Source organism: Pleurodeles waltl, chromosome 2_1, assembly GCF_031143425.1.
Source record: "Pleurodeles waltl isolate 20211129_DDA chromosome 2_1, aPleWal1.hap1.20221129, whole genome shotgun sequence".
NCBI lineage: Eukaryota > Metazoa > Chordata > Amphibia > Caudata > Salamandridae > Pleurodeles > Pleurodeles waltl.
In genome coordinates this window covers 552,388,158-552,460,246 of record NC_090438.1, presented here as the reverse complement: position 1 = coordinate 552,460,246, position 72,089 = coordinate 552,388,158, and positions in this window count along the sequence as shown.

The window sequence follows — 72,089 nt, the reverse complement described above, 5'->3', positions numbered from 1 at the left end:
CTGCCATCGGATTGTCCCCAACTCCTACCTCCTCCAACAATGCGATGTTTCTCATTAGTGCCAGATTGTGGAACATGCAACAGGCCACCACAATCTGGTACACCTTCTGTACTTCATGTAACCCCCAGAGATGTGCAGACATCTGAACCTTTCCTTCAAGAGACCAAATGTCCTTTCGACCATCCTTCTTGTCCTCCCATGAGCCTCAATGTACTATTCATCAGCCCTCGTCCTTGGATTCCTCACTGGTGTCAGTAGCCAGGAGAGATTGGGATAACCTGAATCACCCGTGGATAGGGTAAACCAACATTTACATTCCACAATGTCACAAACAGATGGAGAAGTAAGGCCTGGGGTAACAGTAATGACATACACACTTATCATACTCATCGATGAGGTAGGCCTTCACTCTATGTGGAGGTGTCATTAACTGTGGGACACTGCTATTCCGGAGCATGTACAAATCATGGACAGACCCTGGAAACCTTGTAGTCACCTGGGAGATATACTGGTCAGCTAAGCAGACCATCTGCACAATCATGGAGTGAAAGCCCTTATGGTTCCTGTACACTTGCTCATCAGCCCTGGGTGGGATTATTGCAATATGTGTGCCATCTATGGCCCCAATCACATGTAGGATATGTTCCAATGCATAGAAATCAGCCTTCACACTGGGCATATCTACAAGTTTGGGAAATTGAATGTAGCTGTCCAGACGCTTGACTAAGGCGGACAAGACTTTTCCCAACACATTGATGAACATAGGTTGAGACATGCCTGTTGCCATTCCCACTATCCCATTGAAAGAGCCAGTGGCCAAGAAATGGAGGCTGGAGACCACCTGCACAGTTGGCGGAATGGCTGTAGGTTGTCGAATGGCTTGCAGTAGATCAGACTCCAACTCGGTACACAGTTCCGTGATTGTAGCATGGTTCACTCAATAGTGGGAGAGGATGTGGCGTTCTTCCATCGTTGCCAAGTCAACCAGGGGCCGGTACACAGGTCCACGCCTCACCCTCCACAGTGGTTGGCATCAACACATGGCATACAACACAAGTATGCCAATGATTACCATTCATGCATCCTACCCCAGGGTGACAAACGGTGAATCAGCATCACATATGCTGCCACTTGTTTCATGCAAAGCAGACTTCAATGTGTCAAGATAATTCCCATGTCATTTTCACATACATCTGGTATTTACAATGGATGACAGTCAGATGCTTGTCTGTCACTGCTACTCTACAGTCACCATAAAAATGTAAGAGCATTCCCACAATGTCATGTTGTCATTACTAGAATATATTTCACACTCATAGTTCATGATGTCTAATTGTACTTCACACTGACCTAGAGTGTAACTCGTCACATGTCCATGTTGGAAATGAGTAGTAACTTCATTAATAATTGTATTAGTTACAGTTGTATTGCACAATGGCTGCTGCCTGTCCTGCATGCAGGTGACAGATGTCAGTGAGCTCATTCCGCTGAGGTATGCCGTCTTGGCGGTAGGCAGTCGGAACCGCCATGCCACTCCTCATTGGTTAACATTGATGTCTATGGCATACAGGGACCAATGACGACTACCGCCAGCAGTGATGGTGCAGACTGATGCGGTCGTGACTGCCATTTTCTACAGTGAATCTCACTTGACTCCTGACTCTCCTGCCATTAAGACCTCCACTGAGAGCATTGCTGTGTCATGCTCCTGGGAGCCACAAAGGTCTGTGTTACAGAGGATAGGTCCCCTGCTTTCACCTCAGAAGAAGCAGAGAAACTTGTGGATGGGGTCCTATCCCTATACACAAAGCTGTATGGGGCTCCAGAACAGCAGGTAGGGCGCATAATGTTTATATATGTTGCTAGTCATGTACGATGTTGATTACTGTACTGTTGTTAGGCCTATGAATGGCATAGGTTGTTGTGCCTACATTAATGTACCTTTCCTTCAGTGTCTCCCATGCAGGTCAGCGCCCCTCAGAAGAAGGGATTGTGGAAAGCCATTGCCAAGGAAGTGTGGACCATGGGGGTCCATATCCAGTGGAGCACCTACTGCTGGAAGAGGTGGGAGGACCTGAGACGCTGGGCCCGGAAGACCGGAGAGGCCCAGTTGGGGACGGCCTCCCAACGAGGAAGGGGTGCCCATCAGACCCTGACCCCCCTGATGGCCTACATACTGGCGGTGGCCTACCCAGAGTTGTATGGGTGCTTGAGGGTAACACAGCAGCCACAAGGGGGTGAGTGACATAGTACATATCCTGTACAGTTTGCAATGGACTGGATGGGTGTCTTAGCCATGGGATCAAGGATGTAAATTGTGGCTATGACAGTTAATGTAGGTAGGATACAGTTATGCAGTGAACAGAAGTAGCTGTGATAGGTGAGCATCTGACCAACACTTGTACATGGCATTTTTACAGTGCCACATTTCTGGACTTCACATGGACATACAGGATCCTCAGTTGGTATCCAGACCTGTCTATACATGTCCATAATGGGTGACACGGGTAGGTAGGACAATATACAAATGTCACTCATTGACAGGTTCTCACAGTAATGGTCCTGTACTCAAGAGCTCTAACAGTGTAGAATAGTACCTGAGTGTAATTGTAGTGATATCATGATCGTGCATGGACATCAGAGTGTATGCACAGTGGATGTAGGGAGATCTCCATTGACACTGTAGGGGGTGTATTCAGGAATGTACATAGAGGCATGTTGTTGTGATGTACATATGTGCAATATATATTGATATTGACCCAATGCTCCAATCTGTTTCACCCCCTTCCCTCCTTTTTGAACAATCCTACCCTTGTGTGCATTAGCATCAGCAGGTGAAGGAGTAGGGCACCGGCGAGTGGGGAGGCTGCAGCCCATGGGATCCAGGAAGCAGAGACCACCGAAGCCAAGGGGACCAGTGGGACGGAGGGCGAGGGGAGCACCATGGGGGAGACAGTAGCTGATACCAATGATACAGATTCCTTCTCTGATGGAAGCTCCCTGATGGTGGCAACACCTTCTGGGACCATCCCAGCACCATCCTGGTCCGCCACCCCCCTCACCAGCACCACCCTCCCAGTAGCTCCCCAGCCAATTGCCCGTGCCCGATTACCAAGGAAGGTTGCCTTCTCCTTCGCCGCAGGCACCTCAGCCCCTGCCCCAGTCAGTCATACTGCCCTCAATGCTGAGGCTATTGACCTCCTGAGGTCCATCTCTGTAGGGCAGTCAACCATCATGAATGCCATCCAGGGCCTGACATCCCAGATGCAAAAGACTAATGCTTATCTGGAAGGCATTCACCGTGCCTGACGGCAGCCAGTGTCCCTAGTACTTCCATCCTCCCACCTGCTAACTGTGCCCCATCCCAAAGCCCTCTCCCCTCTCCTAGCCAAGCCACACATACAGACAAGCAGTCACCCAAATCAACAGACAGGGTACACAAAGACAAACACGTGCACCACAAATCACATCACAAGCATGCACCCACTCAACACACAAAAGCAGACACAACATCAGCCATTACCTCCCCTGTCTCATCCAGAACCTCCTCCCTTGCTGTCACAACACCACTCACACCTGCCAGCACTACATCCTCACTCCAAGTCCCTGTCACCACTTTGCCCTCAGTCACTACAACAGCAGACACTCAGACATGCACCCCATGCACCCTATCCTCACTCATCACAACCACCATCAATCACACATGCAGCATACAAACCTTACATGCAGACACCACCCCAACATTCATCCACATGTCCACTCCCACCCTCTCTTCCACCCCTCCTCCAAGGACACATAAATGCCCTCACTCAGACACTCAAAATTCCTCCACCTCACACATGCATACTCTGCATACATCTGTACCCATATCCAGCATACCTACAAGTCCTACAATTACTCCCTCTACCTCCACTCTAAAACTTGATTCCCAATCCATTTCCCTTGTTACTAAGAAGCTTTTCCTTTCCTCCCTTGACCTGTTCCCTGACCCTGTCCCACCCCATGTTGCCCCTCGCCCTCATGTTTCCCTCTCCAAGCCAAGTCCCTTCACATCCAAGTCTTCCTGTGACCCCCTTCTACCTCTGCTGCCCTTCCCCCTGCGGATAAGCCGTCCCCTGTCCCCAAGAAAGAAGCTGGCCTGAAATATGGTTCCAAGGTCCCTGTCCCTCCGTCATGAGCCAGGGTGAAACCCTCACCCCTTTCCAAGCTCAAGCCCAAGGACCCGCCTCTCAAACCCAAACCCCCACCTCCAGACCCTTGAGGTGCCTGCCTGCCCCATTGATGCCTCTACCTTGTGGAGACTATTAGGCTGTCAGGAGTCATGTTGGGGCCTTTGACGGGCACAGTTGCGCCCATTGGACTTTGGACTAGCCTACAGGCCTTGATGCTTTATGAACTCATTCACCTGCATTTGCCATTTATATGTTGATGTTTCCAGTACAGGATTCCTGTTGTTTTAGTTCACATACAGTTGTCGAGTATTTTGTTCTCTGATGAGTTTCCATCTAACTGTCATGTGCTCTGAAATGTGCATTTCTAGGCATTTTTTCATTCAGATTCACTATTCTTTATTGTATTTGGGCATTGTATGTAGTGTTGTGCCTTTGTACTGGTTTGTGTGTCTCTGCTTGGTGGTGCTATTGGTGTGGTTGTGATTCGGGGTGTGTGTATGTGATGTGTGTGTTTGGCGTGGCTGTTTTCCGTGTGTGTCTCGGTACCAGTGTGGTGTTGCATGTGTGCACGTGTGTGAGCGCTGGAGTTTGTGAATGTTGTGTATGGTGTGTGTGTCACTCTCTCTTTCCCTGCCTTGTGTGCTCTGCAGGTCCACTTACCAATGGATGTCCTCATAGAGGACAAAGCCGAGGAAGAGGGCTGGGAAGATTTCAAGGTGGCGTTCCATGGCTTCCGCAGAGTCATCTGCATCCCTGGAGGTCAGTGGCTCCTTTTGTACTTGCTGTTTCTGCCAGGCTTTGGGTGGGGGGTGTCCTGCACCAGAAATCATGGCAAACGCCGTCAGCGGCGGCCTGGCCGCACTGGCGGTACCGTCGGTACCGTCGGTAAACTGGCTTGGTTTCAGTGGTTTGACACCTTTGGTCGTAATATGGCGGTCTGCACTGCCGGCTTGGCGGCAGTCCATCCACCATCGCCGGCGTGGCAGATCGGTTACCGCCAATGTCATAATGAGGGCCATAGTGTCAAGGATATAGAGGACAAAAATATTGTTAATGTAAGTTTCTATTGGTAAGCAAAGTTTTACTATATATAACTCCACATATATGCACCTTGATTATATGTATAACTTCAAGTTATATAAATGTGCAGTTAAGAATACTAAATCTATATTTAACTATTTGCACTCATGTCCTAGTGACAGTTTGTTTCAAAAAAGCAAAAATCTAATTACCTCACACCCTTTGAGTTTTCTCCCAGGGTGTGGAGTTCATTACTTTTTATTACCCTTCGCCACCAGTTTTTCTTTGTAATAATAAAGAGAAATTGTCCATCCTAAGTAGAGCTGATGGTCTAGTGTTCTTTCTCTGCTCCAATGGGAAAGTCGCCTGACGTTTTCTGACAACCGAGCCAAAGGGAGCTCCATCAACAATAAATTTAACATCTGCCCGTCTCGAAAGTTAACATATTTACAAGGAGATTTCCAAGACTTAGGCCCTCATAACAACCCTTGCGGTCGGTGTTAAAGCGGCGGTAATACCGCCAACAGGCCGGTGGAAAAATAAATGGAATCACGACCATGGCGTAAACTGCCAACACAGACAGCCACTTTAACACTCCGACCGCCACTGTGTTAGAAACATACACCGCGGCGGTAACCGCTAACAGACATGCGGAAGACAATGTACCACCCACTGTATTACAAGGCACCAATCCGCCACCTTTTACGGGGCGGTGCCAACGCCATCAAAAGCACGGCGGAAACAGTACACAGAAGGGAAACCACTCACCTTTCGACACCCAAAGAGGAACCAGGACGCTATGGAGCCCGAGTTACAGGTGTTACCAATGTTGGTTTACCTCCTCTTCTACCAGGAGCACCAAAGACTGCGGTGACGACCACAGTGAGTACTGCACCTAGCACACGGGGGGGGAAAAAGAGAGTGACACACACACGCAACATGCAACACCCCCACCCCCACCCTCACCCACAACACCAAACACACAAATACATGCATCAACATTATATTTACACCCCATCACCCCCTGGAAGAACGCAAGGACAAAATGAAATTATTGTGTAATCATCGAAAATTCAGATAGGAAAACAGGTCTGTTAAATATCAAAATATACACATATGTACAGCAACTACACAAGTCCAGATAGTGTTCCATTCATTGTCCGTGGACCAGTGGTCCCAAAATGCATGGGCAAAGCCCACACATGATACCTGCCTCTAAACGGAGAGAGCACTGCAGGGGCAGCAGGTCGAAAATAAACAGGCATCTCAGGGGGAAGGGACGATGCCACTGCTCCACGAGGGGGCTCCATGCCCTCAGATTGGTCCTGGGGAGTGCAAAGCCACAGTCTCACTAGTCTCTCAAGTGGGTGGTTTGCCCACTGATTGGTCCTGGGGAGTGCAAAGCTGTGGTACTGAAAATTCTGGACCCGTGTTATAAACGTTGTCGTATCACAACGATTTTGGTATCAGCAGACCGGGAATGATTAGAATAGTATGCACAAGCATTGTATTCATATTCGGGTAACAAAATCACCTGAATATCAGAGTTTCCGTCCTGAACCCTCGTGTTCCATTTAAACGACAGCCATTTTATGATTGCCCTCACATAGGCCAATGTCTAATGCTGAAAACGAGTCTGAAGGACACGTACATCTTTGCTGACTCCTCTGTGACCTGGGCAAGCTGACTCAACTGCCTGAAGCCAAACCTGTTCAGCCAGTTTCTTTCCCAGTGGCCGAATGAGATTAGTATCAAGGCACAACACATCATAAACCTTTCATCACACACAAACCATGCCTAATCTTACACACACCTGTCCCTGTTTCTTCTTTATGACTTGCTTTACAAGGAGGAGGTGCCCGTTTATATTGGGGGTCCGTCGATATCTGATGGAAGTACTAAGCCTTGGGATAAATTGTCTGCATGTAAGCAGAAGAAAGATGAAACAGTGTCTGATTTCTTCACCAGGTTTGAGGAAACGTTTATCGACCACAGTGGTCAAGATATGAGTACAGAAGGTGGTCAACAGTTGTTCGTCGACAAGTTTGTGCACAATTTGCTTGCCGAGCTGTGTAAGAAATTGAAGGATTCAGAGAGTTCTTGGGCCGTTTCCTCTTCAGCACAAATATTGGCTACTGCACAGTACTACGAAAATAGGGATAAAGATGAGAAGGATAGAGCAGACAAGAAAACTAAAGAATTAAAGACGAAGGTTCTTTTACAACAGGCGTATCCACCACGTGGTGGTCAGAGTAACTATCAGCAACCTCAACAGTTCCAGAGAAACTCGCAAAGGTTCGAGTTTTCTCAACCACGTGTTCCTGTAGGTCCCAATCAGTGTTCATATTGTAAAGAAGAGGGTCATTTCAAGTACAGTTGTCCTATTTTGTTACAGCGTACGAATGGTGCTTCTGGCGCAAGAGGTCAAGGTGTTCAACAAGCTCCTAGAGGTAGAGGACGTGGAAGTTTCCCCCAGAACACGCGTTCCTTTCCGTCTCAAAACTCAATGAATAGTTTTGACCAGCAACATAACGCGTCTGGTAGGACGGCTCAGTACTATGCTGACGACTACTATGCAGAAGATGAGAATCTGGAAGGTAATAATTGCTAGGACAGCCATAGACGAAGAGAGGGAGTTTTTTTAGTTCCAGTGGATCAGAATGGACCTTATGTTAAGGTGATTACCTCAGGTGTGTCGGAGCCTTTTCTGTTGGATACTGGTGCTACAAAGAGTTCTATTATGCACTCAAAACTCCCTGGCGCACCTTTGTCTGGCGAGATGAATGTTTCAGTAGGTTTTTCTGGCGCCCCGGTTAGGAACCCGATTTCTAGTCCTATGTCCCTTTCTGTTGGACCTTGTGAATTGGAAGCACCCCTTATTCTGACGACAGGTTGTGGTGAAAACTTGTTAGGATTGGATTTGTTGAAAAGATTGTATGCAACATTATATTGTTCTCCTTCTGGAGTACAACTTACACTGGGTAGGAAAATGGTCTCTCCAATGTATTTGTCGAAGGATAAACTTCCAACCGAATTGTCGTTTCTTCCTGATACCATTTGGGCTACTGGTCCTAATGATGTGGGTCTTTTGGAAATACCGCCTTATGTTGTGACATTGAAAGCCAATGTTAAATTACCATGCATTCAACAATACAAGATCTCTAGTGAAGGTGAAAAGGCGTTGCTAGCGATCATTTATGATTTAATTGAAAAAGATGTAATTGAAGAGACAAGAGGCAACGTTTGTAATAGTCCTGTTCTGCCTGTTTTGAAACGTACTGACCCCTCTAAGCCACCTGTTTACAGGCTCGTGATTGATCTTAGAGAGGTAAATAAAATAGTTGTGCCACAGTTTCCAGTTGTTCCTGATATCACTGCCATATTGACTATGATTCCAGCTTCCGCCACCTGGTTCTCGGTAATTGACTTAAAGAATGCTTTCTTCAGCATCCCGATTGCCGAAGAGAGCAGGGATATTTTTGGCTTCAGTTTAGGAGGCCGAAGTTTCCGCTTCAAACGCGCTCCTCAAGGCTACTGTGAAAGTCCATCAATATATAGTCAGGCTTTAAAAACACAGCTTGATGCAATTGTTTTACCTGACGGCGCTACCCTTATTCAGTACGTCGATGATTTGCTAGTCGCTACAGATACTGAAGAGATTTGTAAAGAAGCCACCTTGTTGTTGTTGCGTCATTTGTCTGATTTACATCACAAAGTGTCCCTTTCAAAACTGCAATATTGTCGACAAGAAGTGACCTACTTAGGTCATCTCTTATCGAAGGAGGGAAGGAAACTGACCTCAGAAAGAATTCAGGCAATTGCAAAATTGAGTGTGCCAAAGACACAGAGAGAAGTACGTGCTTTCTTGGGCATTACATCATACTGCAGACAATGGATACCTAATTTTTCTTTGCTGGCCAAACCTTTGGTAGCATTGACCTATAAAGATACACCGAACCCCGTTCCGTGGTCTGAAGATTGTCAGAAAAGTTTTTCCGAATTGCGTAATGCATTGTGTTCGGCTCCTGTGTTGGGTACCCCCGACTACAGTAAGCCCTTTACACTGTATGTCCATGAGAAAGAGGGTTGTGCATTGTCAGTGCTGACACAGACTTTTGGAGACAAGCAGCGCCCATGCGCATATTTTTCGTCAACTAAAGCTAAATCATTGCCGAGTTGCTTGAGAGCCACAGCGGCAGCAGCTGTTTCTATTCGACAGTCTGCTGGGTTAGTGATGAATAATATGTTGATTGTGATGGTTCCACATGCAGTGGACACGTTGTTAAACAGGACCAAGACACAGCATTTAACTAGTGCTCGATTGTCAGGTTACGAGTTGACACTGTTAGCGAGTCATGTGCACATAAAGAGGTGCAATACGTTGAATCCAGCCACGTTATTGCCAATTTCCGTAGAAACAGATGATGTTGAACAACATGATTGTTTTCTTAGGACAGAAGAAGAAACGAAAGGGAGAGTAGATCTTAAAGATACTCCTCTTGTAAAGTGTGATGGTACCTTATGGGTGGATGGTTCATGCTTCAAGCTTCCGAATGGTGATACGACTGCAGCATATGCTGTCACAACTTTGCTTACGATTGTTGAAGCTGCACGTATACCACATAATTCAGCTCAAGCAGCAGAGCTGATTGCACTTACGAGAGCGTGTGCGTTATCGAAAGGAATGAAAGTGACCATATATACCGACAGCCAGTATGCGTTTGGTGTGGGCCATAGTTTTGGACGATTGTGGAAAGAACGTGGGTTCCTGACTTCGCATGGAACTAAAATTCAGCATGGTCAGTTGGTGAATGAGCTTCTGGGGTCACTGACCTTGCCATTACAAGTTGCGATTGTGAAATGCAGTGCACACAAGAAGGTTACTGATGATGTCGGTCGTGGCAATGCATTTGCTGACGAAATCGCAAAAGAAACAGCAAAAGATGTGATGAATCGAATGTATGTTGCAGGCCCCGCAAGATGGGTTGGTGACGTTGGAATATGTGAAGATACGATAGAGGGTGTGAAGTCTATTCAAGCTGAAACTTCAGAGAAAGAGTTGAGTGTGTGGAAAGAAAGTACGGGTAAATTGGATGAAAATGGTTGTTGGGTTGACTTGTCAGAACATCAGCGATGGTTGTTACCCGATGCGTATGTGCTTGCAGTGGTGACAATGGCTCATGGAATGGCCCATATCAGTGTGAAAGGGATTTGTAAGTTGTTGGCTCCAGTATGGCAAAATGCTGGAATTCCTAAATGTGCAGAGAATGTGGTCAAGAATTGCATGGTGTGTCTGAAATACATTCCTGGTAGGGGAACCCCAACTCCAGCTGGTCATTTTGCGCCTCCAACGTATCCGTTCGAGGTTTTGCAGCTAGATTTCATCCACATGGAAAGGTGCAACAATCAGAAATACGTACTCGTTGTTGTTTGTGCCTTTTCAAGATGGGTAGAAGCATATCCCTTAAAAGACAACACTGCCTTATCCACAGCTAAAGCCCTTGCCAAAGAATTCTTCCCTAGGTTTGGAATGCCGAGAATGGTGTGGAGTGATAATGGGAGCAAATTTGTGGGTCGAGTGATGAAAAAAGTATGTGAGGGGCTAGGTATCCAGCAAAAATTCCACGCTGCAAATCACCCCCAATCAGCTGGACTATTAGAGTGCTATAATGGCATGCTAAAACTGAAGTTGGCAAAGATACAAGCGAGCTCTGGTCTTAAATGGCCTGACGCTCTGCCTCTAGCACTCCTATCAACAAGAATAACTGTGCATTCGCGAGTGGGACTTAGTCCCTATGAAATTGTGTTCGGCCGCCCGGCCAACATATGGGGAGTGCCAAGACCAACAAAATTCAGTGAGATCGAACACCCTGTACTGCTTGATTATTTGTATGAATTGACGGCTAAATTGCGTGTTCTACACCAACAGGTTCACAATACTCTGCCTCAGGTCTCTGAAGCTCCAGGACATCTTATCGATCCTGGATCATGGGTACTGGTCAAGAACTTCCAGCGGACAAAGAATGACCAGCCCCGTTGGACCGGCCCCTACCTCGTCCTTCTCTCAACAAGATCAGCTGTTCGAGTGGATGGGAAAAAGAACTGGATCCACGGCGTACACTGCAAGAAGGTCCCTTTTCCTCTACCGTGCGACCGGTGGGTCCAGGAGGGGATCGCTGACTCTGAGACTGAGACTATGCCTCGTTTTTTGCCATTTAGCGATGCACGTGTAAAAGGAACAATTTCTGAACAAGAAAGTGACAATAATTTGCAAGAAGCTGTGCCACCGTCAATTCGATTGAACACTACAGAGCCTGAACTCTTGTTCCAGAACCAGACAGTACCTGGAAAAAGCCGTTATAATTTGAGACCAAGAACTAAGGACAAATAATTTTTTTCCCGTTCCTTTGCTATTTTTTTTAAGTGCAGCTCTCTCATCTGAGAAACTTTCTTATTTTTGTTTTTTTTTTCTTTTCGAACCGCCATCCGGGTTCAGCTGTAGTGTCGTGGTTGCCCAAGTCTTTGGAGTGCAGCTGAAGACGTTAGGTCGACAGTTCTGGTCGGTCTAAGGGAGTTGCCCTAGACTGACAGAAGCATTCCCTAGCATAGAACACCCTACCACCACGAGCAGCAATTAGAGAGGATGGAGTTTTTCAAGAATGAGAGACCTGCCAGACAGAAGGACTTTAAAGCCAGAATGGGTATAATAATGACAAAGAAACGATTTTTGATATTATGTATGTTTATGTTGCTTAGTGTAATGACGTTTTTAATAGGATATGTTTTATTCTCTTTTCAAGTGACATTTGCACCCATTACACAGCCCATACCTCCTTCTACTGTTTCCTCGCATTCTTTTCACCCCCTGCCTGAACACGAGTCTGCCAGAAGATTAGAATTTGTCAACAATTCATTCATTCAGCTTCTACACCAACACCAATTAGTAGTGAACACAACTAACTGTTGGGTGTGTGGTCTTATGCCTCATACTACTGATAAAGGTATCCCTTATCTGGTCCTGCCTTTCAGCCATAATGGTTCTGTATGGGCATATAGAACGGTGTCATATACGCGTATGAAGCCAACCCCCTACGTTCTGTGAAAGATAATCCTAAGAATAGTGCTCTAGCTAAGGGTATAGTAGATATGATTAGGGAAGATATTTCCTATGAGACTATCCCGAGAGATGAGACACTAGCATATATTGGATGGAACATAACAGGATATGGAGTTACTCTGAGTGGGAACCAGCGAGCAAAGAGATCCTCCCCGATTTGGATTGTACCCCATCAGGGTCACCTATGTCTGCAAGGTAATGGCAAGAATCCCAGAGCTCAGTTAGGGAAAAGTATCTGCACTGAAACATATGTTTTTGCGTCTCAGACTTCTCCTTCGTTCTTAGCAGCTAAGGGTACCTATTTCATCTGCCATAATAGAGCCTATACATGGTTGCCTCCTGACTTCTCAGGCACATGTTTTGTTTCGTTCCTGTTACCTCCCACCTACACGGCCGCGGCAGATTACCATATGACAAGGATAGTTAGAGGTGTCATAAGTAAAGAAGACACTACAGGACAAGAATTTGGAGATTTCGTAAAGGGTTTTCTGCCGTTTTGGGGCCCTATGGTTAACAGCAGGAACATAAGGCAATTGACAAGGGTGGTTGAATCCATGGTAGTTGAAACCGCCGGTGCCCTTGGTAATTTGACTGCTGAGCTCCAGTCAGATCGCCTTATGACTCTTCAGAACAGGGTCGCATTAGTCATACTTGCAGACCGAGGTGGAGTATGTAAAGTGATCCAATCAAGTTGCTGTGTTTTCATCCCAGATAACGCTCCGACAGTCTACCAGGCCATTTCCAAACTGCATAAGATCTCCGAATCTATTCACGTGGATAAAGGAGATTGGTCATTGATGGGGTGGTTCTGGGAGCTGATATCCGCCTGGGGATGGAAGACTCTGGTAGTCATTGGGATGATCTTAGCCATTCTTTTCCTGTCCTGTCTGTGTGTACAGTGTGCTCCTGCAATATGTGGCCTCTGTGCTACATCGTGTGTAAGGAAACCTGTGTCAAGGGACGAGCTAAGTAATAGGATGATGCTACAGCAACATCTCAACAACTTTATGAATATAGACCTGGACTCAGATTAGCGTGAGTATAGGTTATTGCCTATGTAAGGGCAAAAGGAGGGTCTGTGGTACTGAAAATTCTGGACCTGTGTTATAAACGTCGTCGTATCACAACGATTTTGGTATCAGCAGACCGGGAATGATTAGAATAGTATGCACAAGCATTGTATTCATATTCGGGTAACAAAATCACCTGAATATCAGAGTTTCCGTCCTGAACCCTCGTGTTCCATTTAAACAGCCATTTTATGATTGCCCTCACATAGGCCAATGTCTAATGCTGAAAACGAGTCTGAAGGACACGTACATCTTTGCTGACTCCTCTGTGACCTGGGCAAGCTGACTCCACTGCCTGAAGCCAAACCTGTTCGGCCAGTTTCTTTCCCAGTGGCCGAATGAGATTAGTATCAAGGCACAACACATCATAAACCTTTCATCACACACAAACCATGCCTAATCTTACACACACCTGTCCCTGTTTCTTCTTTATGACTTGCTTTACAAGGAAGAGGTGCCCGTTTATATTGGGGGTCCGTCGATATCTGATGGAAGTACTAAGCCTTGCCGGGTAATTGATTAAGGGCTGGACAAACTGGAATATGGGCTTGTCATCATAAACCTGCTACTTCTTTGTAGTGAAAATATGTGAATGGTCAACTGTAAAATAAGGAATGTTTGCCTAAAGCATAATATTTTGTATAAAAGAGAAGGTTAGCTTTGCAAGAGGAGCAGTCTCCTGAGAATATACACTGTGTTGTACTTCTAGGATACCTGTTACTGGCTGCAGCCAATAAACAAGATCTTTGACTTCACCAAGAAGACTCTGTGTTTCTGTAGTCTGAAACAGGAAGGACTCGAAGTCTTAGGGTGTGTTCCCTGGCACCACTGGGTTCTGAAAAACCCAGTACTTCAAAGCCACTGTCTCACAAGTCTCTCAAGTCGGTGGTTTGCCCACTGATTGGTCCTGGGGAGTGCAAAGCCACAGTCTCACATGTCTCTCAAGTGGGTGGTTTGCCCACTGATTGGTCTTGGGGAATGCAAAGCCACAGTGTCTCTAGTGGATGCTTTTCTCCACTGGTTCTGGAGGGGGCTTTGTGCCCAGAGTGCTTCATCCTGCCAAGAACTGGGGTAGTGGATGCTTTTCTCCACTGGTTCTGGAGGGGGCATGGTGCCCAGAGTGCATCATCCTGCCAAGGACTAGGGTAGTGGATGCTTTTCTCCACTGGTTCTGGAGGGGGCATGGTGCCCAAAGTGCTGCACATGGTGTGTGGCAGTTCCAATTCCATCACCTGGGTGTGTGTGCCACAAGAATTTCTGGGAACAGGTAGTATGATACTCCATGGAGTCAGAGACATACTCCACCCTGCTGCGACTTTGCCTGCCAACTGCTGGTACTAACAGTGCTGGTTGTGGTGCCTCATGTAGTCTGTGCAGGGTCCAGGACATATCCTGCAGCCTCAGACGGCTGCCCACTGGGAATGTTGTACATGTCGGCTGTGGTGGCACTGTCTGTGCACGTCGCGGGGCAGGTGACGGTGGTTGCAGCAGTGTCTGTGGCAGAGATCCTGCCGGTGGTGCATGTGTCAGCACCTGTGGAGGGAGACAGCAGGACGTCTTCTGCAGCCTCGGATGGCTGCCCACTGGGGATGATGCTGGGGACAGTTGCAGAGGCAGCAGACGTGCAGGTGGCGGTGGTTGCAGCGGTGGCCACCATCGTACAGGTTGCTGTTCTGTTTGGCAGAAGGGGTGACACCAGTCCCTGACCCGGAGGATCCGTGCCCTGAAAATCACTTCCCTTTACCCTTCTGTCCCTTCCCCACCTTGGAAGTCGCTGCTGGGACCTTGGCACTGTCCTCTTTTGTCTTGGAGGAGGTCGTGCTGGGTGGTTGGTGCGGCTTTTCCCTACGGCATGTGGGTCCCTTCTTCACCTTGGCAGGTGGCGGAATAGGGTGATCCTTGGCCTTGCTAGGTGGCACAATGGCAGCCCTGGCGGGTGTCGCCTGCGATGTTACTGAACTTGCAGGAACCACAGTGTTCGAAGATTTGGTGGCTGAGGTGCTGGGCTGGGATCTGGACATCCTGGTCCTAGGGGAAGGACGGGGGAGGTGTAGGGAAGAGGTCAATGTTAGCCAGGAAAAGTTTTTTAGACACACTGGGATGGTAAGAGGGAGGGGGTTTGGGAGTGGAGGAAGAGGTAGTGGTTGTAGAAGGTGTACGTCTTCTGAGTTTGGGTGAGGGTGCATGGGCTGGAGGCTGTTGTGAGGTGGATGGCTGTTGAGTGGGTGTGTGCCTGCATTTGTATAGTTTGGGAGGAGGGCTCACACACACACTGGGAGAGGACACAGGGAACTTATGAATGATAGTGGGGGTGATGATTGCACATGAATGGTGTGTGGTGATGGGCGTGCTGGTGATGGAGGTAGTGGCTGAGGATGTAGTGCATGCAGATGTGAGTTGAGACGAGACTGGGAGGGAGGAGGGGGACTTGGAGGAAGGGGACACAGTGGATGCAGTGGATGTTTGCGTGTCTGCATGGGTATGATGCTTATGTGAGTGCCTGTGAGTGCCTGTGGGATATGTGGTGCTCACGTTTGCCATGTCCACTCTTGTGTGTTGATGAGTGTGCATGCTGGTCTGATGGCGTGCTTGGGATAGGCTGAGGTATAGGGTATTGGTTCTGGGTAGTGGAAGTTGGAGAGGGGAGGCTGGACACAGGGACAATGGCTGCCATCAGTGCTGAGGCCATAGCCTGAAATGCTCTCTGTTGGGCTGCCACGCCAGAATGAATGCCCTCCAGGTATGCATTTGTTTGCTGCAAATGCCTCTCGACATCCTGGATGGCATTCAAAATTGTTAATTGCCCAACAGTGAGGGATCTCAGGACATCAATAGCCTCCTCACTGAAGGCAGCAGGGCTGACTGGGGCATGGCCTGAGGTGCCTGAGGTGAAGGTGATGCCCACCCTCGTGGGTGAGCGGGCACCGGAAACACACAGAGGGGCTGCTGGGAGGGCGGTGCTGGTAGGAGTGGTGGCGGCTGTACCTGTTGATGCGGTGGGCAAAGAGGTGCCCGCCACCGCAAGGGAGCTCCCATCAGAGGAGGAGTTGCTGTTGCTGGTATCTTTTCCTGTCCCCGTCGTGGAGCTCCCCTCGCCCTCAGTCCCACTGCTGCCTTCAGACTCCATACATTCACCCTCCAGGGCCATGTGGGCTGCAGCTGCCTCCTGTGCCATTGCCAATGCTCCTCCGCAAGATGATGCTCATGCACACAAGGACAGGGTGACAAAACAAAAAGTGGAGAAAAGACAGACGAGACACATGGTCAATGCCTGCAACACCACTACCGTTGGCGGACACAACACACAGGGAGCAGCCCTATGCACTAGCCCATGCACTAACAGTTCGGGGGAAAAGCGCATGCCCATGGGGGGTCTGTGTAGACCCATTTGATGCACACCTGGAATCCGCAGGAGCCTGACTAGGTGTAGAGGGCCACTACCACTTTTGGGTTTGGAGTGCCACTGAGCCTGCCAAACAATGGATCTACCCTGGCACGTTTGCCCTGGCCTAGGGGAACCCACAGCCCACTTCCCCCACCCAGAAACCTCATAAAGCGCGCAGAGTCAGCTGAATGAGACTGTACTCACCCCCTTGTGGCTACTGTGATGCCCTCAAGCGCCCATCCAACTCAGGATATGCCACCGCCAGGATCCGGTACATCATGGGGGTCATAGTGCGATGGGCACCCCTTCCACGTTGGGAGGCCATCCCCAGCTGGGCTTCCGACATCTTCTTGCTCCAGTGGTCCTCCCATCTTTTGTAGCAGTGGCTGCTCCATCTATGGTAGACCCCCAGGGTACGCACTTCCTTGGCGATGGCACGCCATAAACCTTCTTCTGGTGGGCGCTGACCTAGAGGAAAAGTGAAGTAAGAATGGATGTTACTCCCCTGTCCGGTTCTTCTTACTCATTGGCCACAAACCTCCCACCCTGGCCCAGAAAAACATACACTGACCATCCTGGCCTCTGCCCCCTCCCTGTATCTTCCATCCACGCCACAACATACATTCATGTCCCATGCCTCATGCTCATAGTGTACTCACTTGTTTGTTTGGAGGACCGTAGAGTAGCTTGTACTGAGGGAGGACCCCAGCCACCAGCTTGCCCAGCACCTCCGCGGTTAAGGCAGGGGCCCTTTCCCCAGGCACTGTAGCCATTGTCGCTTCCAGACTCAGGTCACAGCAGCACTTGCAGTGTAGGTCCTCTCTTGTTGAAGGTCAGGTATCAAGTGAGTGAACCGATAGAAAATGGTGGTCACGTCCACGGCAATGCGTACCGTCACCGCCATCACCGCCAGAGTACATCGTCATTGGTTCCTGGAACCCATAGGGCCCAATGATAACCAATGCTGATTTGCGCCACGGTCTTTGACCGCCTACCGCAACGCAGCACAACGCCAGCGCAGTTACCTCATTTCCCCTTGTCCCTCCTTACAGGTCAGGCAGTCGCCATTTCAGGGGGTCACATGGCAGGGCAACTAACTGTGTCACAGCACTTTTGGCCAGGAATACGGACAGACAGCGCACACACCAATTACATCACGATTGTTCTAAACACCCTTGTGAAACCTATGTGGTGGATGACCATCTGCTCACCCTTCTCCTCCATAGGGCACTTCCGCTGGGGCAGGTGATGAGGTGGCGTCATCCTCCGGTATACAGACCCCTGGTGGACCTGGCGACAATGGAAGACAGACACATCATTATCACCTACAGACTTGATTGTACCACAATCCAAGAATTGTGTGCCCAGTTGGAGCCAGTCAGCTATCCGCCATCCCACAGGAATCCCCCCTCTAGTGCAGGACCTGTCAGCACTCCATTTCCTGGCCAGTGGGTCCTTTCAAACAACAGTGACCATAGCATCAGGGATGTCATGGCCAATGTTCTCTACTGTGTTGTCCAGAGTGTTGTCTGCCCTGCTGAAACATATGCGCAGCTACATGGTTTTCCCTCAGGTGGAGGATTTGCCCACAGTGAAAGGTGACTTCCATGTCCTGGGACATAGCCCGATCTTATTGGTGCCATTGATGGTACACATTTGGCATTTGTCCCCTCCCCCCCCGCAGGAACGAACAGATGTATGGAAACCGCAAAAGCTACCATTCTATGAATGTGCAGATGGTGTGTTTGGCAGACCAGTACATCTCCCATGTGAATGCCAAGTATCCTGGCTCAGTGCATGATGCTTACATTTTGAGGAATAGCAGCATCCCTTATGTGATGGGCCAATTCCTGAGGCACTGTGTGTGGCTAATAGGTGAGCCAAAGGTCCCAACACAGTTGACATAGGTGTCTGGGTATGGGTGAGTCCCTAACGGTTGGAGTATGTCTAACAGTTATCCCTCGATATTTGCCGGTGACTCTGGTTACCCCAACCTGTCATGGCTCCTGACCCCAGTGAGGAATCACAGGACAAGGGCAGAGGAACGCTACAATGAGGCACATGGGCAAACTAGGAGGATAATTGAGCGGACTTTCGGCCTCCTGAAGGCCATATTCCGGTGCCTCCATCTGACAGGTGGCTCCCTATACTACTCACCGAAGAAGGTGTGCCAGATCATCGTGGCATGCTGTATGTTGCACAACCTGACTTTGACACGCCATGTGCCTTTTCTGCAGGAGGATGGGCCTGATGTTGGTCTTGTGGCAGCTGTGGAGCCTGTGGACAGTGAAGAAGAGGAGGCAGAAGAAGAAGATATAGACAACCGAAACAACATCATCATGCAATACCTCCAGTGAAACACAGGTAAGAGACTGGCACTGCTCCTCTCATATCATACTACTGTTGGACATTGCATGAATCTGCCTTTTTAACTCTGTGTATGGACCCTGACATGTCACTTTGGCTTTCCATTCACAGATCTGGGTCCGACTTTCTGCCTTCTGCTATGTTTACTGATGCCCAACAACTGTCGAACATTGGTATGTAAACATGAACATTGACATTGCTATTTTTCGGAGAGTTTGCAATTACACATTTGTGAAAGTACAGACTGACTCCAGATTAATTTGTGATTCAAGGGTGTTTATTTCTGTGCTAATAAATGGAGGGGGATGTGCAATGGGCTGGGTTGATGGTGGAGGAATGTCCATGGTAGAGTCCAGTCTCTTGGTATCAAAGGTGGATTGTCCAAGGGGGTATAGGAAGTGGAGTAATGGCAGTTCAAAGTTGTCAGGGTGACATAGTGGGACAAAAGGGTGAAAATTAGGAGAGTCATTTCCTGGCGGGGGTCTTGGCAATGTTCTCTGTCTTGTTCCTGGATCTCAGGGACCGTATGTGGGGTGGTTCTGCTTCTGCAGGGGGTGGGGTGCTGGTGGCCTGTTGGTCCTGTGGCTGGACCTCCTGTCCACTAGCACCGGCGGAGGTGAAGGGCTGTTCATCGTTTAGGCTAGTGTCAGGGGCCTGTTTGTGTGCCACTGTGTCCCTCATGGTGTTGGCCATGTCTGCCAGCATCCCTGCAATGGTGAACAAGGTAGTGTTGATGGACTTCAAGTCCTCCCAGATCCCCAGGTAGTGTTCCTCCTGCAGCCGCTGGGTCTCCTGAAACTTGGGCAGTACTATGCCTATGGTCTCCTGGGAATGATGGTATTCTCCCATAATGTTGGAGAGTGCCTTGTGGAGAGTGGGTTCCCTGGGTCTGACCTCCCTCTTTCGCACAGCAGTCCTCCCAGTTTCCTTGTTATCCTGTGCCTCTGTCCCCTGAACCGTGTGCCCACTGGCACTGACCCCAGGTCCCTGATTGTCTTGGGTTGGTGGGTGTGCCTGGGGTCCCTGTAGTGGTAGACACACTGCTGATTGACGTGTCCTGGGGATAGAGGGATGGGCCTTCTTGGTGGGTGCTGTGGTGGTGTTTCCTGAGGGGGGAGGTTCAGTGGTGGTTTGTAACTGTGGCAGGGGAACCAACTGTCCAGAGGTCCCTGATGGGCCAGGCTGGTCATCTTGATCCAGGAGTGCAGAGCTGCTGTCATCACTGTGGGCCTCTTCTGTGGGGGGACTGGATATGTTGGGCACCTCCTGTCTGGTGACGTTGGGTATAGGTCCTGTTGGGGTGTAAATGCATAGTTATTGTATCTGTGTGTGCCATCTTGTGCAATGGGTGAGTTACCCACTACTCCTGTGCTTACATTATTGTGTTTGCCCTTGTGTGATTAGTGATTTTGGGGTCTGGGTCTGGGTCTGGGTGGGTATCTGTACTGGACATGCTTTGGTGATGGGGTCCATGCATAGGTGTTCCATGCAGGGCTTGGTATTGGGATGGGTGGTTGTGATGGTGGGGCATATGTGAGATGGTGGAGTGATAGGGGTGAGAGTAGGGGTATGAGTTTGTGATGGCATGCAGGTAGGGTGGGGGATGTAGTAGTAAAGATTTGACTTACCAAAGTCCAGTCCTCCTGCTACTCCTGCGAGGCCCTCAGGATGCCTGATTCCCAAGACTTGCTCCTCCCATGTTGTTAGCTATGGGGGAGGAGGTGGGGGTCCACCGCCAGTCCTCTGTACTGCTACCTGGCTTCTGGATACCACGGAACGCACCTTTCCCCGTAGGTTGTTCCACATCTTCCTGATGTCATCCCGTGTTCTGGGGTGCTGTCCCACTGCTCTCAGGAATAAAGCTATGCGCAGTCCAGGTCCCGCTCGAAACTTCGCTGCGCGTATTTTGTCGGCGCTTCATGCGCAACACTCGTCATCCCTTCCTGTTCTAAAAGTGGTCACCAGCGTCCCCTGCCCTGTGGTAAAGCTCATGTAGCTGCAGGGTCAGGACATTGGTGGACAAGATGCACTTATCAGTGCTATTCTATGAAGGGACTACTATTCCCAGGTTTTTAGAGGCAGCGGCCATCTTGGGCTGTGGCAGGCCTATAAAGACCAGCCAAACCCAAGCACATTGCTCACTATTTTGAAGACTTCGATGCGGTCAGACCTCGAGGGGGTTCCACTGAAGAAGAGCAGATTCCCTGCATGGCAGATTGATAGCAAATCGGAGAATCCTTGTTTCCATGGTGAATTCAGATACGAGTAGGTCGTACTCATAGCGGTAAGTTCTTGATGAGTCCAATCTTGAAGGGAGTTGTTACTTCCAAAAGGTAAAGCGCACCTTAGCACACCGAACAAAGCGTTTTTCAGTTTAAAGAGTAAAGCGGCCTTGGCGCGACGATCAAAGCGCTTCAGTCCACGAGAGTAAAGCGCCCCCTTAGCACAACGAGCACAGCGCTTCAGTGTACATTGGTAAAGCGCCCTGGGCACGGCAATTAAAACGCTTCAGTCTACATTGGTAAAGCTCCCTTGGCACGGCAATCAAAGCGCTTCAGTCCACATGAGTTAAGCGTCCTTGGCACAGCAATCAAAGCGCTTCAGTCCACATGAGTAAAGCGTCCTTGGCACGGCAATCAAAGCGCTTCAGTCCACATGAGTGGCATTATGAACAAAGCACTTCAAGTGTGATGTTCAAAGCGCTTCATGAACAACAAGCAAGGCGATTCTGTCCAAAAAACAAAGCGCTTCAAGTTTAATGAGTTAAACTTTCAGGCTTAGGTAGTAAATGTGAAAATGTTTCAGAGATAAACACATTGTAGTTTCATTGTTTTTTAGGAAGCATAATATGTGAGATACATATGTAAGTCTTTGAGAATTTCTAGGCTGTGATCAAACGTTTATAATTGTGAATGCATGATTTTTACATGATTGATATTCAGAGAATGTCCATAGTCCATCTCTATATCCAGAGGTTGCACTTTGCTCTTGTTCCATGATTCAAAGAAGGTACCATGCCCAATTCACAAAGGGTCTTATTCTGATATCAAGGAGACGCCTTTAGTCAAGCGTCTATTGGAGAATTATACTGTTATGAATGAATATATGCATATTTATTCTAACCTTTTCTTTGCAGATCTCTCTCTCTGCAGTTCCCTACCCTAATTCCCTTCCCCCCACCTGGCTTCATCATAACTCAGTGCTATAAAAGCTTTCTGAGTTGGTGACGCCGGGAGGTGGGCCTTTTGTTCAGCAATGTGCAGATCCCGGGGAAAGGGCACTGTGACAACTGCATTGACCCTGTCAACAATAGCTCCATCTTCCTAGCCATGGAGGTCTGCTGCACCTGTGATCCGAAAAGCTGTGGCTCGACCCCGATGATTTCCTCCACCATGACCCTGAGCTCCTCCTCAGAAAACCTGGGGTGTCTTTGAGGTGCCATAATGTGGTGTGGGTGATGTGTGAGGTGATGTTTGTTGTGCTGTGTGAGGTGTTGTGTTGGGGTGTGTTCTTTGAGGTGCATGGATGTTGTATGAGTGATGGTGTTGTGTGCCTGTGGATGCTGGTGTTGTTTTTGCTATTCTCCCTCTCTGTGCATCTTCAAAAAAATACCTTGTAAGCGGATGTGGGTAATGTGGGTGTGTATTTCTAGTGGTGTGAGTGTGTGGGTGTGGTGTGTGTATGTGTATCAGGTGTGTGTATTTTGAATTGTCCAATGTGGTTGTGTTTTGTAAGTGTGTGTGTATTTTGAGCGCGGCGGTGTGTACCACCAATAGATTACCGTAGTTGAAAGACTGCAATGTTGATTCATGGGTTGTGATAGTGTGGGCCTATTCCTGTTGGCGTGACGGTGTAGGTTTTGGTATCGTCAGTTTATCACTGACCTTTGGTGTGGCAGGCTTGTGTGGGTGTCTGTATTGTGGCAGATTACGAGATGTGGGTCATTACACCTGTAGCGGATTTCCGCCACGGTATCTTAACAGCCATCAGCACAGCGGTAAACGGGTTTTACCACCAGGGTTGTAATGAGGGCCTTAGAGGTTTAAGGTGTCCATGTTGAAATTTGCCAAATTCACACATTTCAGAAATGCAATATACGTGAAATCACAAATACTTGGAAAATCACTAGCATCTTAGTTACAGTGAATTAATGGGTGGGTCCTATCTGTTTTTTGTTGAATTACAGTTGAATTTTAGAGCCTTGTTTAGTGTTTGTCGAATGGGCGATTCTTTCACAAAAGTGATAGATGTGTTATCCACTCTATTACAACTGAATTATAGTTAGGGCTCCCAGTTTTCTATTTTTATTGATTTTACAAATAAATGCAGAGAGATGTAACTATCTATTTTCTTGTCTGCATTTATTTTTAAATGCAGAAAAAATATGGAAAATAAGTCTTCTTTGGATGATTCTCAATACTGATAATAAAGAGTTTTATGGTAGCAGGTGTGCAGATTGATAAGTGGGGGCTTCACAAATATTTCCTAATGAAGCTTCAATTACTACACATATACACCTGTTTATGCTTTTACAATGCAAATATTTTCAGATCACTATATTGTACTGTAAGCAGATAAAATCCTCTGGGCATTCAAATGTGAATATACATTTATCAGTTAAAAACATGAGGACTTTTACCTATTACAGCTTCATTAATACGCTAAACACAAAACACAAATAGATAGATAGAGAAACTGTAAACCCAAAAATTATTGGTTCATAAGACAGAAATGTTAAAAAATAATTATCATAAAACCAGAAGACAGATTTCTCATGGTGTTGCATCTCCCGTGTGCCACACAAGTGGGTGCAAGGACGACACAGCACTAAAGTCAGGTTTATCAAGATACTCAAGGCCACCTTGCATGGCTCTGCATGGTTTGACAAATCTGAAGTAAAGCAAGGCACCGCAAACGGAGTTTCATGGGTGAGCGTGGTTGTTCCCATGTTTCCACCCATGGATTTTGGCACATTCCCAGTTTACCATTAGTGGGAGACCTGCAAATGTGTCAAAATGCCACACCTCCGTCGAGGAGGTGTAACAAGGAGAAATATCATTATCTCTCTTTGTTTTTATCTTGCAGCACTAGTAGAAGGAGGAAAAAAATGCCTTTGAGGATTGTTTTTGTGCAGGAAGGTGTTTTTTCCTGCACAAAATCAATCCTGCTCCAATGCAGGCACCCTTGCACCATTAAGCAAGGGAGCCTATGTTGGCACTAGGCAGCCAAAAGTGTGCCAGTGCAAAAAAAGGACATAAATACAACGCATTCCTGTCATTTCCCTTCCATGCAGAGCAGCAAAGGGGCTTGCTGTATTCTGATGGGTGAAAGTTTGATGAATCTTGGCCCAGGAGTCCTAATTTATAGCTCATGGCTCTTTCAATACAGTGGACAGAAACATTGTCTTATTTTGAAGGAGTGCCACATTACCCATACTCTCAATAAGGCCACTTATGTGTAAATAAGTTAATAATATCTAAACAAATACTATTAAACCTTATGAAAGACCTAAAATTGTGAAAAAGAATATGAAGCATTATGTTGCTCAAAATGACAATTACTGCAGAAATTCGCATATTAAATCACTTCAATGCAATGGCAATTGTATCCAAGAAACAGTATGTTATATTCAATGTCCCGAACTTTCAGAAAGATTCTCGTCAGTAACTTTTTCACTGCTTTAACTGAACAACAAACCGTTTAATCAATTATCCAGTATAGTAGAAAAATCTACCAGTCTAGTTCTCTCATGCAGCTGAAATTGCTGAAAACAAAAGTCATATTTTGTTATGGATCGTACGTGATACATAATATGCTCTTTTAACTTTTAGAAAAACGAGGAGTCAGATGTGAAACTCAGAATGGTTGCAAAAACTGAAATATTTGAAACTGAAATAAATGAAACAGCAGATCAAGGAATACGCTGTTTTTGCCTTCTTGGCTTCTCATTTGTCAACATCTCTGCAAATCCTGTTTGAATTAGCATTTATTTTAGTAATAGTTGATCCTGAATAACATCACACTCTGTACTGATTGTAAGAAACGTACTTATGATCTAAATAAAACATTTCGGTAAATTGAGGCAGAAGAAGTCATGGAGTTTATGACAGGCAACATTGCTGTGGTAAAGTAGCAGTAAAAGTATAAAGAGCAGCAGAGAAGATTAAAATTACAAAATGCCACTTTATCTTGAACTGTCTTTCAGCATAGTACTAGTCACAAGTTTCACAGAATCATGGACATTATTTAGGGTTTTCCAGGGATTACACTGTGAATCCTGGCTCCCCATTCCAACAGCTGACCGTGGCTGTGCGGACCCGGGCTCAAAGGTGCCAAAATCGTTGGAACTAAAAAGATGGTACACAGTTTGTTGAAGAGCACGTTTTGCGTTCGGCAGTTTCACCGCAAATAGAGCATTATCCTTAAGGTTCTATAAAGATAAATAATTTCAGCACTGCAGTGTGTTTAAATATATACATTGAAATGAAACAGTCAAAAACACACACACTTTCAACATGTTATTACCTTGTTTCAGTGTTTTCGGATAATTTTCTGCCTGTATTTATCCGTAAAAATCAGTACAACTGACAAGTGGAGACCCAAGCTACAAGTCACTTGCAATACAGTGGATGGGAGGTCTATATGAAAATATGTGCACTTGAAAAAACCTTACCCAGTACCTCTTTTATTCACACAAGAAAAACTGCATTATAAATGAACATAAAATAGAAAGAATCAATAATAAGGAAAAAAGTAAACCTATATCAATGTTCACATTGAATGTATGGGTGCAGATATATGAAAAAGCAGTAAAACTACACTTAGGGCCTCATTACAAGTCTGGCAGTCTTAAGACCGCCAGACTCGCGGTGGCAGTTTGGACTGCCACACTTCTGGCGGTCCGACCACCAGATTTTGACCCTGTCAGTGGGACTGCCAGGGGACTGCCGCCACCACCAGGAACATGATTCCCAATGGGGTGGCGGCGTTCGGAGTCGTGGTTATCCACGGCAGCATTGAGTTCAGTGCTGCTTTGCTAATCACAGTCCTCTTTTCATGGTGGGGTCCCTGCTTTGAAAAGGATGGCTGATGGCCAGTGCTGGTGGCCACAGGTGATGCTCTGCATCGCCGATGCCCAGGGCATGGGTGGTGCAGGGCCTCCCCTGCCAGCATCCTGGGATTGCGCACTGTCTGCATTGTATATTTCGAGGGTGCTGGTGTGCCAAGGCATTGGCCTCGGCTCTCCTAAGGGAGCCGTGGCCAACACTGTGGCACTGTTTCTGACAATCTAACTAGCAAAAATGTCACAATATGATGTTTCTGCCAGTCAGCCTGTTGGAAACATCATAATACAAATGGGAGGGGAGGCCAAGCTTTGATGGTCAGTTCAGTCTGACCGCCAAAGTCCTAATGAGTCCCTTAGATTTTTTAATCTACTTTAGAGCGTAGTTTTATGAGTTCTGATTTGAATCCAGAAGGAAAGCAGGTTTCCATGCAGATTCCTTGGGTAATCAAATGCTTTCCAAGTCTTTTCTCCATTGCCACTATGTGGAGTTCTCCATGGTGGACAACTCTACAACATGGGTTTAGATTACCATAGGCAAATTCAATTTTGTTTGTTTAATGTTTCACTGCCGGGAATATTTTTTGCCATGGATACAACCCTTTCCAGGCTGGAGAGGGGAATGATAGGAGTTTGTGAATTACCACAAATACATTAGCTTGTGGAATATTGCAAACTTCTAAGCCAAACAGCACCTTCATGCCCTGTACCACCCATATTCCCACTGTTTGAGTGGAATTTACAGGTGCAGAGAACTCTTCAGTCTTGGCAGAGATCTCAGCATTGGTAAAGCGCTTCTGCCTTCCAGGGATCCTTTTGTATATCCGGTTTGGGATAAGTGAAGTTAGTTCAGTCTTAACCTTACCTTCAGACTTACATTTACCTTTGTGAATAGAATCATATAAATGAATACAGATATACATAACTACTAGTGTTTTTGCCTATGTCTATGATTTATTAGTACTCTTTCTCTTTGAGGTATACACTAGAAAAAGCCATTTAACCATGACTATTTGATGCATAAATAATTTAGGTTCCCTGCACTGTTCTGTGGTGCACAATGACTAATGTTCCCCAGCATCTCAAAATATAGGTGATATCTAAAATAAACTTTTCCATGAGCTGGAATCCTAACCTTGTGGCTATAATTGAACATCAGTGATATCAATTATTGTGATGTCATCAGGGTTAAGGTGATTTAACATTACTTCCTGGGAAGATTCAGGGTCAGAGGTCATACGTCACTTCCTGTGATGTCATTGAGGTCCAAGGGTATGTGTTGTCAGTTGCACTACCCTTGGTATTTTGTTGAATAGATATCCATGCATAGGATCCTCATGTATTGTGGCAACAGTAAATGACAACAGCCGGATCTTGGGAGAGAGCAACTGGCATAAAGACTCCAGTTTTGTACTGTTAAGGCAACAGTGCAAGGGTCATTACAGTGCATTAAAGGGTGCCTGAAATGAATCATATATATATTACTGAGTGGCGGTCACCAAGTAGTTATAGTTAGGACCCTGTTTCCACAGGGAGTTGATTTTTTGGTTTGCTAATAACTTTGGAGCCATTTGGCAAATCTTCAATGAAAATTTAAGAAAAAATCTCACCCACCTCAGATCAATTCTAGAAAATTTTGGGGTGATCTATCAAGTTGGGGCAAGTAAAAGGGGGCCCCCAAAATGAGTTTTCCCCATACAATTATCTATGGAAACATTTAACAGCAATTGAGAAACAATTGCTGTACAGACAGAATTACACCAAATTAGGCAGAAAAAAGATCTATACAAAGAAAGTGTGCTTTTTATGATTAAATTTAATTTTGTTCAGTAATTATTAACACATTAAGGTTCAAAATGTATGTATAGTTCAAGATATGGAGCATTCACTTATCTCCATTCTTAAACTATGCAATCTGATTGGCTGGCCACAACCTGAATAAAATGTTGCAGCTGCCATTTTGGGACTCATGGACTTGGGAGACTCGATCCCCTGGGCCCCATGAAAATTTAAGGAAGGACTATAAATCCATAGTGTTGCAGTGTTGTGAAAAAAAGAAGTGCACTGTGCGCACCCCACACCATGCACAACCTTTGGTCGTGTGCACCATGGGGTTGCCTGCCCACAGGGGATTGGGTGAAGGGCTGGTCACGGGTCAGGCCCTGTGACTGAGCCCAAGCTGAACCACACGTCTCAATCCACAGGGGGCTGAAGGACGGACAAGGGGTTGCCTGCCTACAGGAGGCTGGGCACAAGGCCATACTCCTTGCCACAATTAATGCTTCTGTACTGCTAAGGGCTAACAATAAGGGAGCAATTACACAGGCTATGGGATTCCTGGTATGCTCATACTGTAAAATTAGGAGATAATGTTATATTACGTTTTTCATTTCATTTGAGAGCAAAAATACATTCACTAATTTTCAGCAAAATCTGGCAAATTAAAGCATATTTTGTTTTAACCATGTAACTTTTTTTACTAAATGTAAAATAGTGTACCTGCCCATATCTACACAGGTCACAGGTGGTGCAGCACATAGCGAGGGAAAAAAAGTGCAACCAGGAAACTCCGATCAGTTCCACAAATAGGTGCAGCAAAACCACAATGGTTTGAGGTGATTGGCCCCAATAAGGTCAGTAAGTAACCTCAGGCCTAGGTCTCAGTGGCTGCTTGACCACATACTTTTCAGTCGAGATTGGCGGAGAGTTCCTGACAGGTAAATTCAACAACAGTGTTGCAATTTTGTTTTCATATATGAATGTATCATGGTGCCCATCAACATTGATTTTTCCAATATCAACAATTGTAATATAATAAATGTACAAAATAATAAACAAATATTTACATCAACATGATTATTACATAATCATGAATTTAAAACAGAAATACTTTAAAGTTATAAAACTAAACATGTAATAACATATTAAAATTAAAACCATAATTTAATAAAAACAGTGATACTTTCACTCATCTATCTATCCATCCATCCATTCATTCATCCATCCTCCCTTTCACTCATCCGTACATGTATCCATTTTTTCACTCATTTATCAATTCATCTATCCATGCACCCTTTCACTAACTCACCTTCCCAAACTTTCACATTAATTATGAGCCTTTGTCTGTCAAGCTCCAAACAGAAGAGGCCCATCAGAACCCCACCTCTGCTGTAGCTTCTAAAGCATTAGGGGGATTTCGTTGCTGGGCCCACACGTAGGGGATCATTACGAATTTTCGCAGTCTCAGGACCGCCATGGCGGTCTTCCCAACACAAATACAGCCAATCCACCACCGGCCAGTGCGGTCAGGCAGCTACGGATGGCGGTAGCCACCTTCAGGCCAGAGAAGACCATGTTCCCACTAGACAGACTACGAGACTGAAGACCACCAAGGTTTCCGCCACAGTCGCACCATCACAGAAACCCTGGCGGAAACTAACAGTATAAAAGGAAACTCTCACCTTCTGGAGCACATACCCGTCCAGAGCTGCCATGGAACATGAACTGCATGTCCTCCCACTGCACAACAACTCCGGAACTAGTGATGGTGACAACAACAACTGTGATACAAACACCTACCTGACACTGTAGGGAAAAGCAAAAGTATCCACACACTCACAACATACACATCCAGGGCGGGTGGTGAGGGTGTCACACACCTTACCTCACATGGTATGCACATTCACACACAGCCAAATACACACATGCACCCACATACTACACACACCTTGGCCAACACACATGTACAATACACACACCAACCTGCAGACACACAGCACTGGCACAGTCAAACACAACAATACACAACACCACCGATTCACACAACTACACCACAACCACAACAGCATAAAGGCCATGACAGGCAAATACAATACATACCGCCACCTGACACTACATACATATAACAACATGTAACAACACCAGACAACCAATGCACACAATCACACAGCCACACAATGGAGCACATGTCATGCCATGCTAAAACATCACACAATGCTTCTCATATGCCCATCACCACACAAATGCACGCACGTGTTACAACCACACAAGGGCCTACAACACCACCATTACACATGTCAACACAAATAATACACAAAATATCAACATACATGCAAGTTCCAAACACATACATTTCCTGGCTAGGCTATCTCTGGTCCCAATACACATCCTACATCATGAAAGAACATGCCATTAATACCCGCCCATGTATGGCAAGCCTTATGCCCACATCTAAATCCAAGTAAGTCAGTACGACTGGAGTCATCCACATAATCACCACCAAAGCCATGTTTGCGTGCACATCATGCCCTGGCTGAAGTACAAATCATTACCAGAATCCTCTTAATACCTCTCCATACACCTTTCAGCTATTTGAAGTGCAGGTGACTGAACAAAACACATCAGGCCTGTACAGGTACATTACCTGATCAGTCCATGTCTTTTGTAAAGTTCCACGATAGTGAAGACAACTCCTCTCACACACCACACAGCAGCTGCCTGTCACATAACATGGCTGACCTAACACTCTGTACAGAAAAACCAATAGTGAACTGACAACTGATGTAGCCACTAAAAGTTGGACACCCATACAGTTAACATCTGATGTGTAGAATACAAGTCAGGGGCATAGGCATGTGATGACTTTAACCAAATCACAGAGGAAGATTTGCAGACACCAAACACGTATATACCACTACTATTCTTACAACTAAGTGCATCTACAATGGCCCAGATGGCACACATTACACATCTATACTCAATCACTGAGTGCAGTGTCACAATTGAACTTCAGGAACACACATGATACCATGCCCACATACAATTCCACCAGACATGCAGTTTCAATAGTTGGACTTCACAACATGATAACACCACCATCACTCACACCATTCCAGACATGTGATAACATCTACCTAAGTCCAGACAACACACGTCATACGGAAAAGACGTGTAAGCATTATGCACACAAGGACCAACGTGACTGCCATACACTGACAGCAAATCCCAGAACTACATAGGGCAGTTGCAGGAAAGAAAGTACAACAAATATTTCACATCGACATCTCAAACAATACCGAATCCTGTCCAAATCATCCAATTCAGCTTCCAGGATATCAGTCATTGTCCCACTTCATCAGAAGTGCCCCCAAGTAACCGTTGAGACATGATGTAGATTGCAACTAAACAATGCTGCACTGTAATTGCTAAGGCACTGGCATACAATGAATTCACATTCCATATTGTCAAAGGCGAGGTCTGCCTAGGCACTTACTACCTTTAATACTATCCCATTGGGTACAAGGTCAAATCCCCACTAGTCTAGCACATTGAAATGCATGATGATTGCAATCATACCAAATCATATACACAAATGAATGTATTCTAATGTTGCAACCTTCACATACCCCATAGACAGAAGATGAACATAATATAAGGTGGTGTGTCTGGAAGACCAGTACATCTCACAAGTCACAGCCAAGTATCCTGGATCTGTGCATGACTCCTACATTTTGAGAAACAGCAATGCCCCAAACATGATGGCACGACTACACAAAGAGAGGGCCCGGCTACTTGGCATGTATGCATTATAAAGTGTTTCACTATTCTGGCACCAGTCATCGGTATCTGCCCTGTCACTGTACCTGGAATTTCACTGGTCCTTCGATTGTGCACAGAGGTGACTCTGGCTATCCTAACCTTCCTTCTATGTTAACAGCAGTGAGGTACATTGCCACGGATGGTGAAAACCATTTCAATGAGGCCCATTGGAGGACAAGACGTGCAATCAAAAAAACATTTGGCCTCCTGAAGGCAAGATTCAGGTGCTTGGACCTATTTGGTGGTGCCATCCTTTTTTCGCCCCAAAAGGTATGCCAGATAATTGTTGCCTGCTGCATGCTCCACAATCTAGCCCTGAGACATCAAATGCCATTGCTAGCTGTTAAGGGTGAGACCAGTGGCTGGAAATGCTGAAATAGCAAGTGATGAGGAGGCAGAGGAGGAAGGTGCAGCTGACTGTAGGACTGAGCTCATCAATCAATACTTCCAACAACATACAGGTATGTTGAGTGAGGTTTCCAAGTCTTGTATCTCCACAATCATTGGTGAAAATAGGCCTCCTGACTTGGTTCATCAGTGGGGGTGTTATGTGGTCTTCTCTCAATGTGTGACATGTGGGAGCTGACTGTTAGAATGTAAGGTATGCAGTAAAAGTATTTTAGCTCTAACAAGTATTTTCACTGCAGTTTCCTACATTCACATCTCAAATGGACAGACCAATATAGAGCTATGTTGGCTGCTTTTTCCTGTTCTCATGTCATCCCACTCTCCAACTGTGGTATTTTTCTCAGTGCCTCTGATACCTTATGGTTTGAGGCATTCATTTACATTAGCCATTGGTAAGTGATAGCAGAAACCTTGGTTGAATATGACAGTTGGCAGGTAAAGTGAATAGTGTGAATAATCTGTAACTGGTAATGTATAGGTATTATCTGGGGGGCCCTGCTTAGGAGGTATGGTGGAGTGACACAACATCAATGACCTGCATATGTGGTATGTGTGGCCAGTGTATTGTCCACTAGCAGACCTGCAGACCATAGAGAATGGATATATCATCCAAATCTACCACCTGGACAGGCATACAATCATAGAGCTCTGTTGTTAGTTAGAGCCAGATATGATGCCTACCATTCATAATCCATATAGCATACCACCCATTGTATAAGTCATGTCAGTGCTGCACTTCCTCACCACAGTCTCCTTTCAAAACATAGTGGCCCTAACTGCAAGGATGTCTCAGCCTTTGTTCAGTCTGGTTTGGAAGATTTAACTTTGCCTCCTTGTAACTATAAATTACAGCGGGCTCTGGCTACCCAAACCATCCTTGGCTGTTGACACTTGAACTTGACTGTTTTTACTATTGCAGTGCCCGGGACGTATTACCGTCTCCTAGCAACCCGCACGTCAGACATTGATTCGGACTTCCGGGCGCGTCGGGATTTCTACCCCTGGGTTTGCGTTTCCCATTTACTTTCGGGAGCGCAACCGAGGGCAGGTGCTTGTGTCCACCGCCTGGTTCTGACAAGTAAGTGCTTCGCTCTGTGAGCTATTGCGAGTTGATGATGGACTGATAGGTATTTCAATGCCGACCTGACCGGATAGATATGTTCAATCAAAAGCTTCGCACACTTGCCCATAAGTCTCGTCGTCTTTCTATGTTTGCGCAATGAAGTGAGCACGGCTACTCTGAGTGTGTAAGATCAAGTTTAATCGACAGGCACCTCCTGTCTTTGATCAGCTTCTCGGGCAATTTATACTTGAGACATCACTAGCGGGTACACAGCAGTTAGCCTCATGCCCTAAACTTTACATATTCGTAGCTTTGTCTGCCATTGTTATTTATCTTTTAGACTGAAACTAAATGACTACTAATGTTACGTGTAATAGAGGGAAACGACACCCTTACACTGTGCTTTTCATGGTTGATTAATACCTCTGAACTGCTTTCGTTTGATGTAAGGGTGTGATTCTTGACATTTTTACCATTTATGTTTGTTCCCTTACTATACTCTCTTTGTTATGACAAGTATTGTGTCATGTGAACCTGGCCTACGGCCCGCGTGATCCCATGAAGCCCTGACTCAATTTGGGAGGGTAAGCATGTTTCTGTCTATCTGGCATGGGTGTGTTATCACCAACACTATCACCGTGTGCCACACAGTTTATCGTACATTCCTTGTTTTTAATTGAATCAAGTGTATTTTGAGATTTATTTTACGCTTTGATTTTCCAGGGTGACGAATAGGAACTATATACAGGGTCATAATGGACTTGTGTAAGTGACTGACGATACCTTTATTTGACTGTCAGCTTTATTATGCAAGAGCTAATTTAGTTTGTAGTTGGAGAAGTTTTTTTTTTCATACTAGGTCCTGAAGAAGCGTCATTGGATCCTTGCGTACCGCAGAGACGCGAAACATGTCGACCCGATTCTGAGGTGGGTCTTGTAGTTTCCTGACCCCCCAGCTATTAGACACACAGTTAGAGAGTGGTTGAGCATCATCTCTTCCTCACTCTCCTGAGAAATGTTTTAATCTTGGCCTTCACCCCACACAGATAAAATAAAGATAACATTTAGTGAGGGTCCTGAGCCAATTTTATTTTTCCTTCTGTCTTTGAACTCTCCCTTTGTCCTCTCTCCCTACTCACTTGCGGGATAGTGTGGCATCATCGAGAAAAAGATCTCCGGCAAAGAGCCCCCCAATGGGTGGTGCCCGTCAGACATTGCAGAGCCGGTCTGACGAGGAGCTCGTCCGATGATGAAGCATGACACCCAACTGGGTGTGTGAGGACTCTTGCTCCTACCAAATAGGACCCTCTAGTACTCACCCTGTCTCTCCTTTTCTTTGAGGAACAGTGTATTACATTATCTGACACTTGTGAGGCACCCAACCACGGCAAGGGAAGTCTGCTTCAGTGAGGCCCTCGGAAAGACAAGGTATGTCGTGGAGTGAACGTTTGGGCTCATGCAGGCAAGATTCTGTAGCATTGATAAGTCTAGTGGAGATCTTCTCTACTCACCCAGCAAAGTATGCCAAATTATTGTTGCCTGCTGCCTACTCCACAACCTCGGCTTGAGACGTCAGATCCCATTCATACTAGATGAGGGGGAGCCAGCATTTCCAGTGTGTGAGAATGCAGATGTGCCAAGTGAGGATGACTATGATAAGGATGAAGGTGGAGACATCCGGGCAGATCTCATCAATCATTACTTCTCCTGACTGTAGGTAAGTCATGTCCTGTAATTTTACTAACTCAGTGGGGGTAATGGAGGGGGGTTAGGCATGCTTAATAAGGGTCTTAGTATGATCATCAGACAGGTCATAAGTAGCTTCAAAGCACATTACTCAGATGTACTTGCAGAATACTACATTGACTAGTATGCAGCTTTTTGATTGCCATAGTCTGTTTGTCACAATGCGCAATCAGAGTTACCATTGTATATAGGACATAGTTGTATGATTTTTTACAATCACTTCCTGCCTATCCCTTATGTATTAAATTTTTATGTTGCACATTACTTCAAAAGGTCATCCTCAATTGGCAAAATCTGACAGTGTCACAGGCAGGTGGGATTTGTAGACCAACATGTGAAGTGAAAATGGATTGAACCAGGTACTATCAGGCATGAGATTTGTGGTGTGTAAGTTCTATGCCCAGACTTTATTTTTTGACACTATAGACCTGTTTGCTGTAGTAGTTGGGCCCAATTGTGCCATGTGTGTTGTCCCGTGTCTCTGATATGTGCCTTCCTGTGCAATCCATATCCACGAACATTTTCATGGCTTTATTTTGGTAATACCTTATTTTTATGTAGCTGTCACTCTGTTTCCTCATTTCAGGCCACTGTGCATGTGTGTCAAGATTGACATAGGTGAGTAGCATGCTTATTGTTAGACTTGGCATCCTTGGCGTGGTCTCCCATAACTTGTTGCCTCTGCTTCCCCGGTTGTTGATGTGTGTGGGACTCTGTTTTTGCTGTTTTCGGTACTATAGGCACTTTACCACTGCTAACCAGTGCTAAAGTGTAAGTGCTCCTTTGTAAAATGTGTGTGTAATTGGCTCATCCATGATGGGCATTAGTAAGTCCCTAGTAAAGTGCACTAGAGGTGCCAAGGGCCTGTAAATCAAATACTATGAGTGGGCCTGCAGCACTAGTTGTGCCACCCACATGAGTAGCCCTGTAAACATGGCTCAGACCTGCCACTGCAGTGTCTGTGTTTGCAGTTTTAAACTGCCAATTCGACTTGACAAGTGTTCCAACTTGCCAGGCCTAAACCTTCCCTTTTTGTACATTAAAGGCACCCTAAGGTAGGCCATAGGTAGCCCCATGGGCAGGGTGCAGTGTATGTTGAAGGTGGGAAATGTACTGATTTTTCTTACATGTCCTAACAGTGAAATACTGCGAAATTCAGTCTTCACTGTTGCAAGGCCTATCTCTCTAATAGGTTAACATAGGGGCTGCCTTTAAATATTATTAAAGTGCAGATTCCCCTTGAGATCAGTAAGAAATACAGAGTTTGGGGTCTCTGAACTCACAATTAAAATAAATATTTTAGTGAAGATAGTTTTTAGATTGTTAGTTTGAAAATGCCACTTTTAGAAAATAGGCATTTTCATGCTTAAACCATTCTGTGACTCTGCCTGTTTGTGGATATGTGGATTCCCTGTCTGGGTCAGTTTGACAGTTGGGCTGTTTGTGAATTCCCTCTAGACAGTGAGACAAGGGCCTAGATCAACCTGTAGCCTTCATTAGCAGGAGGTTACTTCCCAGGGAACATAGGTAGAGTGCAATTGAGCGTGAAGCTTTTGCTGTGGACTCGGTGCTGAATAAACTAAGACCCTACTTGTTTGGGACTCACTTCCGGGTTCAGACAGACCACAGGCCCCTCAGATGGTCAATGTAGATGAGTGTTGAGAACTCAAAACTGTTGAGGTGGTCCATTTCCCTACCAGGGATGGACTTTCCGGTGGAACACTGCCCTGGTACAGAACACGCTAATGCTCATGTGTCTCCAGATTATTCCACCTTAGTGATGAGAATTCCCATGAGGTTAGGTATTTTCTCCCCACTTTCGCTGGGGGGAGGCACACGTGTTAGACTTGGCATCCTTGGTGTGGTCTCCCATAACTTTTTGCCTCTGCTTCCCAGGTTGTTGATGTGTGCTGGACTCTGTTTTTACTGTTTTTGATACTCTAGGCACTTTACCACTGCTAACCAGTGCTAAAGTGTAAGTGCTCCTATGTAAAATGTAAGTGTAATCGGCTTATCCATGATTGGCATATTTGGTTTACTAGTAAGTCCCTAGTAAAGTGCACTAGAGGTGCCCAGGGCCTGTAAACATGGCTCAGACCTGCCACTGCGGTGTCTGTGTATGCAGTTTTAAACTGCCAATTCGACTTGGCAAGTGTTCCAACTTGCCAGGCCTAAACCTTCCCTTTTTATACACTAAAGGCACCCTAAGGTAGGCCCTAGGTAGCCCCATGGGCAGGGTACAGTGTATGTTGAAGGTGGGAAATGTACTGATTTTTCTTACATGTCCTAACAGTGAAATACTGCGTAATTCAGTCTTCACTGTTGCAAGGCCTATCTCTCTAATAGGTTAACATAGGGGCTGCCTTTAAATATTATTAAAGTGCAGATTCCCCTTGAGATCAGATAGAAATGCAGAGTTTGGGGACTCTGAACTCACAATTAAAAAAACTATTTTAGTGAAGTTAGTTTTTAGATTGTTAGTTTGAAAATGCCACTTTTAGAAAATAGGCATTTTCTTGCTTAAACCATTCTGTGACTCTGCCTGTTTGTGGATTCCCTGTCTGGGTCAGTTTGACAGTTGGGCTGTTTGTGAATTCCCTCTAGACTGTGAGACAAGGAGAGCTGGGGTGTAGCCTGCATATCCTGATGACCCATCTGTGCTATTGTGGAGGGAGGAGAGGTCACTTACACCTGAATGGACTGTGTCTGTCCTCTCACAATGCAGTCTCCAGCCACCTGGTGTGTGTCTGAGACCTGGCCTCGGTAAGGCAGGATCTTGTGAACAAAAGAGACTTTCCTTTGAAGTATGCCTACTTCAAAGGCAGAGAGGGGTATAAATATTGGACCCAAAATGTCAAAGCCCAGCTCACCTGAGTCCTTGTTCAGTTCTGATGGAGGTTGAAGACAATCCGACCCCACCCTGAAACTGCTTGTTCCAGCACACTAGTTTTTAAAACAGTGCACTAAGAACAGAAGCTCAAGGGAAGGGGGGAAGTGGATAAAATAAAATAAAGAGACAACACCGTTCTTGCGTTTCCACTGTTGAAGTGCTGCACAAATCTGCGGCCCTCTCTGACTTTTGTAGAAACTGGTGCCTAATGAAACATAAACAAAGAACAGATAAGTACAACCTATTCCTAACTGGGTTCCTGACTATCCCTTTATTTATTAGAAATTTTCTTCTAAAAGTACCTCTTGGATCCTGGTCTCTAGTTTCCAGGTTTGGAATGTGTTACTGCTCTGGAATGTGCTTTCTATTACTCTAAAGCTTCTAAAACATTAAACAAATACCGTTATCAGAATTACCAATATCAAACATTCATCTTAATATAACTAAAGCCTAAATTCCCAATAGCAGACTCACTTTTCCCATATTTCCAGAATCTTTTATAAAACAAATACTGTACTTTTACGTCAAAATACAGCATGTAATTTGAGCAAGTCCTTGATTTACTGTTTGCCTTGCTGTTAATGGTTTCCACGGTTCGATTCTTAAAAGTTCCGCAAAGTATTCTTGTAACAAAGAGTTTGAATCACAATGTTCGTGGAAGGTATCTTGTTTCAAATTGTCTATACACGAATCCAGAAATTGTTGTCAAAGTTCTTTCAGGTAATAAAAGTTTTGCACTTACTTGTTGCTGGCAAGAGATACTGATCAGTCTAACCTTGTCTTCTTTCACTTTTGCAGGTTGCTTGTAGGAGAGAGGCTAAGGCAAGGAGGAACCGGAAACCGGAAGAAGGAAGAGTCAGCAGCTGCGCCCATTGAAGCCAATGAAAGTCTGTAGAGAGCAGGAGTGCCAGCGCCGAGGGATCTGTCCTCAGGTAAGCGGGAGGTAGACGAGCACAAGCACTGGGTGAGGCTGCCTTTTATAGACAGGGCTGGGTGTGGTCCTCACATGCTGCACATGTTCTTGAAAGGTGTGCAGAGCTGGGTGTGGTTTGAAGAGCTGGGTGTGGTCCTCACATGCTGCACATGTTCTTGAAAGGTGTGCAGAGTTTCAGTTATAATGCAAATGAGTTAAATTAACACATGGCCTAGAGAGGAGTGTTTTAAAGAAGCCTTGGTAAAAGCAAGGCCCAATGTGTAAACAAAACAGCACATTAAACAACATACACAGAAGCCTGGGGGGGGGGGGGGGAGAAGGTGAGATAACAAGAAAGGCTTTCAATAGTAAGTTTAAAAGGGAGCTATTACAGAACCCACTAGTGCAGTGGGAGGGGACATGCTCTTTGCTGTGCACAAACCCTAACAGTTGCCCCCCTCAAAGGCCCTCCTGCAGGACGGGGTTTTCCTGAATTTTTTAAATAAAACCGTCTAATCAGCTGTGGGGCATGTACATATGATGCTGGTTCCCATGAATTCTCAGATTCATCATATCCTTTCCATTCTACTAAATAAAACAGACGTCCACTAATTCTTTTTGAGTCTTTTATGCTTTTCACTTCATATTCTAGATTTCCCTTAATTGGTATGGGTGGAGGTGGTGGTTCAGGTCGGGTTTTTGGATTGTACGGCTTAAGTAAGGACACATGGAATGTAGTATGTACTGGATATTCTTTTGGTAAATCTAATTTTACTGTTACCGGGTTTACTATGGCAGTTATACTAAAGGGTCCAATGAAACGTGGTTGCAGCTTTCGGGATCCCTCTATGTTTAGGTTCTTTGTGGAGAGCCATACCTCGTCACCGATTTTATACATTGGGGCCTCAGATCTGTGTTTGTCTGCTTGTCTTTTCATGCTTTCCTTGTACTTTAATAAATGTTTCCTGGCTTTGTCTTGTATGTCACCTAACCTCGTTAGTCTATCCGTTACTGTAGGTAACAGAGAATCTTCTAACAAAATGGGTATAGCTTTGGATGATACCCCTGCAAGAAATAGAATGGTGAACAAAGTAGAGCTGAATGCTCAGTATTATTATAAACAAACTCCGCTACAGGGAGAGCTTCCAACCATTCACTAGAATAATCAGCCAATAAACAACGTAGCGTTTGAAGTAAGGTTTGGTTCAGTCGTTCAGTCTGTCCATCTGTCTCTGGGTGGAAAGCAGTGGATAATGCCACATCTATTTTCAGTTTTTTACATAATTTTTTCCAAAATTTAGAGTTGAACTGGCTCCCTCGGTCTGACACCACTTTGCTTGGCAAACCATGTAAACGCACAATTTCCCTTATAAAAATATCGGCAAATTCTGCCGCCGTGGGTAATTTCCGTAAAGGTACAAAATGTGCCATTTTAGATAAAAAATCCACTTTAACCAACACTGTTGTGAAAGATTTTACAGGTGGTAAACCTACAATAAAGTCTACGCTCACAGTGGCCAAGGTTGTTTGGGTGTTGGCATTGGTATTAACAAGCCGTCAGGGGCCTTATGAGAAGATTTATGTCTTGCACAAATTGGACAGGTAGTGACAAATTGCTTAATGTCCTTTCTTATAGTGTCCCACCAAAAGTGTTTTTGCAAATTTTCCAGGGTTTTTACCCAACCAGGATGACCTGCCAACGGTGAGGCGTGATGCCAAATTATCACCTGTGTTTGTAATTCAGAGGTGGGCACTAACAGCATGTTGTCGTGATACAATAAACCTCGTTGTATTGTGTTATGGGAATCCTTTAACCAATCCTGAGGTGCTATTTGCATGTGTGCATTATATAGATCTGTGATGAAATCCTTCTGTTGTACTGGTGCCAAAAACTTTTGGGGAGGAATAATGGGTTCTCCTATTTTATCTTGTTTCATGTCTGAAGTATGTCCGTATCTAGATAACACATCAGATTGAATTTGTTGTGCACCTGGTCTATAGGTTATTACAAAGTCAAATGTGCTAAAAAAATTTAACCAGCGCATCTGACGTGGTGTTAGTGCTTTAAGTGATCCAAAAAACTGTAGGTTCCTATGGTCAGAAAAGATTGTAACTGGGTACTTGGCTCCCATTAAATGGTGCCTCCATTCTGAAAAGGCTACTTTGATAGCCAGTAGTTCCCTTTCAGCCACAGTGTAATTTTGTTCAGTTGGTAATAACTTTTTGGAATAGAAGGCTATAGGATGTAACTGGCCATCTACTGCATCTCGTTGAGAGAGAACTCCTCCTAAAGCTACTTGTGAAGCATCCACTTCAACAAAAAAGGCAAGTCAGGATCAGGATGTTTCAGAATTGGGGCTGAAGTGAACTTTTGTTTTAGGAGTTGAAAGGCGTGTGCCGCCTCATCAGTCCAAAGAAATCGTTGCCCTTTCCGCAACAAGGTAGTTATTGGGGCCGCAACGTCTGCAAAATGTGCAATAAACCTCCTATAAAAATTGGCGAAACCCAGAAATTTCTGAATATCTTTTACAGAGGATGGTTCTGGCCAATCAGCAATAGCACTGATTTTCTTTACATCCATAGTTATTCCTTGAGGTGACAGGCAGTATCCTAAAAAGTCCACCTTGCTGACATTAAAAGTACACTTTTCTAACTTAGCAAAAAGATGATTTTCTTTTAACTTTGATAATACTGCACGAACATGTTGGGTATGTTCTTCTGAGTTCTTAGAGTAAATGAGGATGTCGTCTATGTATACTATGACACAAACGTCCAGGAATTCGTGTAGGACCTCATTTATAAAGAACTGAAAGGCCGCATGGGCATTACATAACCCAAAGGGCATTACTGTGTACTCAAATAAACCAAACTTTGTCTTGAAAGCTGTCTTCCACTCATCCCCCTCTTTTACTCGGACCAGGTGGTAAGCTCCCCGCAGATCTAGTTTAGTGTATACAGTAGAATGTCTTAATTGATCCAACAACACAGGTATTAGAGGAAGAGGATATTTATTCTTTATTGTAGCCTTATTTAGTCCTCTATAATCGATACACGCGCGCAGGGATTTATCCAGCTTCGGGATAAAAAAGAGTGGAGATGACACCGGAGATGTGGAATGACGGATGAACCCAGACTGTAGTAGGTCATCTAGGTAGGTTCTTAAGTATTTGGTTTCTTCGTCAGTCAAAGCATATACTCTGTTATTAGGTAAAGGGGCCCCTGGGATAAGATCTATACGACAGTCATAAGACCTATGTCGGGGCAGCACACTAGCCTTTACTGGATCAAAGACGTCTTTAAAGTCAGAATATTCAGGAGGGAGACTTGGTTCATCTTGTGTAACACTAGCACAGTGTAATACTGTGCTCTGTTCTGTACCTGCTTCTTGATAGCAATTGGTTCTACAGAAAGAGGAATCCAAAGTAACAGTTCTATTCACCCAATCAATTTTTGGGTTATGAGTTGTTAACCAGGGTACCCCGAGAATCAAACCAAAATTAGGAGTATCTATCAGATCAAAGCTAATCACCTCTGTGTGCCCGTTCTGACAGACCATAACAAGTGGACTTGTTTGTTTTGTGATTAATCCAGAGGTCAATTCTGACCCATCCACTGCACATACTGCTTCTGGACAAGGCTTTAGGCACATAGGAAGTCCTAAGTTTTCAGCTAACTTATTATCCACAAAATTTCCTGTCGCGCCTGAGTCCAGTAGGACAGGGAGAGAATGCCTCACTTGGGTAGTAACAATTAAAACGACATGAATTATGAAATGTCTAGGTATGTGCGGTACCATGAAGGCTGCAGCATTAGAGGTTTGATTAAGATGCTTTCTCGAACAAGTAACCTCTCCCCTTGTCGAGCTTAATCGTTTCCCGATTCAGTTGAGGAGGTGGAGGAAACAGCACCCTTTCGTGGATTTTTAGGCTTTACTGGACATTCTCTGGCAAAGTGACCTGCCCTTCCACAATATAAACATAATTGAAGTTTTCTCCTTCTTTCTTTTTCCTCTGATGTGAGTGGACCTCTGAGTGTCCCTATTTGCATAGGCTCAGGTTCAGGGAGTTTATTATCTGGGTCTTTCTTCTCGTGTCTAATAAAAGTTAACCGTGATTCCAGTTTGTATTTATCTCCCTTTCTTTCTCCTAGTCTATGTTCTAATTTCACAACTAAATCTACAAAGTCCGAATAGTCTTCTGGCAAATCAACGATATGAGCCAGCGCGTCTTTTAACTCGTCTCTCAAACCTTTATAGAAAAGGGAGACACGCTTTTCTTCTGGCCACTGTGTCTCGGTGAGTAAACGATTAAAACTAGTGAGATAGATCAATAAATCCTTGTTACCTTGTTTAAGATTTAAAAGCTCATTATCACTTGCCTGCATGAAAGTGTGTTTTGCAAAAAGGCTGGTCATGGTACGTTTAAATTGATTCCAATTATGGAGGATGGGATCATCTCTCTCCACGAAAGGAATTGACCAATTGGCTGCTGTGCCACCCAAATAAGACAAGACGAATGCCACTTTCGTAGCATCAGTAGGGAACTGTTGTGGCTTACAAACTAAGTGTAATTGACATTGATTGATAAAAACATGGAATTTGTTACTATCTCCATGAAAACGTTCAGGTGCTGCTAAGGGCACAGCATTAGGAACATTAACAGTGACCTCAACTGGGGGAGGCAAAGTTGTATGTTTTGATGGCGCCCCTGTCTCTGAGGAGGTTTTAAACAAAGGCATAAAAGCTGTGTTCCACTGAGATACCCTAAATTTATACCTGCTTAAATCCTGTTTTAAAGAGGTATTCTCCATCTTTAATCTCTCTATTTCCTCTTGCATATGTTGCAAGATGCCAGACACTGATTCATTATGAGCCAAGTCCTCATTTAGGGCCTGCGCCATATCCGTGACGTCAATGCCCTCTATTTCTTCCCCGATATTCATCGTCCACCAGAACTGAATTTTTTTTTTTTTAAGGCTTGTGCTTCTGTCAAAGCCCAGCTCACCTGAGTCCTTGTTCAGTTCTGATGGAGGTTGAAGACAATCCGACCCCACCCTGAAACTGCTTGTTCCAGCACACTAGTTTTTAAAACAGTGCACTAAGAACAGAAGCTCAAGGGAAGGGGGGAAGTGGATAAAATAAAATAAAGAGACAACACCGTACTTGCGTTTCCACTGTTGAAGTGCTGCACAAATCTGCGGCCCTCTCTGACTTTTGTAGAAACTGGTGCCTAATGAAACATAAACAAAGAACAGATAAGTACAACCTATTCCTAACTGGGTTCCTGACTATCCCTTTATTTATTAGAAATTTTCTTCTAAAAGTACCTCTTGGATCCTGGTCTCTAGTTTCCAGGTTTGGAATGTGTTACTGCTCTGGAATGTGCTTTCTATTACTCTAAAGCTTCTAAAACATTAAACAAATACCGTTATCAGAATTACCAATATCAAACATTCATCTTAATATAACTAAAGCCTAAATTCCCAATAGCAGACTCACTTTTCCCATATTTCCAGAATCTTTTATAAAACAAATACTGTACTTTTACGTCAAAATACAGCATGTAATTTGTGCAAGTCCTTGATTTACTGTTTGCCTTGCTGTTAATGGTTTCCACAGTTCGATTCTTAAAAGTTCCGCAAAGTATTCTTGTAACAAAGAGTTTGAATCACAATGTTCGTGGAAGGTATCTTGTTTCAAATTGTCTATACACGAATCCAGAAATTGTTGTCAAAGTTCTTTCAGGTAATAAAAGTTTTGCACTTACTTGTTGCTGGCAAGAGATACTGATCAGTCTAACCTTGTCTTCTTTCTCTTTTGCAGGTTGCTTGTAGGAGAGAGGCTAAGGCAAGGAGGAACCGGAAACTGGAAAAAGGAAGAGCCAGCAGCTGCGCCCATTGAAGCCAATGAAAGTCTGTAGAGAGCAGGAGTGCCAGCGCCGAGGGATCTGTCCTCAGGTAAGCGGGAGGTAGACGAGCACAAGCACTGGGTGAGGCTCGGGGGCTGCCTTTTATAGACAGGGCTGGGTGTGGTCCTCACATGCTGCACATGTTCTTGAAAGGTGTGCAGAGCTGGGTGTGGTTTGAAGAGCTGGGTGTGGTCCTCACATGCTGCACATGTTCTTGAAAGGTGTGCAGAGTTTCAGTTATTATGCAAATGAGTTAAATTAACACATGGCCTAGAGAGGAGTGTTTTAAAGAAGCCTTGGTAAAAGCAAGGCCCAATGTGTAAACAAAACAGCACATTAAACAACGTACACAGAAGCCTGGGGGGGGGAGAAGGTGGGATAACTAGAAAGGCTTTCAATAGTAAGTTTAAAAGGGAGCTATTACAGAACCCACTAGTGCAGTGAGAGGGGACATGCTCTTTGCTGTGCACAAACCCTAACACAAAACCCCTGAAAATTAGGTCACTACTGGAACCCAGAGGAACCACTGCCAAGGAGAAAAGCTGAAGAGCTGAGGAGAAGTGCTTCCCCTTCCTGTGTGCATTGGCGGGCTATCCTGTAGTTGCTGCTTCTGCCTGTGAAAGAGGACAAAGACTGGACTTTGTAGGAATATTCCTGTTTGAGAAGAATCTCCAAGGGCTCGAACTGAACTTTCCCCCTGTTTTAAAGTCTCAGGGCCATCAAAGACTTCCTCTCCCAGTACCTGGACTCTCTGTGGAGTCTCCTGCCCTGCCAAGTGGTGCCCTATTCAGTCCTTCGGACCTTGAAAGGTGAAGTTGGCAGAACAAGAGCTGAAAATCCATGCACAGAACGCCATGCGGGGAATTGTTCAATACCCCATATGCAACGCAGCTGATAAACGACTTGCCGCCGGCTTTGTGACTAACATCTATGCTCCCCCTGCATCGAGAAATGATGCACAACACCCGCTTGTGGCTGCTGATAATGACGCAAACCCCACACAGCGCGGTTTTCTAACACTGTGCGACTGGATTTTCCTACGCATCATCCCTGGCCATCAAAGGCAACCTGACTCTGCGCGGATCCGATTTGCCCAGTCCAGAAATTGACGCATCTCACTCTTGGGAGGGAGAAAAACTACGCATCCCCAACCCGGCTGGAGAAGAAACGACACACAGCATCCCTTGTGAGGAAGGAATTGATGCATCACTGCCTTTTCCGATGCACGCTCCCCCATGCGGCTTTATTTTGATGCTCACCAGGTACTTTGTGCAAAATCATCATTTACATTGTTTTCTATGGAGTAAGACTCTTAGGGCCATATTTATACTTTTTGACGCAAACCAGCACTGGCGCTGGTTTGCGTAATTTTTTTTACTGCCGGTTAACGCCATTCCTACGCGCAATGCGGGCGCCTTATTTAAGGATTGATGTTAGCCGGCACTGCGGGCTGGTCAGAGTAAAAAAAATTACTCTAACCAGGCAGCGCCGGTGTAGGGGAAAATGGGGGTTGTGCGTCATAAAATGGTGCAAGCTAGGTTTGAGTCAAAATTCATGGCTCAAACCAGACTTGCGCCATTTTTTGACGCACAACCCCCATTGAAATGACTCTTGTCTTAGCAAAGACAGGAGTCATGTGCCCTTGCCCAATGGCTATGCCCAGGGGACTTCTGTCTCCTGGGCATGGCCATTGGGCAAAGTGGCCTGTAGGGGGGCCCAAGTTAGGCCCCCCCATGCCACTTAAAACAAATAATAATAATACTTACCCCAACTTACCTGTACCTACCTGGGATCGGTCCCCCCACCCATGGGTGTCCTCCAGGGGTGGGCGAGGGTGGCACGGGGTGTCCCTGGGGGTAGGGGAGGGCACCTGTGGACGGCTTCCATGGTCAGAGACCATGGAAGTGAGCCCACAGGTCCCTTAATGCCCTGCCCTCACCCAGGTGTTAAAAACCGGCGCACATCAGGCTGGGTGCCGGTTTTTAAGGCCCGCCCCTTCCTGTGCATCAAAATGACGCAGAGGCCTTAAAGTCATTTTTTGGACGGGAACGCCTACCTTGCATGTCATTAACGTAAGGCGGTTTCCCGCATCCAAAAAATGACGCACGCTGGGTCGGGCGTCATAGTTTAAATATGGGGCAAGGTTTGCGCCGAATGTGCATCAAAAGTTTTGACGCACATTCAACGCAGAGTATAAATATGCCCCTTATTGTTTTGAAAATTCATGTTTTAACTTGTGTATGTTGGATTTTTGTAATTTTGGTCTTGTTTGATTCAGATATATATTGCCTATTTTTCTAAACTGGTGTGGTGTCTATTTTGTAGTGGTTTCACTGTATTACTGTGTGTGTTGGTACAAATACTTCACACATTGCTTCTAAGTTAAGCCTGCCAGCTTGTGCTAAGCTACCAGGGGGGTGAGTGGGGGTTAACCAGGTGTGTTTCTCCTTTGTCCTAAGTAGAGTGAGGGTCCTTGCTTGGAAAGGGGTAACCTGACTGCCAACCAAAGACCCCATTCTACCACCTACTGATACCTGTCCATGATAAGTGGAAGGTTCCATGACTGGGATTATTTGTATGGACCTCTGTCTGTATTATGAGGTATGGTCATTGGGGAGGTATGGTATGGGTATTGATAAAGCTTTAGCTGACGATTCTGTGAACCAATCTGTTTGCCCATTTGGATAGTGAAAGACTGACATGTATTTAACTATTGTGGGCTATGGGGTGCTAGTTACTCAACCTATGCTGAGTCATTAAAGTGAGCAGCTGTACTTTAATATGTGATCATTTGCATTTTCCCAACTTTTATGAAGGAAAGTGCAATGAAAGTGATAATAAGTTTGTCCATCAGTATCATCAAATGTAAAATGATTAAGCAATACATGTGAAATGGGACTTTAAGAAGTTGAAACATGTGCATATCTTTTATGTGCAATAGGTATTACAGTTAACAGTTACATATAGATGACAAATTACTCTCACACATGATCTGTGGTTAAGTAGTGTTAAGTAAGGAGTGCACATTTTTGTGGGAATTTGATCAAATCTTGGTGGATGACATCATCAGAGTAGCTGCAACAACATTTGGAGTCACAATTCCAGTGTTCTTGTACCTTTGGAAAAAGAAGATTGGTTGTAGGACAGCCAACAGGGTCAATGAGTAGCAAACAAGGGGAACCAATCAGTAGAGGTTCACTTCCTGGCAGTGGTTGAAGTCCTGGCACCTGCTCCTCCTGGATGTTTAGGTGGACATCCATGTTTGTGGGGGGTTTCTCAGCTACAGTGGCAGGAGTATCTGAGTCACGTCTTTCACCTGGCAGGGCCCCCATTCCACTGGGTGCGACCAATGTTGATGGTGCATATGTCACATTGCTATTGGAAGGGGCCAGCTGTTGTGGATATAACCTACTCAGGGTGGTATTCATGTTGCTCAACACCCCTGAAATGGCAGCCAAATAGGCATTTTGGGCCTCCCACTGCTGCATCACATCCTGGTGGTTGTCCCTCTGCAGCTGCTTGATCTCTCCCATCATGGTAAGTACCTGGCCCATCATGCTGTGGGATTGTTTGTAGGCTCCCAAGACAGTTCTATCCCAAGGAGCCTCCATCCTCTGGCCCACAGCATCCCTTCCCCACACCCTACAACCACGTGCCTGGGCCCCTGGTACTGTTTGCCCACTCCTACTGGTGCCAGGCCCATCATTGTCTGGGTTTATGACTGGTGACTCAGGTAGCTGTAATGTGGGGCACATCATGGTTGACACTGTCCTTGGAACAGAAGATTGATGGTGAAAAGTTGCCTGAGATGTTGTAGCAACATGGCTGGGAGGAGTCGATGTAGGCAGGATGAGGCTGACAGTTGTTGACTGACCTGATGTCCCGGATGGGCCGGAGCCACCCTTAATGTCCACACATCCAGTAGTGATTTCCTCACTGAGGGATTCATGCAGTGGGGAAGTGGCAGTCTCTGGTGTCCTTTCCATTGTCACAATGGGTATGTTACCTGTAGGAGAAGTGGAACACACTGAAATGCAACAAGTGACATCAAACTTTGACCCGTAGACATGTATGTGACATACACAGAGAGCCTTTACTTGATCCCCTGATATGACATTGACACATGTTTCCAAATCTGGGCTAGAGCTATATGGGAAACAGAGGTTTCCTATCTCATACACCGTGCAACAAAATGTTGGAGAATCTTGGTGGTTAGATGTCTGTTCATAGACTCATATCTTGTCTGCTAAATTATTTTACATTTTATCTCCAAGTTAGGTGAATGACATCATTGAGTCAACTAACAACTGCACAATATACAATGGAAATAGAGCTGGCAAAAAGGATGGGAGTAAGCATTATACCTGGGCCTCTGTATGGGTGTACTCCAAGTACATACAGCTTCCTATATGTGTGTGTGCCCCCTCAAGTGAGTACATTACATTGTTTGAATGGAGATTTAAAGGCCAGTTTAGCATGGAACACAGCTATAACTGTCATTGTCATAGACAGTACAATTATGGAGCACCCAGGTGTGTTGAATTGTTTTTTAGTTTATCATGATGCAAGACAATCTTATCTGTAGTACAGTGTTCTGGTTTTCTTTATGGTGGAACTGTGCTTGTTGGGAGTTGTAGTGCTATCTATCAATCCCTGTACTACCCATGCCATACACAGACAATGGGGCCCCAGATGAGTTTAGTTGACATGTGGGATGGCAAAAAGAGGTATTTGGACAGTTGGGCACAGGGGGGGTAAGTGGTTTGGCAGTTAAGATGTCAAAAGGTGATCAGTGACTGTGCAAGACAAAAGTTTAGGGTGACATCAGAGGTGTTGTGATTTACCCGACTCCACTCCCCCAGGTATTCCTGTCAAGACCTCAGGATACAGGATGTCCATGACCATTTCCCCCCATTATGTAAACTGTGGCGGAGGAGACGGGGGCCCATCGCCAGTCTTGCATACCAACAGCTGGTGCCTGGCGACCATGGAATGCACCTTCCCCCTTAGGTCGTTCCATATCTTCCTGAAGTACTTCCATCAGGATGGCGTGGATAGTTGCCTACCGACTTGACCCTGTTGACTATTCTTTACATATCTCAATTTTTCTGATGATGGATGTTTGCTGGACTTCTGCTCCAAATAGTTGTGGCTCTACTCTGATGATTTTGTCCACCATGACCCCCAATTCATCATCTGTGAAACGGAGATGTTTTTGTGGGGACATGGTAGTGGTGGATGAAACGGTAAGGATGTAAAAATAATAGAGAAATTGAATTGGGGATGAATTGTGGGTGCTGTGATGTGAGTGGTTGATCGGTGGTGTCTAATGTGTGGTGTACTTACTGTTGTGCTGGGTGTGAATTGCAGGTATATAAAGTGTGCAATGTGAAGTGTGTAGAGATGCCAAGTCTATGGATACTGATATTTGAGTATGGACTTTTTTGAGCTACATATTGCATTCTGCAAAGGATTGTGGGGTGTGAAGAGGTGTGTTTTATAGTTCAGTGTGTAGGTGTGTCGGATATGTGGATGCGTGTCAGATGTGGGGTTTTCAAACTATCCAATGTGGTGTGTGGTGTGATGTATTGCTGTGGTGACAGCCATCCGCCACAGTTCGCACTGTCATTGGTCTCCCACCATGGAAGAACCGCTATTGTGATTTGTGGGTCATAATAGGTTTGGTGATGTTTTGGCAGGTTAGCGGTGCTGCTAGTGGAACTGCCACCTTCCCACCCTCCAGAGTCCTAGCAGTGTCGGGATTCTGGCTGTCTTTTGGCGGGCTTGGATGTGTAACTCCTAATACAGCAGTCTAGATGACCACCAACATTGTGGTCTTTTAGCTGCCGCCACTTCGTCAGTCTTACCGTCAGACCGCCAAACTCATAATGAGGCCCTATGTGTCTTCCAATTCGTATGATTCCCCGAGTTGAAGATTGTGCCACATGGGGTGCAATCTTTTCTGTCCTGTGTACAATTACACATGATACCCCATTAATTGCTGATTTACCTGTAGTGCTAAAGCACATTCAAAATTAACACAGGGTGGCCCATGTCCTGGATTAGATGATGAAATTAATCAGCAATTTTGCCATGTTGTCCTCAATGACTTGAAGTAATATTAAAGGGAAAGCAGCTTCTTTGGTAATACGTCAATCACTTGCATTATTTCCTGCTGCGGATCTGGAACGCACGTTACCTAAAATTATTTCTGAGACTTACGCATCTATAGGTCCTGATAATTTGGGAACTAGGCCTGGTAAGCCACAATTTAAAATAATATCTGACATAGACACCACCAAGCAGAAAACTGAGTCTTCAAAAAAGCATTGGGATAACATTTTAAAAAAAAAGATTACAACTAAAGTACACACTGGATCTCCACAGTCTACTGGAAAACAATATAATTTATGTGATTGGGATTAAATTTTAGAACCTGATAGGTACAAGTATTCTGATACACATCCTTTTCATTCTTTTCTGGACTCTTCAGACAGAAAGTCAGAGAGAGGGGGATGAGGTGACCGCGGACAGGAAGAGGATATGAAACCAAAAATGGATTCACAACTTTCCTCTGATCTCATCACAAAGAAGGAAGAACAGCTTCCACAACAAAAACCCGAAGTTAAAAAGAAGAAAGTGGCAGGAATTTTGGCTAAATATGCCACAAATAATCAGGACACTTCTTTTGAACAAGACATGGGCAACAACACTGCTCGACCGATAGTTTGCCAGACTTCAAGAGTTTCTGGAGGCGAGACTGACTAATGAATACATACAGGTTGAAACTCCAGACCAGCTGCTAAGCCCTCCAGATAGACTTTATGATCAGACATCCAAATTGAGGGTGATTTACAGTGTCATTTTAAAGTAGTATTCTGGCAGAATTTGGCTAATACATGTGACATTCTTTTGGCTAAGGTAGATTAGACGCCTGAGTTAGTTAGCAATGTCCCACAGGGGGAAGATGTAATGTTACCATCCTTTTCCTTTGTTGTTCCCGAGGAAGGTAAAGAAGCATATGCCAAGTTGTGTCAGTACGGGCTCTGGCACAAGCCCCAACATTATATCACAATCAAGCAGCCTGGGATAAGGACTTACCTCATCATGCAAGTGAGACCACAATACCCCATTGAACATGAAACGAAATGCCCTGAAGGAGATTCTTTCACAACTGAAATATCAAGGTCTCATTGCATTCTGCAGCACATATAGAAAGAAGAAAATACCTCCAGAGATTGTTTTAGTGCAGGAAGATGCCCTATCCTGCACAAAAACAATCCTGCATTCAATACAAGCACTCCTGCACCATTCAAGGGTGCCTGCATTGGCACTAGGCAGCAAACTGCGGCCCTCATTATGACATTGGTGGTAAATCCTGCTTACCGCCATGCCGACTGCCACCAACATAACGCTGCGGCAGATAACCACCAAGTATATTATGACACACACATACCAATCCGTCACTATACAGCTACACACACAAGTCCGTCAGCCATAAGGTCAGCGATAAACTGGCGGTAGCAAAACCCACACCATTACGCCAACAAAACTACGCCCACAGCACTATGACCCATGAATCACCATAGCGGACATTCAATGGCGGTAAACCATTGGTGGGACATACCGCTGTGCTCAAAATACACACACACACAAACAAAACAACACCACATTGGAAAAGTCAAACTACACACACCTGACACACATACACACACCACCCCCACACACCCCCACCACTATTAAACACCCCCCCACACTACCCATAATCCTTTACGACTGGAAAGATTTGCCACCAGAGAGAGACAACAAGAGCACACACACAATCAGAGCCACATAACATCATCACATATACACCATCCACGCACCTTACATCACGCACCCCAACACATCACCCCACACACCCTCACCCACACCACTCGCACTACACCCATGGCACCACAACGACTCACTGAGGAGGAGCTGAGGGTCATGGTGGAGGAAATCATCCGGGCAGAGCCACAGCTATTTGGATCACAGGTGCAACAGACATCCATTGCTAGGAAGATGGAGCTATGGCGGAAAATCGTGGACAGGGTCAACGCCGTGGGACAGCACCCCAGAACAAGGGATGACATCAGGAAGAGGTGGAATGACCTACTGGGGAAGGTACGCTCCACAGCAGCAAGACACCAACTAGCTGTACCGAGGACTGGCGGTGGACTCCCACCTCCTCCCCCACAACTAACAACATATGAGGAGCAAGTCTTGGCAATCATGCATCCTGAGGGCCTGGTAGGAGGAGGAGGAGGACTGCACTGTGGTAAGACAAATCTCTATTACTATCACCCCCCTACCTGCATGCTATCACAAACCCCCACCCCTACCCTCACTCACATCACTTCACCACCTCCCACATACCCCACCATCCCAACCCACTCATCCCAAACCAAGCCCTGCATGTAACACCAATGCATGGACACCCCTCACAGACCTGCATGCACACCTATCACCACTGCATGCACACTGGAGAGAATCACCTAGCCCAACAAATAGCTACTCACTCAAAGGCAAATCTGCCAGGGTAACAACAACCATAGAGGGCAACACACCCATGCAGATGATGTCACACGTAGAAACAATAACACTGCATTTACATCCCCACAGATCCCCCAGCCAATGTCACCAGAGAAGAAGTGCCAGCAACATCCAGCCTGCCCCCCAAAAGAGGCCCACAGTGATGACAGCAGCTCTGCTCGCCTGGATCTGGATGACCAACCTGGCCCATTAGGGATCTCCGGACAGTCAGTTACCCAGGCACAATCTCACACCACCACAGAGCCTCCCCCCTCAGGAAACACCAGCACAGCACCCACCCAGCGGGCCCATACCCCTGTCCCCAATCAGCAGTGTGTCTACCACTACAGGGACCCCAGGCCAACCCACAAACACAGGACAATCAGGGACCTTGGGTCAGTGGTAGTGGGCACACAGTTCAGGGGACAGAGGCACACGACAACAGGGAAGCTGGGAGAAATGTGTCACGGGGAGGACAGGCCCAGGGAACTGACTCGCCAGGAGGCACGCACCACGATCCTGGGAGTATACCACCATTTCCAGGAGATGATGGCCAGATACTGGACAAGTTGCAGGAGAACATGTGGCTGCAGGAGGGAGAGTATCTGGGGATCAGGGAGGACTTGAAGGACATCAGCACCACCCTGGTGTCCATTGCAGGGGTGCTGGCAGACATGGCCAACACTATGAGGGAGGCAGTGGCACCCCACCGGGCCTCTGCCACTAGCCAAACAGATAAACAGCCCTCCAGCTCCGCTGCCACTAGTGGACAGGAGGCCCCGCCACAGGACCAAAAGGCGACCAGCACCCCTCGTCCCCCTGCAGAAGGTGAACCACCCCACAAAGGTTCCCTGCGATCCAGGCAGAAGCCAAAGACTATTGCCAAGACCCCCACCAGGAAATAAGACTTTCCTGATTGTCACCTTGTGTCCCACTCTGCCACCCTGTCCACCTTGAACTGCCATTTCTCCCCTTGCTATGCCCACTTGGACAATGCACCTGTGATACAAATAGACTGGACTCCAACCTGGACTTTCCTCCATCCTCCCCCCAGCCCATTTCACATCCCCCTCTACCTCTTAGCACTGAAATAAACACCCTTTGAAAAAATACAGGTATGGAGTATGTCAAATGATTTAAGTATGTATTCGTTTATCAAGGTTTAAACATTGAAAATCAACTGTACAGAAATGTATACATAGGAATGACCTGTAGTTGACTGCAGTCAACACACCAGGAGCGATAGTGGGGCACAAATACCTGCAAATAGAGATGCCAAAGGCTACAGTGAGTGGCCATAGAAGTGGGAAAATCAGCTTGCCAGTGACAATGTCAAACACAAAACTGTCTATTAAATGAAGTTACACTATCTTACCTGTGTGTCATTGGAAGTATTGATGAATTATTGCACTTCTGTTGTCCTCATCCTCATCCTCTGCCTCCTCATCTTCACTGTCCACAGGGTTCACTGCTGCCACACGGCTATCTTCAGCCTCATTCTCCTGCAGAAAAGGCACCTGGCGACGTAAGGCAAGGTTGTGCAACATATAGCATGCCACGATGATCTGGCAGACCTTCTTGGGTGAGTAGTACAGGGATCCACCTGTTAGATGGAGGCAATGAAACCTGACCTTCAGGAGGCCAAAGGTCCTCTCTATAATTCTTCTTGTCCGCCCATGTGCCTCATTGTAATGTTCCTCTGCCCTTGTCCTGGGATTCCTCACAGGGGTCAGTAGCCATTAGAGGTTGGGGTAACCAGAGTCCCCTGCAAATATCTATGGACAACTGTTAGCCACACACCAACCCTTAGGGCCCACACCATACCCATATACCAACATCCATTGGGTGGGAACCAGGGCTCACCTATTAGCTACACCCTCTGCCTCTGGAGTTGAGCCATCACATATGGGATGCTGCTATTCCTCAGGATAAAGGCATCATGTACAGACCCAGGATATTTTGCATTGATGTGGGAGATGTACTGGTTCGCCAGGCACACCATTTGCACATTCATCGAGTGAAAGCTCTTTCGATTTCTGAACACGTGTTCATTTTGCCGGGGGGGGGGAACAAATGCTATATGTGTATCATCAATTGCCCCAATAATGTTGGGGATACGTCCCATTGCATAGAAATCAGCTTTCACTGTGGCCAAACCCTCCACCTGGGGGAAAACGATGTAGCCATGCATGCGTTTAATCAGGGCAGACAACACTCTGGTCAGCACTATTGAGAACATTGGCTGAGGCATTCCTGCTGCCAAGCCCACCGCCACTTGGAAGGAGCCAGTTGCCAGGAAATGGAGCACTTATAGCATTTGCACAAGAGGGGGATCCCGGTGGGGTGACTGATAGCAGATATTAGGTCAGGCTCCAATTGGGCACACAGCTCTGTGACTGTGGCCCTGTCCAGTCTATAGGTGAGAATAATGTGCCTGTCCTCCATTGTTGCCAAGTCCACCAGGGGTCTGTACACGGGGATGTCTCCATCACCTATTCATCCTCAGCGGTTGCAAAATGGTGAGCTGCTGGTCAGTATCTCTTATTTCCAACCACTACACTTCAATGCATGTTGTGATTGTACCAGTATTTTTTGGGAGAGGTCCAAAAGGTGCATATGTGTACTGTGACGTAGTTAGGAGCCATGGCCTGCAGCCCCCCTGAAATGGCATCCGCCTGTCCTGTTTAGAGGGACAGATGGAAATAAGGTAATTCCATTGACGTTGTGCGCTGTTGCGGAAGGCGGTTGAAAAACGCTGTGCAACTCCTCATTGGTTAACATTTGACCCTATGGGGTACAGTGGCCAATGGTGATGTACGCTGGTGGTGACGGTATGCACCACTGCCAATGCCACCGCCATTTTCTATCTGTTCACTCACTTGCTACCTGACCTTCAACAGGAGGGGACCTACACTGCAAGTGCTGCTGTGACTTGTGTCTGGAACTGACCATGGCTCGTGTCACTGGGGAAAGAGCCCCTGCCTTCACCTCGGTGGAGTTGGATGGGGTCCTACCCCAGCACCGAATGCTGTATGGGCCTCCACACCAACAGGTGGGTACACTGTGAGTACGATGCATGGGGTGTGAATGCATGGAGTGCTGTGTGTGAAGGCTTCATGTGGGGGAGGGGTTGGTGGATGAGCCCTGGGCAGCATGCTGCATGTAAGGTGGGTCATGTCTGTACTAATGGGGATGGGAAGGGGCATGTTGGGCCATAAGTGTGACAGGCAGGACGGTTGGACTAATACCTTTTCCTGTGTCCATTTCCCTGCAGGTCAGCGCCCATCAGAAAAAGAGAATATGGCGTGCCATCGCCAAGGACATGTGGACCCTGGGGGTCTATGGCAGGCGGAGCACCCACTGTCATAAACGGTGGGAGGGCCTGGGATGCTGGGCAAGGAAAATGGCAGAGGCCCAGCTGGGGATGGCCTCCCATCGAGGAAGGGGTGCCCGTCGAACCCTGACCCCCCGATGGCCTGCATACTCGCAGTGGCCTATCCGGAGCTGGATGGGTGCTTGTGGGCATCACAGCAGCCACAAGGGGGTGAATACATTGCCCCAATATACAACTCGCGCATGGTGGGGTGGTATCCGGGTGGGGGATGTGGGCCTGTGGGTGCCCCTAGGCCAGACCTGACATTGCATAGTAGGTCCCATGTTGGGCAGGGTTCTGATGTAAAATACCTCCAACCAAGCTAGTAGGCATCCACTACTGGGCAGGGATCTGTGGGTCTCAGGTATGCTGCAATTGGCGTTAGGTGTCCCTATCCATGGGCTGGTGACTAGCATTGTGACTGGTAGTGCATTGCCTAGTGAATAGGGCTGTTCCCTCTGTGTGTGTGTGTGCGCCGTGTACGCCAATGGTGGTGTTGTTGCCGCCATTGACCAAGTGTATTCTTTGTCTCTTCCACTCCTTTTTTTTTTTGTCACGCTGTCCTTATGTGCATTAGCATCATCTGGCAGAGGAGCTGAGGCACCGGCGACGGAGGGAGCTGCATCCCACAGGTCCCAGGAGGCCGAATCCACCGACGGTGAGGGCACCAGGGGGACGGAGAGTGAGGGGAACACCACGGCAGAGACAGGAGGGGACAGTTCGGACACTGATTCCTCTCCCTATGGAAGCTCCCTGGTGGTGGCAGACACGTCAGTGTCCACCCCAGCTACAAGTACAGCCACCACCCCCATACCAGCACCGCCCTCCCAGCAGCCCTTCAGCATGTTTTCCGTGCCTACTCACCCAGGAGGGTGGGCATCTCCTTCGCCCCAGGCACCTCAGGCCCTGCCCCAGTTAACACTGCTGCCCTGAGTGAGGAGGCTATTGACCTCCTGCGATCCATCTCTATTGGGCAGTCAACCATAGTGAATGCCATTCAGGGGCTGGCAGCCCAAATGCAACAGACAAATGCATTCCTGGAGGGCATTCACTATGGCACTGAGCCCAACAGAGATCAATCCAGGCGCAGGCCTCCTCTCTGATGGCAGCCATTGTCCCTGTTTCTAGCCTCCCCCCTCCAACTTCCTCTACCCAATCCCATTCACCTCAACCCCAACCTATCCCAAGCACACAGGCAGATGAGCAGACACCTAGGAGAACACACAAGAGTGGACATGGCCAACACAAGCACCACACTTCATCCCACAGGCACTCACACAAACACCTTCCAGATGCAGACATACCAACATCCACTGCCTCCACTATGGCCCCCTCCTCCTCCTCATCCACCTCCCTCCGAGTTGCATCTCTACTCACACCTGCATGCACTACATCCTCATCCGCTACCCCCATCACCAGCACACCTATCATCACCCGCCCTTCACTGGCAGTCATGAAAACCACGTCCATGCACACATCCCCTGTGTCCTCTCCCACTGTGTCTGTGCCCCCTCCTCCCAAAGTACACAAACGCAAGCACTCTGACACCCAACAGCCATCCACCTCAAAACAGCCTCCAGCCAATGCACTTGCACCCAAACACAGCAGACAGCAACCTCCTACAACCACTCCCTCTTCCTCCACTCCCAAACCATCTCCCTCTTACCACCCCAATGTCCCTAGGAAGCTTTTCCTCTCCACCTTTGCCCTCTTCCCTAGCCCTCCCCCGCACCACACATCAGGCCAGGGTGGTCAGAACCCAGACAAGCACCTCAGCCACCCTGTCCAGGGGCACAGTAGTGTCCACAGCTACACCAGGTGGGAGAGGATCCCGGGCACCAGGCATCCACACTGATAGGGTACCTGCACCAAGTGCTCTAAGGAAGGGCAAGGAGGCGCCCCCAGCTGCTGCAAGGAAGGGCAAGGAGGCACCCCCAGCTGCTTTAAAGAAGGGCAAGGAGGCACCCCAAGCTGGTAAAAGGAAGGGCAAGGAGCAATCCCCGGCTGCTGCCAAAAGGAGCAAGGAGCCATCCCCAGCTGCTGGCAGGAAGGGCAAGGGGCCTGCACCAGCAGGCAAAAAGGACAAGAGGCCTGGTGCTGGGTCTCAGTCGGAGCCCCCACCACCAACTATGGTGGTGCAGCTGTCAGAGGCTGCAGGGGATGGGCTGGAGCCTCTCCCCACCACGGCTAGCACCGCCACCAGCACCACTGCCAGCAGCAACAGCCCCAGTGGGCAGCCATCCGAGGCTGCAGGGGAAGGGCTGGAGCCTCCCCCCACCACTGCCAGCACCACCACCGGCATCACTGCCAGCAGCAGCAGCCCCAGTGGGCAGCCCTCCGAGGCTGCAGGAGAAGGGCTGGAGCCTCCCCCCACCACTGCCAAAGCTGACACCAGCACCACCACTGCCACCACTAAGCAGCCATCACCGCGGGTGGACAGTGTGTGGTCCTGGGCTGTTGTGCGGCCTGGCCCCTGCAAATCCTGTGGGTCTGACACCCAGGTGAGAAACTGTGACCTTGCACTCCCCAAGATCTGTATCACAGGGCACAATGCCCCCTCCAGAACCAGTGGAGAAGCCATCCACTCACCCCATCTTCCACAGGTTGAAGCACACTGGGCACAATGCCCCCTCCAGAACCAGTGGAAGAAATCATCCACTCACCCCATCCTCCCCAGGATGAAGCTCACTGGGCACAATGCCCCCTCCAGAACCAGTGGAGAAGCCATCCACTCACCCCATCCTTCCCAGGATAAAGCTCACTGGGCACAATGCCCCCTCCAGAACCAGTGGAAGAAGCCATCCACTCACCCCATCATCCACAGGATGAAGCTCACTGGGCACAATGCCCCTCCAGAACCAGTAGAAGAAGCCATCCACTCACCCCATCCTCCCCAGGATGAAGCTCAATGCCTCCTCCAGAACCAGTGGGTCTTATGAGACCGTAACATGGTGGATGGGATATCCGTCTTGTTTGTAAACTTCTCAGCCAAGCTCTAAATCAGGCCCTGTTCTTTGCCCTTCATTGAGAATTTCTCCAGTATGAACAAGAATACTCATGTCTAATGACATCTTGACTATAGATCAGTATGTTTACATAATATATACTGATGGCTCAGCCCAGCCTATGGTTGGCATTAAACATAAATACTCAGTCACATGTACTGCAGTAAAAGGTGTCATGAAAGGTGGAGCATTTCAGGTGAAAAAAACGTGTAAAGAAACTTTGTGTGATTGTACTGCTCAGCTGGCTAAATAAAAAGCTGTGGTCCAGACACTGCAGAATACAGATTCATAATTCCCCACACTTACAGTGGATGATTCCTATTACTGTGCCCAGTCCTACAATGATAGTTTACATTATTGGTGCTTGAATGGATTCGGAAATTCTAAAGGTAACACTACTAAGCATAAATTGCTTTGGGGAAAGGTGGTGGCATTGACGGATGCTTTGCCACAGACTCATCATATTCATACAGTGAGTCATCAACATGTAGGTATACACATTGTGTGGAATTTATTGACTGATGAATCTGCCAAAGTGTTCAGACTGTTGTAGTAGCTGTACCTTCCTGTTTACAAACAAGAATAGATGATGACATTATGGCTTTGGTCACTGCCTCAGCTAGTGGCATTCTCCTACCTAAAAGCTATCCAGCAAAATACTCCTATCTGTTGAGTTCTTAAAATATTCCATTGGCCCGCATTCCTGGGGTGGGTGATCAAGTGATACCTAACCAGGTCCACAGGCAAGAAATATTAATTGAGTCTCTTGAAAGACTAGCATCTGCCCTTCCTGCTGTAGAGGCTAAGGTTTCCATGTGACAGAAACAATACTTGTAGCAGGGTCTCTATAAACAGACTAAAAAATATGTTCTTTGTTGTGACTCCAACAGTTTGTTGTCAACAAATTAAAAGTTCTACCATTGCGTGCCCAGCTCAGACAGCGCTTATAGTGTCAAATAACCCATTGCAATGTGTGTATTTAGAGCATTGTGGACCACTCCAGATGAAGGGAACATTTACAATGTACCTTATTTGCTTTTGATTCATGCTCTTAATTTCTATAGATGTGGTCACAGTGGTCAACTGACGCTCAAACTGTTTTGCAGGTTTTATCAGTACATATGCAGTTGTAGCATTTCACTTGGCCAGGGACTGGCATTTACTGCTAAGGCTTACCAGGATACCATGAGCACCCTGAGTGTTGATATGCATTATTCTGTATCCTTTCATCCTGAGGGAAATTTATTAGTGGAACGATAGGACTAAGACTTAAAGAAGTCCTTAACAGTTGGAGTACTAGGTTGAGGTTGTAGGTGGACCCACCACCTATGTGGAGTACACAGACCTTTCAACAGTCTGCCTAGAAGATCTTTGGGTAGTTGGACCACTTATGAGGTTCTGTTTGGAGTCCAAATGTATTTTTCTGATCCTGCTAACCCTGGCACAGTGGTGGTAGATGCACACTTTGACATCAGTGAATATTTCACTTTCTTACAGGAATTACAAGACTTCTGAGATGAGCCCTCAAATGTAACTTCTAAATGTTCTGTACTGAAGAAGTGAATGAGAAACCAACAACTTCTGGCTAGATGCCTAAAGTTGGGTATCTAGTTCGGGAGAAGATTGCCAACAAAAAAGAGTTTGGCCTGTTCTACCATGCACCTGTTCCAGCCCTTGCTCTTCCAGGTACTTTAACTGGGATTTTGCCACTGCATACTTAAACAACAAGTTTCCATTGATTTGATCAAGTTACATCATGTTGCTAGTTCTCCACAGTAGGCCAAGTGGGTATCTGGGTAATTCCTTGTCTTCTCTCCCTGCCCTGCAAGAGATCCCTCTACATGCACTAAGCAGTCCTAATCTTACTCCTCCCCAGTGAGAAAAGCTGATACTGAACTTTCACTAGCATCTGTTTCTACTGCTAACACAAGGTACATTTCTGATGTGAGTTTACAGTTTTTTACTGTTCCTTTTGGCAATGCAATAGTTTATTAATAACTGCCTTTGGAGGTACCTAGCTATTTCCCTTCGTCTAACGAGGTCTCTGATTTGCTCAGCTTGCCTCTGGGTATTTTGTGAACAATGATGACTTTTCCTCAACTTCCTGTTGTGGTTGAAACAGAATTTTCTAGTTCCTCCATTGTCCTACTTTTAGATTTTTCTTTCATTGTTTTTTTCTCATCATCTGGAATGGATTTGTTTCAGTTTTCTTTCTGCTATTGGTCGGATGCTATCTCCCGGATCGTCGTCCCCAGAACTGGTAGCTGAAATAATTATGCCCCATTCTCCCTCACATAAAATCCGAAGAGACTTGTCCCTTGTGAACATTACTGCATTTCCCGTCCATGATGGTATTGTTTGGAATAAGGTCCCATATGACACTTTTGGTCCCACAGAGACTTTGAAAAATCCTTATGTTTTTAAGGTTGCTTTGGCTAACATCGTCAACCCAGGTTCCATTTCTGATGAATGGAACATTGCAACTGTTTCTAATATGCTATCTGAATTAGAATTCTACACAGTGGGCTGTGAGGATTTGTATTTGAATTCTACAAACTACGGTGAAACATTTTGTTTCCATCATTATGCTAATTACTATTTCTACAGAACTAGTAATCAACAAGTTATTTTAATTGTACACAGTGGGAACACTGCCTAACACCTCCTGTAGGCAGTCCCCAACAATATTTGAAAATGTTTCCCTATTTTTTTGGTCAAGTCCCTACAAAGCTAGTTTAGTTTTATTATAAGCTTACACCCTCCACTGCAAACAAAAATATGCTGACACAAATGTATCTTTCTAATAATTTCAGTTCATGCTTTCTTTGCAAGAATCCGATCATTTCAATAAATGTTTTGAAAATACATTTTTGCATCTTTATTGTGTATACCTTGGGCATGCAAGAGTGAAAACATGAAAGGGTTAGATCTGCTTCCATGAATTCCTTGGGAATAAGTGTGGTCATGATCCAGGTTACCAATATTATATCTTATCCTGGTCAGTCTAGGGGTTTGGATGCAGTACTGTGAGATAGCCTCACAAAACAAATCAACATTTACAGATGATATCTGTAGACTAAGATGTTCATTATGACATTGGTGGTAAATGCCGCTTACCGCTGTGGTGACAGCACCAACATACTATCGTGGAGACGAACATCTGTTCACCGTATAGTGACACACACACACCAAACTGACAGAATACTGCACAAACATATCCCGCCAGTCCAAAAGGCAATGTTTATGTTTTGGTACGAACACCCATACCGTTACGCCAACAAAAAATGCCTACCACATTATGACCCACAAATCACTACGACGGACATTCAGTGGTGGTAAACCATTGGCGGTACACACCGGTGCGCTCAGAATGGCCACCCAAATACAAAAAAACACAACATTGACCAGAACGAAAATCACACACCTGACACTGATACACACACCATACCCACTCACACACAGCACTATAAAACACACACCCACATTGCATATATCCATTTACGAACAAGAAAAGACTGCAATAGCTAGCCACACAATTCACAGAGACAACTACACACACATACCACAACCACCCATACATCTGTCATGCACTCCACATCCCACAACCCACCACATTACTCAACACCCTCTGCACAACACACACCACTCAACACCCATGTCCCCACTAACGCACCCCGTTTCACAGATGAGGAGTTGCGGGTTACAGTGGAGGAAATAGTAAGGGTAGAGCCACAGATCTTCGGAGCACAGGTACAGCAAATCTCCATTGCCGGGAAGATGGAGCTATGGCGGAGAATCGTATACAGGGTGAACGCCGTGGGACAGCATCCAAGAACAAGGGATGACATCAGGATGATATAGAACGGCCTATGGGGATGGTATTTTCCGTGGCAGCAAGGCACCAGCTCACCATCCAGAGGACTGGCGGTGGACCCCCACCTCCTCCCCCACAGCTGACATCATGGGAGGAGCATGTCATGCAATCCTGCATCCTGAGGGTCTCACTGGAGTAGCCGGAGGACTGGACACTGGTGAGTCAATATTTATTACTTATCACCCCCATACCTGCATGCCATCTCACCCCCTCACCCTGTCTCCCATCAATCTGCTCCATCCAACAAAGTGCACCTACACATTGACTAACCCCAATGCCAAGCACTACATGCCATGCAAAAGCATGTACAGCCCTCCCAGCCCTGCATGTACACCCATCAGCAAAGCATGCACAGCTTGAAAATAACAATCCTACAATACATCACCATACACAAATGAAGGTGTCAGGGCAACAGCAATGATATTGGGGAAGCTAGGAATGTACAATATGTCACAGACATGAAGCATAATACATTACTTACATCCCCACAGGTGCCCCAGCCAATCCCAGAGAGGAGGAGGCATCACGACTATCCAGTCCTCCAACTGTCAGGATACTTCAATTCGATTTCCTCAGAAGCAGAAGATAACTCCTCAGTCCCGACCCGAGCTACTCACAACGAATTTTAATCCTTCGTGCTGAGTACCCCGGAGGGGTAAAGGGGAATGGGATTGTAGAGAGACTGCCACAGAGGTGATGAACATCAGTACTCAGTCTGCCTCTTCACGTCTAAGATTGGATGCAGCGCCTGCAAGAGTCACAGTCGCAATTACTAGGGACATACAACATCAGTTTTACACTTTCTACTCTTAACACTTAATTCTCTTTAATTCTATTATTTCTTCACTCACCCTGAGTTCTCTGTAGCCTTGTTTCTCTCTATGAATGATAAACTCTTCTTAAAAATGCTTATTACTGATTCTGGAAGAACTTCTCAACCTTTGTTAGAGATTGGTTTTATGTTGCTATATATATATATATATATATATATATATATATATATATATATATATAGTTGGTGATAATGCGTTCTCCAAATCAGCTGATGTTAGTTGGTTTCTACTTTACATTAGAGAGTTCAATTACGTTTATTGCATTGGTAATTCTTCCTTGTGAAAGTTTGTTTCTCCTGTCTTATTTTGACTTCTGTCAATACTTGTATTTGTAAATGCTTGTTTATTAAAGTTCGCTTCTTCTTTCTTACTTCGACGTGTTGATAACATGTATTTGTAACTGCTTGTTTATTAAAGTTAGTTTCTCCTTTCTTACTTCGACATCTGTCGATAACTTGTATTTGTAAATGCTTGTTTATTAAAGTTTGTTTTTCTTTTAAACTCTACTTTGGTTTATTACCGTTGCATTTGTAAATGCTTACTTGTTAACATTCATTTCTCCGTTAAACTCCGCCTTCGTTTATAACCTTGTTATTTGTAAATACTTGCTTGTTAAAGTTGTTTTTCTTTTGACTTTGGTATCTTAAACAGGAACCTTGTAAACATAAGGTTTATTCATACATTAAACTCTGTAGCCTTGCCAAACTCCACTGGAACGGTCTACTATCAAACTCCTCAAATAAACCTTGACAATATTTATCAAGTTTTCTGTAAAATAGTCTTCAAGTGTAATTTTACCTCACAGGAGTTTCTGCTCTGAAGCGCGCTCTCTCTCCACACAGCTGATTCCTGTCAGACCTCAGTTGAAGTACCAAGCTTCCAGCTGGTGAGCTCATAACCTATCAACCAACCGATTGCAAGACTGTAACTGTAACTAACCTTCAGGATTCATCACGGCCATCTTGAATGTTCTCTTCTTGATTCTTCCTTTGAAATAAGCACAAGATTACTCTGAAACCTTATTCCAGTTTGGGCTTTGCTGTCTCCACTGAGGATATCTCTTTGCTTTTCTCAAGCATTTCTTTGATTTGATTTGGCAAGTTTGTGTGGTCATGACAGTACTCCCCCTCAAGGAACAGTTCTCCAATTTAGGTTTGCTTGGGTAGGTTCTATGAAAGTTTCTCACTAATCTTGAAGCATGTACATACTCATGTGGCTCCCAGGATCGTTCCTCTGGACCATAACCTTTCCAATCAATTAGATAATAAAGCTTGCCATTACGGATTTTGGAATCTAAGATTTGATTGACCTCATACTCTTCTGCAGAGCTAATCTGGATAGGACTTGGAGGGGAGTTTTGACGTAAATTTGGAGGACTGTTCTTTAACAAAGAGACATGGAAAACAGGATGTATCTTTAGATGAGCTGGCAACTGCAATTTAACTGCCACTGGATTGATCATCTTGTCAACTTTAAATGGGCCTATAAATCGTGGCTGAAATTTACGATTTCCTTTGAGACGTAACTGACGAGTGGATAGCCGAACTTTGTCTCCTTTCGAATAAATGGGGCTCTCTCTTCTTTTTCTATCAGCCTGAGTCTTATATGAATCTTTTGCTTGAATGATGTTTTTTCTAGGCCTAATTAACGTGGTCTGCAAATCCCTCACCATCTCTTCTACTGCAGGGACTGAATCATCTTCTTTACCCAACATTACATTAGGATGTCTACCATGGTTCAGATAAAAGGGGGTGAACCAAGTGGTGGAATGAACAGCATTATTGCAAGAAAATTCAGCTGCCCACATCAACTCGGGCCATTCCTTCTCCTGATCAAATAAATTGAGTCTTAAATACTGCTCTAACTCTTGATTCACTCTCTCTGTTTGCCCATCGGTTTCAGGATGGTAACTGGTAGAGTAACGAGAATCAATTCCTAATCTTTTGCTAAAAGCCTTCCAAAAGCGAAAAACAAATTGGGACCCCCTGTCTGAAACTAGAATTTTTGGGATACCATGGGCGCGTACTATGTGTTGTGTAAACAACTGTGCAACCTGTGAGGCTCCAGGGATTTCTTTCAAAGGAATGAAATGCACCATTTTAGTGAAAGTGTCAACAAAAACTAGGATAGTGTTAAAACCTTGGCTACTAGGGAGGTCCACTATAAGATCCATAGTAACAGTATGCCAAGCATGGGGTGCAGTGGGCAAAGGTCTTAACAGACCTTGTAAAGCTGTTCTATTTGATTTCCCTCTTTGACATTTGTCACAAGTTGACACATATTGTCTTATCTGAGTTTTTCATTTTTGGCCACCAAAATTCTCGTTGTATCAGATTTTGAGTTTTTTGAATTCCTTTGTGTCCAGCCAATTGATCATCATGATAAGCCTGAAGATTTTTTTCTTGCAGCTCCACAGTCGGAAGATACAGTGCACCTTTAAAGTATGGCAAGCCATTTTTGATTTCTCTTCCTTGGCCTTCTTTGGACCACTTCAGCATTCCTTCGAATGTTAAGTTTTCTTGAATTTCTTTGGTTACATCTTCATACAATATGGCAGATATGAACTTCTCTTGTGGAATAATCAATTCTTTTTCTGGAGGCTCTTTAACTGCACCGGTATCAGTTTGAGATAGAGCATCTGCCTTCCCATTTACTTTTCCTGGTCTGAAAGTGATAACAAAATCAAAGTCTGCAAAATATAGGGACCAACACAGTTGCCTAGCTGTTAGAGTTCGAGCTGATTTTAAAAACTTTAAATTTCGGTGGTCTGTGTAAACGGTCACTTTATGCTTAGCTCCCAAAATGTAATGCCTCCACTCACGAAAAGTTTCTTTGACTGCCAAAAGCTCCTTATCCGCAATTGAATAATTTCTCTCGGGTGGTGTTAATTTTCGAGAGAAATAGGCCACTGGATGTAATTGACCTCTATCTTTATGACGCTGGGAAAGGATACCTCCCATGGCAACATCTGAAGCATATGCTTCCACATAAATTGGCTCATCCGGATTGGGGTGGAGCAAGATTGGAGCTGAGACGAAGGAATTCTTCAAAAAATTGAAAGCATTTTCTGCTTCTTTTGTCCACTCAAACTTCACTCCTTTCTTCAACAATCGAGTAATGGGTATAACTGTTTGAGCAAAATTGGATATGAATCTTCGATAAAAATTAGCGAACCCCAAGAAACTCTGGATCTCTTTGACATTGCAAGGAGAAGGCCAATGTTGCACTGTCTTTATCTTGGTAGGATCCATACTAACTCCTTCTGGTGACAAAATGAATCCTAAGAACTCAACTCGTTCCACATGAAATGCACACTTCTCCAATTTTACATAGAGATGGTTGTCTTGCAATCTTGTGAGGATGGATCGAACATGGGAAATGTGCTCCATTAGATTGTTGGAAAAGATTAAAATGTCATCTATATAAACCACGGCAATCCGGTCGAGGAATTCTCGTAATATATCATTAACGAAATGCTGGAAAGCAGCGGGAGCATTGCATAACCCATAAGGCATCACTTGATATTCAAATAATCCGTATCGAGTCCGAAAAGCGGTTTTCCATTCATCCCCTGAAGCCACTCGTATCAAATGATATGCTCCTCGCAGGTCCAATTTGGTGTAGATTCTAGCATTCTTTACTTGATCTAATAAAACTGACACTAAAGGCAGTGGGTATCGATTCTAGATGGTAACCTGATTGAGGGCTCGATAATCAATGCAAGTTCGAAGACCCCCACCCTTCTTTGGTATGAAAAATAGTGGGGATGACACTGGGGATTCAGAAGGACGAATAAAACCATTAGCAAGATATTGATACAAATACTCCTTTAAATGTTGGTTCTTTGCTTCGGTCAATGCGTATATTCTGCTACATGGCAATATCGCACCTGGCTCCAGTTCAATTTTGCAGTCGTAGGGTCGATGTGGCGGCAATTTCTCAGCCTCCTTTTCATCAAAAACGGCAACTAAATCCTGATATTCTTTGGGGATTTCTGTTGTTTTTAGTGCACAGATCATTGAAGAGTGTGATGATAAACAGGCCGCTTGGGCCTTCCACTCCATCATGAAAGCAATTCTCTTTGCAGTAAGAGGAATTCATCTTGGTTGTTCTCTTGTTCCAATCAATATGTGGATTATGTTCTGTAAGCCAGGGCAGACCCAAAATGAGTTGAAATTGTGGAGCATCTATCAAATTAAAGATTACCTGCTCCTGAAGCCCACCAAAACCTTGCATCTGAAGTGGTTCGGTCTCATGGGAAATGGGTCCTGAAAAAAGATTGGTTCCATCCACAGCTCTTACTACTTCCAAAGTAGATTTCTTGATAAATCGAATACCCATTTTACGAGCGTATTTAATATCACAGAAGTTGCCCGTAGCTCCAGAGTCTATCATAACTGAGATCCCTTGAATTTCCTTCTCAAGGGTCTTAACTGATACTGTTTGTACCAAATGTGGCGCTGCGGTTTGTAAGGTATTTGCCACTCATTGATCTAAAGGAGTTGTCTTGGGTTCTGCTTTCATCAGGGCAACTCCCTCTACTGATGAAGCTGGCCTTTTCCCAACTGAAGAGCTTTAGGTTTCTTGGGACAGTTTTTAACAAAATGCCCAGATGCACCACAATATAAACATAGTTGATTCACTCTTCTTTTCTCTTTTTCTTCCTTAGATAAAGGACCTCGGATGGAACCAATTTGCATTGGTTCTTCTATCGTTATCCCTTCTCCGGCTCTCGGATGATCATTTCTTACACGATCAATTCTCAGGGGAAATGGTTGATATTCTTTTCTCTTTTCTGCTCTTCGTTCGGTTAACCAGTGGTCAATCTGTAACACAAGATCAATTAACTCCGAAATTTTGGTGGGTCTATTTGGAACTTGCGCTAAGGCATCTTTCAATTCATCTCTCAGTCCACGATAAAATATGGCGGCTCTTTTTGACTCCGGCCAGGCAGTCTCTACAATGAGTTTCTTGAAATTAGCCAGATAGGCTACTAGATCTTTATTACCTTGCCTGATTTCCAATAGTTCACTGTCAGTGGCTTGAGCTGCAGTTCGCCGATCAAATATTCTTAAGAACTCTTCCTTGAAATTTTGGAAATTATATGAAACAGGATCATTTCTGGAAATTATTGGCATGGACCATGTGGCCGCATCACCTGTCAGATAAGACAATATCAATGCCACTTTGGACTGGTCTTCGGAAAAAATGACTGGTCTACATAAAAAATGCAATGAGCATTGTGTCCGAAAAATCTGCGCCTTATTTGGATCCCCACCGAAGCGCTCGGGTTGAGCCAAAGGAATAATAGGGGAAAACGCATGAATTACTTGAGTGGATATACCTGCAGACTGTGAAGGGCTAGGGATTTGTGAAAACACAGATTCATTTGATTTAGCGGTGTTCCCTAACTCATTTATTCGCTGTTTTATTTGGACTGTTTCTTCTATGGTGTTATTTAATTGTTTCTGTAACCCTTCCAAAACGGTGGCTAATGCTTTTATATCAATTCCTTCTGCCATTCTGCTCAGGAGGAAACCTGTTTTTTCACTAAAATTAGGGTGAGGGCACTTCAATCTGTCAGGATACTTCAATTCGATTTCCTCAGAAGCGGAAGATAACTCCTCAGTCCCGACCCGAGCTACTCACAACAAATTTTAATCCTTTGTGCTGAGTACCCCGGAGGGGGAAAGGGGAATAGGATTGTAGAGAGACTGCCACAGAGATGATGAACGTCAGTACTCAGTCTGCCTCTTCACGTCTAAGATTGGATGCAGCGCCTGCAAGAGTCACAGTCAAAATTACTAGGGACATACAACATCAATTTTACACTTTCTACTCTTAACACCTAATTCTCTTTAATTCTATTATTTCTTCACTTACCCTGAGTTCTCTGTAGCCTTGCTTCTCTCTATGAATGATAAGCTCTTCCTAAAAATGCTTATTACTGATTCTGGAAGAACTTCTCAACCTTTGTTAGAGATTGGTTTTATGTTGCTATATATATATATATATATATATATATATATATATATATATATATAGTTGGTGATAATGCGTTCTCCAAATCAGCTGATGTTAGTTGTTTTCTACTTTATATTAGAGAGTTCAATTACGTTTATTGCATTGGTAATTCTTGCTTGTGAAAGTTTGTTTCTCCTGTCTTATTTTGACTTCTGTCAATACTTGTATTTGTAAATGCTTGTTCATTAAAGTTTGCTTCTTCTTTCTTACTTCAACATGTGTTGATAACTTGTATTTGTAAATGCTTGTTTATTAAAGTTAGTTTCTCCTTTCTTACTTCGACATCTGTCGATAACTTGTATTTGTAAATGCTTGTTTATTAAAGTTTGTTTCTCTTTTAAACTCTACTTTGGTTTATTACCGTTGCATTTGTAAATGCTTACTTGTTAACATTAATTTCTCCGTTAAACTAGGCCTTCGTTTATAACCTTGGTATTTGTAAATACTTGCTTGTTAAAGTTCGTTTTTCTTTTGACTTTGGTATCTTAAACAGGAACCTTGTAAACATAAGTTTATTCATACATTAAACTCTGTAGCCTTGCCAACCTCCACTGGAACGGTCTACTATCAAACTCCTCAAATAAACCTTGACAATATTTATCACATTTTCTGTAAAATAGTCTTCAAGTGTAATTTTACCTCACAGGAGTTTCTGCTCTGAAGCGCGCTCTCTCTCCACACAGCTGATTCCTGTCAGACCTCAGTTGAAGTGCCAAGCTTCCAGCTGGTGAGCTCGTAACCTAGCAATCAACCGATTGCAAGACTGGAACTGTAACTAACCTTTAGGATTCACAACCGCCATCTTGAATCTTCTCTTCTTGATTCTTCCTTTGAAATAAGCACAAGATTACTCTGCAAACCTTCTTCCAGTTTGGGCTTTGCTGTCTCCACTGAGGATATCTCTTTGCTTTTCTCAAGCATTTCTTTGATTTGATTTGGCAAGTTTGTGTGGTCATGACACCAACAGAAGATGCCCCCAGTGATGACAGCAACTCTGGACTTCTGGATCCTGATGAACTACCTGGCCCATCAGGGACTACAGGTCAGTCAGCCACCACAGCCCACTCCCAGTCCACCACATAGCCTTCCCCATCAGTATCCAACACCATGGCACCCACCCACCATCCCCACACCTCTGTCCCCAGGACATGTCAATCAGCAGTGTGTCCCTCTATACAGGGACTCCAGGCCACATATTACAGCCAATACAGTCAGGGTCCTGAGGTCAGTGGCAGTGGGCACACCGTTAAGGGGACATAGGCACAGAGGGACAGGGACACTTGGAGGACAGCTGTGTGCGAGGGGGAGGACAGGCCCAGGGAACCGACTCTCCAGGAGGCACTCACTAATGTCCTGGGGCTTACCAACAATCCCAGGACAAGATGGGCCAGATTCTTCACAACATGCAGAAGAACCAGTGGCTGCAGGAGGTACACAATCAGGAGATCAGGGAAGATTTGCAGGCCCTCAACACCACCATGGTCTCCATAGCAGGGGTGCTGGCTGATATGGCCAACATCATGAGGGAATGTACAGCACACCGATGGGCCCCTTCTACTAGCCAGTCAACTGAACAGCCCACTACATCTGCTGCAGCTAGTGGACAGGAGGCCCTGCCACAGGACCCACAAGCCACCAGCAACCCTTTCCCTGCAGAGGGTGAACTACCCTGCATACATTCCCTGTGACCCAGACAGATGCCAGAGACA